Raw genomic sequence first — 67,030 nt, 5'->3', positions numbered from 1 at the left:
ATTTAAAACTTTTTGGGAAGCCTGAGTGGCTCAGTGGGTTAAGCCGCTGCCTTCAGCTCAGGTCATGATCCTAGGGTCCTGGGATGGAATCCCCCATCAGGCTCCTTGCTCAGTGGGGAGCCTGCTTCTCTCTCTGCCTCTGCCTGCCACTCTGCCTGCTTGTGTTCTCTCTCTCTCTCTCTGACAAAAAAAACAAATAGTACTTTTTTTAAAATGTTTTTAATTTTTTAAATGCTTCCTCCTGAAAAATAAATGGAAGCTCCTTATATGTTATTGTAAGGATTAACAACAGATGAAAAATATTGATGATGGGGCGCCTGGGTGGCTCAGTGGGTTAAAGCCTCTGCCTTCGGCTCAAGTCAGGATCCTGGGATCAAGCCCCACATCGGGGCTCTCTGCTCAGCAGGGAGTCTGCTTCCCTCCCCACCCCCCAAAGCCTGCCTCTCTGCCTACTTGTAATCTCTATCAAATAAACAAATAAAATCTTAAAAAAAAAAATAAACTGATGGTTTGTGAACTTATCTTATGTATTATACTCGGATAAAAAGTGTCCACAAAGAATGTGTCAAGTACTTGGGTTAGTGCAGTGCCAGTGAGCGCTGGGTGGGCGTGTCCTCTGGCAACTGTCCAGCCGGACTGTGAGCCCTCAAGGACCCAGACTGGACCTCCCGTCTCTGTCTCCCCAGGACCCAGCACAGTGCCTGGCAAGCACAGTAACAGCAGCAACAATCAATAATTAGAACAAGTAATAGCAAAATAACACTGGTTGGGCTTCCACCATGTGCCAGGAACTGTTGTAAACTTCCAGTGCTGTCCCTACATCAGCCCACTTCATACGCTCTGTAAACCATGAGGTAGGTACTATCATAATCCCCATTTTACAGACGAGGAACAGAGGGCCCCAGAGAGACACGACAAAGTGACTTTTCTGAGGCTCTCCTTAGGATTAGTTCATGAGCTTGGGTTGGGGCTAATGCTGACCTGTCTTGTGGGGGTGAGGATGAGGTTGATGTAGATGATGTCATCCCAGACCCCTGACCCTGCAAGAGATGCCTCCCTTGGGACACCTGGCTCATTCAGTCAGTGAAGCATCTGCTTTCAGCTCAGGTCATGATCTCAGCATCTTGAGATCAAGCCCCGCATCGGGCCCCCTGCTCAGCGGGAAGCCTGCTTCTCCCTCTCCCTCTGCTGCTCCCCCCTGTTTGTGCTCTCTCTCCCTCTCTCTGACAAATAAATATTTTTTATAAAGAGAGAAAAAGAGAGCTGTCTCCCTAGAAGTTAGTCCCTGAGAACAGTCCCAGTGGAGATAGTTTTCTTTATCCAGAAATCAAGAACACAAGACCCCAGGTCCAGTGGTGGAGACCCAAGGCAGACAGAAGCCATGACCTCCTCCCAGCATCCTGTGCTTAACAGTAGAACTTGCTGACCAGCAAGACCCTGAAAGTTGCCCCAGAGAAGCTCCCCCGGACCACCAGGTAGAGTAGGGGGCCGGCTGAGTGACCCTGCAGAAGCCGGCATTAAGAATTGGGTAAGCGCTTCAGGGGAAAAGGTAGAGCCTGTAATCAGACCTACGGACATGGGGCAACCCAGGGGGAACTGAAGCTGTTCCTACCTACAGGAAAGAGTTCAGTCCTGGGTATGTGTCCCAATTAGCGCCACCAACCCTGTGCCCAAGGCCGAGGAAATGAGGACAGGGTTAGAGCGGGTGTAGAAACCCTGCCCCCACCCCGAGGACACAGGGTTAGAGCGGGTGTAGAAACCCTGCCCCCACCCCGAGGACACAGGGTTAGAGCGGGTGTAGAAACCCTGCCTCCACCCCGAGGACACAGGGTTAGAGCGGGTGTAGAAACCCTGCCCCCAACCCGAGGACACAAGGTTAGAGCTGGTGTAGAAACCCCTGCCCCCACCCGGGAAAGGGCAGATCCAGGCTGAGCCACCCCTTTGCAAGCAGAGGTCTGCGGAACCCAGCCGTCGGTGAGACAGGCCAGAAGGCTCTTCCCCTGGGCCTGGGGCAAGGGGGCAGCCTGGCTTACCCGGCCATCTGCACCTCTGGTCGTGACTCAGAGGCCTATGGGAGGCAGCACAGGGCCCAACCCCCGGTACAGCAGGACACGCCCCTCCCAGGGGAAGTGCAGACCCAAGGGAGCGGGCAGGAAGGTTGGGAGGGGACAGCTGGGCCCAGCCGAGTCCTGAGCGTCGGCACCAGCAGACAACAAGTGTGCAAAGGGGATCAGTGGCAGGCCCGGCCCAGGAGCCGTGGGGCAACACGGTGCTTCAGAGCTTGACTGGCCAGAAACAAAGGCCCCGGTTCAGCCCACAGAGCACCGCCCTGCTGTGGCACACAGACCTAGCTGAGGGAGGGAACCCAACCACGTCCTGTAAATGACATCCACCCCCCGTATCGGGCACAGGGGCAATGGTGACGGCCCATCATTCTTGGAAAACTCCTCATTGATGTCACAGTACTCTGAGCACAGGGATTCCCAGACCACCCTCTGAGAAGAAACCTGCCCAGGGCCTAAAGGCAGAGCAGACTGACCCAGAGAGATTTTTGCATCAGATTCCTGGATGCCCAGGGAGAGAAAAATAAACAGTAAGATGGCCAGGGGCAGGTCCCTGCTGGGAGGGGTCAGAGACCATAGGAGGACTTGGTGAGTCATAATAGCCCCGAGTGGAATAATGCCCACATCAGCCTTTATTAGTAAAACCCAGACCCAACCCTTCTCTCCTCCGGGAAGACTTCCCTGATTGACAGTAGCCTAGGTTCCACTCATGTCTCTTCACAATACAGGCTGGCATGTTGCCCTTTGCCCTAGTCCCTGTCCCTGACTCAGCACGTTCAAAACCCACCTCACAATCTCCGACGCCACCCAGCCCATGCCAATTACCCACATCCTCCTCCGGTCCTGCCTGGCACCTTCGCAGGCCCACGCCACTCCTCCTTTGCACCCATCCTACCCTGATTCCTTGGGTCTCCTCCAGAGCAAGGAGACCCTCCCAGAGGGTCTTTGTACAGTGTGCCTTTACCCTCCTGACTCTTGTCCCATTCTGTATCAGAGGTCAGAACAGTACAGGTGAGGCCTGTCAGACAGCTGGTTCCCCAAGAGAAGAGTCCCCCCCGACTCAGACTGGAGCTCTGGAGGCCGGGGGCTGTGTCTCCCCACTCAGGCAGGAGCTGGAGGCGATGACCCCCAAGGGAGCAGCTGATCTCTCTGGACCCACAGCAGATACCCAGAACTATGACCAAGGAATTCCCAGCATGTTTGTGGGATGGCTTTATTCTCTTCCCTCACAGCTGTGCATTGCACACACGTGTGCACAGGGGAGTGCCCGTTCTGGCACATGCCAACAAGTGGGGCAAAGCTCTGCAGTGGCTCTGGCTCCAACTCCTGGGCAGCACCTGCGGGCTGGGCGGGCGGGCGCATCTCTATCAGTGCAGGCTAGGCAGATGGGTGCGTCTCTACCTAGTGCGTCTCTATATAGTGCAGACTGGGCTGGCACGTCTCTATCTAGTGCCGTCTGGGCTGGTGCCTCTCTATCTAGTGCAGGCTGGGCAGGTCCAAGCATCTCTATCTAGTGCAGGCTGTGCTGGGCGCAGTAGCAGGCGCACAGCCGCCGGTGGTACAGTAGGTGGTAGTCCGTCAGCAGCCGGCCCAGGACGAACAGGAACTCCTCGAAGCTGATCTGCTTGTCCTTGTTCTTGTCTGCAGCCCGGAACAACTCCGAGAGGTAGTAGGGCTCCTTCCGGCCCTGCGGAGGGGCACGGAGGTCAATGCCTGCCTGGCACTGCCCCCCACCCGCCCCACAGCCATTGGCCGTGCCTCCACCGCCCTGCAGGGCCCAGCGTCCCCACACCCCACCCCACCCCACCCCACTCAGGCGGAGGCCAGGAAAGCATGTGGGGCAGCATCAGACTCCAAGGAGAAGAGGGGACAGGGGCCTCTGCAGGCTCCACGCAGGGCTGTGTGGGCGGACCGTGGAGCCTGGGGACCACTGGCCCGCTGCTTGGCCATTGCTGCGCTGTGCTGAGTGGCCTCGGGCCTCCTGATGCCCTGGACCACCATTGGTGGCTGCTTAAGCCTGTCTTCCCAGCTCCCCTGGAGCTGTCCAGCAGCGATAGCCTGGCCCAGCGGCTTCAGGATGGAAGGCAGTGCCCCCTCCTGCACGCAGGGAGCTCCCCAGGGCACGGCCCACCTGCCCCTCATGTCTGGCATCTCCAGGACTATTGCAGGGAAACCAAGGAGGGGGATCAGATGTCTGCACACTGTGGCATCTGCCCAGGAACTGTTTATGACACTGAGCCTGCGTCGCCTGCGGAAAGTGCTGCATGAGGCAAAGAATAAGTCCTGGGCCCTGGGGCTGGCCAGCACGTCCCAGAGCGGGCAGGCCGGAGGGCTGAGGGTCCGGAATGCTAGAGGGGAGGAGCAAAAGCACTTGGGATGGAAGGGACAGCTGGAAGGAAAGCGGGGTTCAGCAGGCAGCCCAGGGAGGAGAAAGAGCCCCAGGCAGGGCCTCAGAGCTGGTTCCGGTAGGATTTGGCCGGTGGGTGTGGGGACCCAGAGTGGAGTCCTCTGGAAGCCTCTGGGGAAGGGAGTTGTTGCTGGGGGGGCCTGGAGGGGGGCCCTATCCCCGTGGGCAGGTATGCATGTCTACCCCCCCCACCACCACCACCACCCACCACCATCTAACTCACCTAATCTTATCTCCCCTACTAAACTGGTTGAACTGAGCCCCTGGGGCTTCCTGCATGGGCGGGCTCTCCCTGGCTCTCCCTCAGCTCAGCACCCCCACCACCTCAGGCCCAGGCTGCTATCTGTCTGCCCCGTGCCCTGTGCTTCTGTCTGTCCCTGAGGGCCCTGTTCCCTGGGCAGGGCTGTGAGCTCCAGGTGAGATGGTCTGGCTGTCCTTGCCCAGCCCCACGGTATCACGGTATAGGTAGATGGCTCTGGAAAGAAAGTTTCCCTAATCCCCTCTGTGACACTCCAATAAACCCAGGGCAAGACCCTCCTCTGATGTTTCCCAGAGGTAGGTAAGGGAACACGCTAAGGAGGCAGTGCTCCTTCTGGAAGGTGGTGGCCTCCAGTCAGGCCCCAGACCTGACGTCCTCTAGAGATGATGGTCCAGAGACCTCTGAGGTATGACACCGAGGGCAGAGGGCAGCAAACCAGACATTCCTGCCAGCCTTGCAGCCTCCCAGGCGCCTGATAATACAGGGCCTGATCGGGGAGATGTGCAGCCTGACAAGGTTTCCGAGCTCCTGGGCTGATCCGGGAGCCTCTGCTGGCCCTTCGGACAGCAGCTAGAAGGAAACACTACCTTTCCTCCCCTACCTGGCTTCTGCCCAAACTGTCCTCACCCAGGCACGGTGATGGGGAGGTTTGTACTAGTCGCAGGAGAGGGGGCCTGGGGCTAACTAAAAGGGCAGGTTTGGGGCAGGATCGCTGACCGAATGGGGCGGAGGCCAGATGGCACACTTCGGACCTATTCTCTCCGGAAACTGGATGAGCAGAGGGATAAGCAGCTTGGAGTCGGGACTAAGTCTCACGGCGCCTGGGCTACACGGGGCCGGCAGGGAGTCTCAGCAGAGGGAGGAGGAGAAATAAAGCTGGGCCACATCCACCTCCCTCTGCCAGGGACCCTGCCCTCCCAACTCCCTCACCGCTCCTCCCCTGAGGAGGAATTCTCCTGGGAGACAGCTCCCCATACCTCTCCCCTCACCACTGCTTCCAGCCTCACCACCCACCCTACACTTCATGCCCACCTGACCCCAGACCCCACCCACCAGGCTCTCCATGAAGTGGGGTACATTGTCCATAAGCAGAGCCTTCAGCTCCTCCAAGGACAGGGTCTCCACATCCCCCTCCCGGGCGGCGTACTGATGGTAGCAGGCGATGATCTGGAAGAGGGATCCCTCCATGGGCGTGTGCATCCCGGCGGCTGGGCCCTGGCGGGGACAGGAGGCGGCTCTGGAGGAGAGATGTATCCCTGGAGCCCTGGGGACAGAGGTGGAGCTGGGGGAGGGCAGCACCTCGGCCAGGCCAGCCCAGGGAAGATGGGTGCTCCCTCTCGCTCGGCCCGCCTTCCCGCACCGTGCCCCAGGTGCCCTCCCTGCACTCCCTCCGCCCCCCTGCAAACCCTGCAAGCAAGCAGGACAGGGCCCTGCCCCTCCCCCGAGACCGCGGGCCGCACTCTCGGCCCCTAGACCCTCCTCTCCACGTAACGGTCACCATTAATCAAGGAGAATGCGGACTCCGTGGTGCAAGACACAAATGGAGTCCCCCACAGTGACCTCAGGAGGTGTGACCCACCCGGAGCCAGATGCAAACCCGCTGGAGGACCACAATGACCCTACTGGGACACCCATGCCGGGCACGCGTTCCCCGAACAGGCCGGCCGCCCACCCCTGCTTCCTGGGACCGGCCCCCACCTCCCGCGCTCTCCGAAGTGCTGACCTGGGCTGAGGGGGCAGGGCTGCTCCGAATCCAGGGCCGCCGGCGGTGGTCCCAGCGGAGCCGCGGCGGCAAGCGCGGGCCCAGCCGGCAGGTGCTACCTCCCGCCCCTCCCGGGCGCTTCTAACTGCGGCCGCCCGCGGCCCGACCCCTCCGGTCCTCCGGCAGCTCCCCCGCCCGACCGCATGCCGGAGGGGACGTCACACGACCCTGCTCCCTGCGGGGAACGCGACCCGCTCCGGGGACGCGCCTTCCCTCCGACCCGACCCGAAGCGGCTCCGCCCCGCGGCGCGTCTCGCTGGCCACGCCCACCTCCCAGCGGGTGCCCCCGGGGCCGGGGCGGGACCCACGCGGCGGGCCTCCCGCGCCCGCCCTCAGCGGCCGCGCCCGGAGCCCCGCAGTGCGCGGGGGCCTCGTCCGGGGCCGGGGGGACGGCGTGGGGCCAGCTCGCGCGCTGAGCGTCCGGAGCGGACGGCGTCGCCCACGGCACGATGCCCCGCGAGCGCCCCCAGCCCGGAGGCGGGCCCGGGGCGCCCGGGAAGGAGCCGCTCCAGCCCGGAGAGGAGCCGACGAAGATCTCCTCGGGGAGACGCGTCTGCGCGGGACTCGACGGAAGGGCGCCCGGCAGGGGGAGGCGCGGCGGAGGCCGCAGACCTGTGGGGGCCGCGCATCACCCCTGCACGGCCGGAAGCTCGGACGGGGTGTGCCGCGGCGGCGGCGGGAGGCGGGGGAGAAAGGGCGGGACCGGCCTCGCGGCGGGAAAACCGCCGCCCGCGGGGCGGAAGTGACCCTCCCGCCGGGCGCCCCGCTGCCGGGCGTCTCCCGGAAGGGGGCGCCAGAGGGCAGGGGACGGCGCGCGGGCGGCCCGAGGGAGGAGGTCGGCGGGAGCGACTTGGTCCTCCAGCCCGCAGGGGGCGCCCTCCTCCGCCCGACGCCGCGACTGCGCCGGCCGCGCGCGTCTCCGCTCCCAGAGTGGAGCCTCGTTCGCAAAACGGGAAGCGCCTGGGCAGGGCTGGGCTGCAGCCCCGGAGTCCACGTGTTTACCGGGCGGAGGGTCAGAGGGGACAAGCGGGCGGCAGAGAGCGGGGGACCAGGCTCTCGGCTGAGCGGGGAGCCCGAGGCGGGGCCGCAGCCCGAGGCGGGGCCGGAGCCCGAGGCGGGGCTCGATCCAGGACCCCGGCGTCGTGACCTGAGCCGAAGGCAGAGGCTTCGCCACCCAGGCGCCCCAGTCACAGATATTTCATCGAACACCTTCAATGTAGCCGTAACTGTCCTGGGGATTTATCCCAAGAAAGCAATTAAACAGGCATTAAAAAGCAATACGGGCGCCTGGGGGGCTCAGCTGGTTGCACCACCGCCTCCGGCTCAGGGCGGGATCCCGGAGTCCCGCAGTCGACTCCCGCTTCGGGCTCCCAGTTGTGCGGGGAGTTTGCTTCTCCCTCGGACCTTCTCCCCTCTCATCTCGCTCTCGCTCTCTCAAATAAATAAATGAAATCTTTAAAAAAAAAAAAAATACGTAGTAAAATGTTCACCACTGCATTTTTTTGTTAGCCAAGAAACAAAAACAAAAACCTTGAAACCACCTAAGTAACAGATTCGGCATCCCAAGACCTCCTCGGACCATCACGGGGTAGTGATCTGGCTGTCACTCAAGGAACTCCATGTCTAACCCATAGGTTGTTTGGAGGAGGAGGTCGTACTGCTCCCCGCTTCACCCTGACGTTTCCTCAACCAGGACAAAAAGAGACCCTACACCACCCCAATGCACAGTGATGACCTCCTTCCTCAACTCTGCTATAACCACCCTTTTCACCTAATGCTAGACTGTGGGCGTCTTCCCACCCACCTAATCAAGCTTGGCCTGATTTCTAAGGAATGCCAAGTGATTACTTGTTTGGATGTATCAAAATACGTTTAATTAATCCATTATCCGTAGACATTTAAATTAGTTTAAATTTATACATTTCAACCAACTCTTCCTTAATATTGCTATTTCTTAAGAATTTTGCCATGTGTGTTAGGTGCTGGAGAGAAGGAGGTAGAAATGGACTTACATCCCCTTCCCCAGCCAGAGCTGCCCCTGGTGTGCCCTGAACCCCAACCCCAGACCAGAGCCACCACCCACCTCCCAAATGCAAGCCCCTGAATGCCCAGCTCCATAGCTGCCCCACACAGAGGTGCCCCTGCTGTCTACTACTGCCATATGCAGACCCATGAGAGACCCTCTTAACCATGACCTCCTTCTGTGGGGGGAAAGAACAGGCATACCCCGGCAAATTTCCCCACCCTAATATAAAAGTCAATAGGTGCCTTTACATATACATTGACCTGTATATGTCCATATATTTACCTTTACCTGTGAGACATGCTTTCCTGTGCTTGCACATTGCTGTTTAGTGAGTTTTCATTTCAATTTGAAGAACGATCTTGAGCATTTCTTGTAAGACTAGTGATGAGCTCCCTGTTTTGTCTAGAAAGCAAGAGAGGAAAAACCAGGACCTGTGGCTTCATGGGTGAGTGCTACCAAACATTGAAAGAAGAATGAATGCCATTGCTTCTTAAACTCTTCCAAAAAAACAGAAGGAACACTTCCAAACTCATTTAATGAGGCCAAATCACCAGATACCAAAACTAGGCACAGACACTACAAAGAGGGCAGCTGGATGGCTCAGTTGGTTAAGCTACTGCCTTCAGCTCAGGTCATGATCCTGGAGTCCAATCAAGTCCTGCATCAGGCTCCCTGCTCCATGGGGAGTCTGCTTCTCCCTCTGACCTCCCTTCTCATGCTTTCTCTCTCACTCTCTCTCTCTCTCTCTCTTTCTCTCTCTCTCTCAAATAAGTAGATAAAATCTTTAAAAAAAAAAAAAAAAGACACTACAAAGAACTACAAGCCAACATCCTTGATGAACATACATCCAAAAATTCTTAATAAAATCCTAGCAAAATGAACTCAGCAGCACATTAAAAGGATAATGCTCCATGACTAAGTGGGGTTTATCCCAGCAATTCAAGGATAGTTCAGCATTCAGCATATGTAAAGTGAAGTTATAGCATGTCAACATAATGAAAAATAATACATAATTATCTGAGTAGATGCAGAAAAGGCAGTTGACAAAGTTTAACACCCTTTCACAATTAAAACTCAACAAAATAGGTACAGAAGGATCTTAACACCACATATGAAAAACTTACAGGTAACTTCATAACCAATGGTGGAAACAAACTAAACGTGTCCTTCCAGGATCTAGAACAAGACAAAGACGTCTACTCTTGCCACCTCTTTTTTTTTTTTTTTAAGATTTTATTTATTTGACAGAGATCACAAGTAGGCAGAGAGGCAGGCAGAGAGAGGAAGGGAAACAGGCTCCTTGCTGAGTGGAGAGCCTGACGTGGGGCTTGATCCCAGAACCCTGGATCGACCCTGGGATCATGACCTGAGCCGAAGGCAGCAGCTTTAACCCACTGAGCCACCCAGGCACCCCTTGCCACCTCTTTTAAACATGATACTGAAAGTCCTGGTACAGAAATTAGACAAGAAAAAGAAATAAAGGCATCCATATAGAAGAAGAAATAAAATTATCTCTATTTGCAGATGACATGATCATACATAGAAAACTCTAAAAACTAAACAATAATGAACCTGTTATAAATAATAAACAAATTCAATAAAGTTGTGGGATACAAAGTAAACATACAAAATCAATGTATTTTACACAAACAACAAACTATCCAAAAAAGAAAAAATTTTAAAAAGCAATCTCATTGAGACGCCTGGGTAGCTCAGTCGGTTAAGCCGCTGCCTTCTGCTCAGGTGATGAGGGATCAAGTCCCGCATAGGGCTACATGCTCAGCAGGGAGCCTGCTTCTCTCTCTGCCTCTGCCTGCCTCTCTGCCTGCTTGTGTGCACTCTCTCTCTGGCAAACAAATAAAAAATCTTTAAAAAAAAAAAAGAAAGAAAGAAAGAAAAGCAATCTCATTCACAATAACAAGAAAAAGAACAAAATGCATAGGAAATAACTTACTCAAAATGTTGAAAGAACTTCACATGAAAATACTGATGAAGAGAATTTAAAAAGACGTAGACAAATAGGAAAATATCCTATGTCCATAGATTGGAAGAATTAATATTGTTAAACTGTCCATACTGCCCAGAGTTATCTACAGATTTAATGCAATCCTTATCAAAATCCCAATGGCATTTCTTATGGAAATAGAAAACAATCCTAAAATTCAAATGGACCCACAAAAGACTCAGAATAACCAAAGCAATTGTGGGCAAAAAGAACAACGTTAGGGGTATCAGACTTGCTGATTTCACAATTCATCACAAAACTACGATAAACAACAGTATGGTATTGGCATAAAAACAAATGAAAACCAATTGAACAGACTAGAGAACCCAGAAATAAGTCAACACGTAGGTCATGATCTTTGACAAGAATGCTGAAATGAGGGGCACCTGGATGGCTCAGTGGGTTAAAGCCTCTGCTTTCGGCTCAGGTCATGATCCCAGGGTCCTGGGATCGAGCCCAGAGTCGGGCTCTCTGCTCAGCAGGGAGCCTGCCTCTCTGCCTACTTGTGATCTCTGTCTGTCAAATAAATAATCAACAAAATCTTTAAAAAAAAAAAAAAAAAGAATGCTGAAATGAGGAAAAGGTAGTCTCCTCAGTAAAAATGGTGTTGGGAAAACTGGATGCAGAAGATTGCGGAAGAACGAAGTTGGACCCTGATCTCACATCGTACACAAAAATCAATTCAAGGGGCGCCTGGGTGGCTCAGTGGGTTAAAGCCTCTGCCTTCAGCTCAGGTCATGGTCTCAGGGTCCTGGGATCGAGCCCCACATCAGGCTCTCTGCTCAGCAGGGAGCCTGCTTCCTCCTCTCTCTCTGCCTGCCTCTCTGTCTACTTGTGATCTCTGTCTGTCAAATAAATAAATAAAATCTTTAAAAAAAAAAAAAAAACAACTCAAAATGGAGTAAAGACTTGAATATAAGACCTGAAACCATAAAATTACTAGGGAAGAACATAGGAAAGAGCTTCTTGACATTGGTCTGGGCAATAATTTTTTGGATGTGGAGACCAAAATCACAGCCAACAAAAGCAAAAATAGACAAATGGGATTACATTAAATTAGAAGCTCTGCACAGCAAAGGAAACAACAGAGTGAAAAGGCAACCAACAGAATGGGAGGAAAAATTTACAACTATATATTTGATATCCAAAATATGTAAGGAAAAAAATATGTAAGGAAGCCATACAACTCAATAACAAAGCAAAGTTTTTTTCTTTTTATAATCCAACATTGGTGGGAATGTAAATTGGTAAAATATTATGGAAAATAGTATGGAGGTTCCTCAGAAAATTTAAAATAGAACCACCTGATGATCCCGCAATCCCACTTCTGGACATACGCCCAAAAGAAATGAAATCAGGATCTCAAAGAAATAATCACTCCTATGTTCATTTCAACATTATTTAATAATAGCCAAGGTAATGGAAACAACCTAAATGTCCATTAAAGTATGAACAGAGAAAGAAAATATGGCATGTATATTCAATGGAATGTCATTAGCCAAAAAGAAGGAAATTCTGCCATTTTCAGCATGGGTGAACCTGAAGGACATTGTGCAAAGTGAAATAAGGCAGACACAGAAAGAGAGATACTGCCTGATCTCACTGTACGGGGAATCTAAAGAAGTTGAACTCACAGAAATCATAGATAAGTGGTTACCAGGGGCTGGTGGGAGGGGAAATGGGGAAATGTTGGTCAAGGGATACAGAGTTTCAGTTGTGCAAAATGAATAAATTCTGAAGATGTTATGTGAAACCAAGTGACCATAATTAATATTTTATTGTATACTTGAAATTTGCTAAAGGTGGACGCCTGGGTGGCTCAGTTGGTTAAGCAGCTGCCTTCGGCTCAGGTCATGATCCCAGCATCCTGGGATCGAGTCCCACATCGGGCTCCTTGCTCGGCGGGGAGCCTGCTTCTCCCTCTGCCTCTGCCTGCCTCTCTGTCTGCCTGTGCTCGCTCTCTCTCCCTCTCTCTCTGACAAATAAATAAATAAAATCTTAAAAAAAAAAAAAAAGAAATTTGCTAAAGGAGTAGATCATAAGTGTTCCCACCACATTCAAAATGTAATTATATAAGGTGACTAATATGTTAATTAGCTTAATTGTGGTCATTATTTTGCAATGTATTATGTATATCAAATCATCAAATTGTGCACCTTAAATATATACAGTTATTAACTGTCAAATATTTCTCAACTTAAAAGAAGAACAACACCCTATCTTCTAGAAGATTATAGTCTGGGGAAGCAGATACCTAGACAAAGTGCTTAGAAAAGAACCACAGGCTCAGTGCCAAACAGACATCCCCACAGCCACCAAGACACAGTCCTAGCCTTCGCCGCCATCCACTTGTGAAGACCAGTCCTGAAAGCGACACCTTGCAGCACCCACAAGCCACTACAGCAAAGGACTCGCTCTCTAGTTAGAGAACAACTCACTCAGAATTGGCCCTGAGACCCAAGACCTCAAGAGACTATTAGGCTGGGGTAGGGGGTAGATTTCGAACAATTATTTTTTTTAAAGATTTTGTTTATTTTATTTATTTGTCAGAGAGAGAGAGAATGAGAGCGAGCACAGGCAGACAGAGTGGCAGACAGGGTCAGAGGGAGAAGCAGGCTCCCTGCCGAGCAAGGAGCCCGATGTGGGACTCGATCCCAGGACGCTGGGATCATGACCTGATCCGAAGGCAGCTGCTTAACCAACTGAGCCACCCAGGCGTCCCGAACAATTATTTTAAAAAGTAAAGTAATATGGCCACTTTGACACAAAGATAATAAATCAGGTTGTGATGGTTAAATATTGAGGCTCCACTTGGGATTTTTGCCGGTTCTCATCAGTGTTTATCTACTTTCTATTTTATGGACCCGTTTTCTCTTTACAATTGGAACCAACTGGTATCGTAGTCAGTGGCCTCACTGGGATCTGGAACCACCAGTGACGGTCTGTGCTCGAGAGGCGTTACTAGATGCTTTAGAACACTTGGGGGAATGTTTGACGTGAAAGGGAGAGAGTGACGTTATTGCATTTTCTGAGTAACTTAATTTTTTTTGCTGTGTGGAAAATTAGAAGAATTTTGGGTTATGGAGAGTGCCTGGCTGTTTCTGTAGGAACTGAGGAGATTCCTAAATATATAGGAATAACTGCACGAGCACCTCCTCTGTGTGGAGCACAGACCTCACACCCACCCGGTGATCTTGCCTGTGTAAGGGTCGCTGGACAAAGAACGAGTGAACAACATAAGGAACCTTCTCCAGGCAACAGAGCTAATAACTCTGCAGAGGCACAATTAATACCTAGACAGTCTGACTCCACGGCTCCTGTTTCTCTTCTCCTTTTTCAACAGCTTTATTGAGATATGATATCATTGACATGTATTTAAGGTGTACAACTTGAAGGTTTGAGACATGTGTACATCGTGAAATTATTACCACAGCTGAGCCAACTAACACACCCATCACTTCACATCATTACCATTGCATGTGCGTTTATGTGGAAGATTTAGGCTTCATCATTTGAGCAGATGACAGGTGTGCAATACAGTTTGTTAACTATCATTGCCATGCCCGGCATCAACCATGTCACCTTGCCTCTGAGTAACAGGATCCAGCTGGGGGAGGAGTCCTGCTGTTTTGGAAAATTGCTGCTACCAGGGCACACTCAGGAGGAAGCTACCCCATAAGGATAAGTTCAGGAGAAAGAAGGAACACAGCCCAAAAAATGTCAATGAAGATCAGAGAGAGAGGGAGGGAGGAGGGGAGGGTATGTCTGCGAGGGAAGCAGAGGCCAGACCAAGAAAGACTTTGCAAATTTGGAGTTTACTCTACATGGGATGGGAAGCCAATAAAAGATATACCATGTTCATGGACCAGAAGACTGCTATTGTGAAGCTGTCATCTCTTCCAAAAGTCACCCATAGTTTCAGTACAATCCCTATCCAAATCCTAGTGGGGACTTTTGTCGAAATTGACAAGCTAATTCTAAAAAGTGTACGGAATTCAAAAGGCTAAGAAGAGCATAGACGATTATGAAGAGGAGTCGGAGGAGCCACAGGAGTAGATTAACCTAATGGGTTTATGACAACGGGTACCACAGGGGCTGAGGGGAGGCCACAGAGACAAGAGCCGCACAGCCCAGAGCCAGAACCTGCCGATCATCACGCAGCTTGGCACCCCACTGTCCACTAAACCAGGTGCTCAAATCTCTGATCTGCAGTGGATGGTCCAAGTTCTGGTCAGAACAGAACCAGAATCCTGGGAGCCCTCACCCCACCCCTACCGCCACTCGGGCTGATTGCAAGTGTACAGTGGCGTCCAAGGCTCCACAAAGAACAGGACATAATGTCAGGGACCTGTTCTGCCCAGAACACCACACGAAAACGAACACGTCCCTGGACTGAAGTGACTGGCTTTAACAGAAAGCCAACAGGCAGCGGCACCCTCCTCTCAGTCCGATCCCTGGATACAAAGTTTCAGGATGCAAGAGAGAGAAAAGAATGGTTGGCTGGAGAACAGTGGCAGCAGCTGACATCTGACATCTGGACTCTCAGCAGATGAGCTGAAAGCAAAGGGGCTTTGGCACAGGGTGTTACTATCAGCCTGAGCAAAAGCACTTGAAGGACAGGACAGGCGGCCTTCGGTTTGGGGACTTAAATCAAAACACAGAATAAAAAGGCAACCTATGGAGTGGGAGAAGATATTTGGAAATGACACATCTGATAAAGGGTTAATATCCAAATATATAAAGAACTTACACAACTCAACACTCAAAAAACAAATAATCTGGGCGCCTGGGGGCCTCAGTGGGTTAAGCCACTGCCTTCAGCTCAGGTCATGATCTCAGGGTCTTGGGATCGAGTCCCACATCGGGATCTCTGCTCAGCAGGGGGCCTGCTTCCCTTCCTCTCTATCTGCCTGCTTCTCTGCCTACTTGTGATCTCTGTCAAATAAATAAATAATATCTTTTTAAAAAATAATCCAATTGAAAAATAGGCAGAAGAAATAAACAGCCATTTCTCTAATGAAGACCTCCAGATGGCCAACAGACACATGAAAACATGCTCAGCATCACTCAGCATCAGGGAAATGCAAAGCAGAACTACAATGGTTCCCCTCACACCCGTCAGAATGGCTAAAACCAAAAACACAAAAAACAACAAGTGTTGGCGAGGACGAGGACGTGGAGAGAAAGGAACCCTCGTGTGCTATTGGTGGGGAGGCAAACTGGTGCGATCACTGTGGAAAACAGCATGGAGGTTCCTCAAAAAGTTAAAAATAGAGCTACCCTATGACCTAATAATCACAGTACTGGGTATTTACCCAAAGTACATGAAGACACTAAATGAAAGGGATCCATGCACCCCAAGGTTCACAGCAATGTTATTTACAATAGCAAAATTGTGGAAGCAGGGGCGCCTGGGTGGCTCAGGGGGTTAAGCCGCTGCCTTCGGCTCAGGTCATGATCTCAGGGTCCTGGGATCGAGTCCCACATCGGGCTCTCTGCTCAGCGGGGAGCCTGCTTCCTCCTCTCTCTCTGCCTGCCTCTCTGCCTGCTTGTGATCTCTCTCTGTCAAATAAATAAATAAAATCTTTTAAAAAAAATTATGGAAGCAGCCCAAGTACCCATCCGCTGAAGAACAGATAAAGAAGGTGTGGTGTGCATACACACAGCAGTATTACTCAGCTGCACGAGAAATGAAAGCCATTTTCAATGACAGGGACGGAGCTAGAGAGTATGATGCCAAATGAAATAGTCAGAGAAAGACAAATACCATATGATTTCACTCATATGTAGAATATAAGAAACCAAACAAATGGGCAAGGTGGGGGAAGACGGGGTGGTAAACCAAGAAACAGACTCTTAACCACAGAGAACACAGTGATGGTTGCCAGAGGCAGGGGAGATGGGGGAAACCGGAGAACGGAGCTGAGGGGAGCACCGGCGACTGTGGAAGTGCTGAGTCAGCATATTGCACACCTAACTGTAACACTGTATGTTAATGATACTGGAATTTAAACTCCATTAAATTAAAATTTTAAAAAACAGAATAAAGAAAACACACCCAAAAACTGAACCACCCGTCTTTACTCCACCCATGCCGCACCGCCCCATCCACCAGTGAATGGTTCAGAGGTCTGTGTTCCTTGTAGCTGGGAGGTGACAGAAAATAGATCATCGGTTTCTGCTCCCAGACTTGGCACAAGCTCCTAAAACCCTCATAATTTCCCAGGTGATGAGAGCACTAGGAACATCTTTTGTTCTAATATTTAGTCTTTGACCCAGTCCCTACACAATGCTCTCGAAACCCTTGTAATTTACTGGGTGACAGGAGTGAATTTTGTTCTAAGTCGTATCTGGGTGGGCCGGGCTGGTCACCAGTTAAGACCAAGCCCCAGTTAGAAGCTCGAAACTCCCTCTCCATCCCCATCCTCCAGACAGGAGCTGGAAATGGAGTTAATGATCCATCCAGACTATGTGACAAAGCCTCCACAGAATCCAAAAAATTTGGTGTGCAGAAGCTTCCAGTCAGTGGACAGTCAGAGGTCCTGGGAGAGGGACGTGCCCAGATCGCGCATGGGAATTCCACGCCCCTTCTGACATACTTCACCCTACACATCTTTTCCGTCCAGATAGTCGTCTGTGTCTTTATCATTTCCTTTAAGAAAGGGCAAATGTAAGTGTTTCCCTGAGTTTTGTGAGCTGCTCTAGCAAATTCATCAAATCCAAAGGTATAGGAGTTCAGGGGAAACTCTGCTTTGTGGCCAAGTCTTGTGAGTAACCCAGGGGCCTCCTGCTTGTGATTGGCATCCGGAGGGCGGTGGGGGTGGTCTGGTGGGACTGAACCTTTAACCTGTGGGATCTGGTTTTGTCTCCTGGTTGGCGGTGTCAGAATAGAGTTAAGTTGTAACACACCCGGCTGGTGTCACAGAGAATTGCTTGGTGTGGGGTAAAACCCCCCACACGTGGTGACTAGAAGCGTCAGAAGTTGAGTGTTCTGTGTGAGCGTGATAGTCACGAGAGAGTAAGGAAGGTGAGCAGGAAAGGAACCCACAGTGGGGAAGAAATGGGGTTTCCGACTCAAGAGGGAAGATTGTGGATTTTAGCTCCCCTGAGCAGGAACGCCAGGAAAACCAAAAACTCTCTATAGTTTTACAGGTGTGTTTCACTTGGTATTATGATTTCTACTGTGTTACTTCTACTCTTGGTACATGAAGAGAAGCTACCAGAAGCAGCAGTTGAACCCAAAGAGGTAAGCCTAAAGGGGAAAATTGGGGGGCGCCTGGGTGGCTTAGTTAGTTAAATGTCTGCCTTCAGCTCAGGTCATGATCTCCAGGTCCTGGGATGGAGCCTCATGTTGGGCTCCCTGCTCAGCGGGTAGCATGCGTCTCCTTCTGCCTCTGCCCCTCCCCCTGCTCCTGCTCCCTCTGTCTCTGTCTCTGTCTCTCTCAAATGAATAAATTTTAAAAAATTTTTTAAGTAAAAATAAGGGGCACCTGGGTGGCTCAGTGGGTTAAGGCCTCTGCCTTTGGCTCAGGTCATGATCTCAGGGTCCTGGGATCGAGCCCCTTATTGGGCTCTCTGCTCGGTAGGGAGCCTGCTTCCCCTCTCTATCTCAGCCTGCTTCTCTGCCTACTTCTGATCTATGTCTGTCAAATAAATAAATAAAATTTTTTAAAAAAGTAAAGATAAGGGACGCCTGGGTGGCTCAGTTGGTTAAGCAGCTGCCTTCGGCTCAGGTCATGATCCCAGCGTCCTGGGATCGAGTCCCACATCGGGCTCCTTGCTCGGCAGGGAGCCTGCTTCTCCCTCTGCCTCTGCCTGCCATTCTGTCTGCCTGTGCTCGCTCTCTCCCCCTCTCTCTCTCTGATAAATAAATAAAATCTTAAAAAAAAAAAAAAGTAAAGATAAAATTAAACAAAGGGGAAAATTTTTGTTGCAGCAGAAGAAACACTCTAAGCCAACATCCTTTCCCTGACCCCTGGCCCACAAACCACCGTGGATTACTGACTAGTCATGATTGTCAACGTTTCTACACTCCTTCCGTTTTACAGAGCGTACACTTCACCTCATTTAACTCTCATAAGACCAGGGAAAGAAGAGCTAATGTCCCTATTTTATATAAGGTAACAGGGCACGAGGGGCAGGTGATGTGAGCGTATTGTAATGACCTACGAACCCCTTTATCTGTGGCTTTGCCTTCCCTAGTTGTAGTTCCGCGGTCAACCGTAGTCACAGAACGCTGATTACAGGATGTTATCATAATTGCTCTCTCTGTTATTCTTGCTAGTGTCTTAGTAGTTTCCAAATCCATATAAATTAGTGCCTAGTTTATAAAGTAAGCTTGACCATAGGCGGCACGGAGGGAACTCCAGAGGGTGTCACCGTGTGTGTGTGGCTTCAGGCACCCGCCACGAATAAGCCGGGTTACTTCGTCCTAAGGAAATGTCACTGCCGTGCTCACCGGCCCTGTGGCGGGTGCAGTCTCAGGCCTGCGGGCCGCGGGGGAGGTGCGAGGGCTCAGCGGCCTGACCGTGTCAGGGAGCCGGGGTCCTCAAGCGGACGGCGTCAGGGGGCCTCCCACGCCCGCCTCACTGCCGCCCGTTAGACTCCTCTTCACACAGGTCATGGGGGGGGGGTGAAATCCCCCTCCAAGCCGGATTTGTCCCTGACGTCCGGATCTCAGTGGTTTGTGAAGTGGGCTGAATGGTCCGCCGCAGGTTCTCACTTCAGGTTTTCCTCCTTTGCTGGCCGGTAGGCCTGCGGAAGGGAGACGATGACCCAGCTTTGCCTTCCCGGGTGTGCGACTGGGGAACGGCCCCGGCTGGGGTGGGCAGAGGGCAGAGCCACACGCAGGGGCGGTGGGCATGGCTGAATGTCCCTGAGGGGACTGGGTATCCCCTGGGTCCAGGTGAAGTCAGGGAAGAGAATAAAGTGTTGAGGAGAGCGTCGGGAAGTTCTGGGGATTCCAAGGGCTGGGAAGGGGTGTGGGGCTGAGGTGGGTCGCCTGTGCAGGGTGGTGTGACGTCGCAGAGTTTGATGGACCCTGAGTTCAAGGTGCAGGGAAAGAGCAGTCAGACCGTGTGTCTGTCAGCACCGCGAGCAGGGCTAACACTCCCCATCGAAAACGCTGCCAAACATAAAGGCACAGAGCTCTGCGTCCCTGAGTAGGACAGAAGGAAGAGAGTAGAAGCCCCATCTGTTGGACCTGCCACAGGCCAGTGGTCACCTCCCAAGGGGAAGCCTTCACACACCATGTTCCCTGCGACCTCCCAGGTCTGGGCTCAGGGCTAGCGGGGGCTTGCAGAAAGGCACCAAAGAGCTCAGTCAGTCCTGCTGTCCCCCAGCCTCGGGACCCCCATTATTTTGGACACCTTGTGAGGCCCAGTCAGAGGAGCCCTCCAGAGCGCATTGAAGTTGAGGCTGGTTGCTGTTAAGGTCATGGTGCAAGTGAAGCCAGAGGATGACGAAGCATTTGCTCTTGGGACTTGCAGGCTGGACTGTTCTCTTCCAGACCTAGACAGGCTGAGGCCAGAGTAGAGGCGACTAGCGGTCCCAGGGCTGGGACAAGGGGAACATCACAAACATGCACAGACTGGTTGTGAGGCCCCTGGTGTCTCTCTGAGCATCTTGAAGAGACCAGAGCCCAGAAATCCAGGGGAGGCCGCAAACCATGGATTAAGTAGGATTAAGGGACTGAAGAGACAGAGAAGACTCTGGAAATCCTACACTCAGATCTGGCCACAGCTGCCTACAAAGACATTCTCCCCAGGAATTCTGTGAATCACTCTGGATGTCGCAGAGCCACCAAAAGCTGGGGCAGAAATGACATGAGAGATTATCTAGTCCAGCCCCTCAGAGGATGCCGAGGCCTGGAGGAAGAAAAGAAATGCCTCCCTCCTGACCCCTGGCCCACGGCGTTCCCCTGGGAACAGCAGAGGGCAAAACTGGGGCACCACGCCTTTAATCGGGAAGAATCAAAGAGGCCAGTGGGGAACCACAGAACCCTGAGGAAGAGGCAGGGAGGAGAGGACACAAGAGAGGGGCATATGGGGTGAAGAACAGTCCCCTTTATGGTTCTCACCTCTGGGCCTGTCCCATCAACTGCTCATGTGACCCTGCTCTGGGTGGAGACTCACACCAGGACTCTGTCCAACCCTGGCCCACTGGGAGTCCCGTGGGGTCAGACTCGGACTGGCAGATGGTGACAGAGGGAAGGAACAAGGCTGCTATGCCCCAGGAAATCGAGCGTTTGGGGACTGCAGGTGGCACCAGAGTCTCTGATTACATGTCCTCTCTCACCATTACTATTCAACACAGTACTGGAAGTCTTAGCCTCAGCAATCAACAACAAAAAGAAATAAAAGGGGTGCCCAGGTGGCTTCAATGGGTTGAGCCCCTGCCTTGGGCTCAGGTCATGATCTCGGGGTTTTGGGATCGAGCCCCACATCGGGCACTCTGCTTGGCGGGGGAGCCAGCTTACCCTGCTCTCTCTCTGCCTTCCTCTCTGCCTACTTGTGGTCTCTCACTCTCTCTGTCAAATAAATAAATAAAATCTTTAAAAAGAAATAAAAGGCATCCAAATGGACAAGGAAGAAGTCAAACTTTCACTATTTGCAGAAAAATGTTACTCTATGTAAAAAAATCCCAGAATACTAAAAAATTGCTAGAACTAATATATGAATTCATCAAAATCACAGGATATAAAATCAATGTACAGAAATCTGTTGCTTTTCTATACACCAATAATAAAGCAGCAGAAAAAGAAATCAAGGAATTGCTCCCATTTACAATTGCACCAAAAACAATAAGATACCAAGGAACAAACCTAACCAAAGAAGTAAAAGATCTAAACTCTAAAAGCCATAGAACACTTATGAAAGAAACTGAAGAGAATACAAAGAAATAGGGAAAAATTCCATGTTCGTGGAAACAAAGAACAAACAGGGTTAATATGTCTATACTGCCCAAAGCAATTGCACATTTAATGCAATCCCTATCAAAATACCACCAGCATTTTTCACAGAGCTGGAACAAACAGTCCTAAAATTTGTATGGAGCCACAAAAGACCCTGAAACAGCTGAACTAATCCTGAAAAAGAAAAGCAAATCGGGAGGCTTCATGATCCCAGACTTCAAGCTCTGTTACAAAGTTGTAGTCACGGGGACACCTGGGGGCTCAGTCAGTTAAGCATCTGCCTTCAGCTCAGGTCCTGGGATCCTGGGATCAAGCCCTGTGTTGGGCTCCCACTCAGCCAGAAGTCTGCTTCTGCCTCCCCTCCCCTCACCCCCTCCTGCTCTCTCACTCTCTCTCAAGTAAATAAATAAATTCTTTTAAAACAACAACAAAAAGCTATAGTCATCAAGGCAGTATGGTACTGGCACAAAAACACAGATCAATGGAACAGAGTAGAAAACCCAGAAATGGACCCACAACTCTATGGTCAACTAATCTTCAACAAGGCAGGAAAGAATATCCAATGGACAAAAGACCATCTTTTCAACAAGTGGTGCTGGGAAAACTAGGCAGCCACACATGAAAAATGAAACTGGACCATGTTCTTATACCATACATAAAAATAAATTCAAAATAGATGAAAGACTTAAATGTGAGACATGAAACCATCAGAATCCTAGAGGAGAACACAGGCAGCAACCTCTTTGACCTTGACTGTAGCCTTCTTACTAGATATGTTACCAGAGGCGAGGGACTCAAAAGCAAAAATGAACTATTGGGACTTCATCAAGATAAAAGCTTCTGCACAGGGAAGGAAACAATAAACAAAACTAAAAGGCAGCCAACAGAATAGGAAAAGATATTTGCAAATAACATATCTGATAAAGAGTTAGTATAAAAAACCTATAAAGAAACTTATCAAACTCAACACCCAAAAAGACCCCAAATAATCCAGTTAAGAAGTGGCCAGAAGACACGAATAGATATTTTTCCAAAGAAGACACCCAGATGGGCAGACAAGAAAAATGCTCAACATCACTTATCATCAGAGAAATACCAATCAACATCACAACGAGAAACCACCTTATACCTGTCAGAATGACTAAAATTAACAACACGGAAAACAAATGTTGGTGAGGATGCAGAGAAAGGGGAACCTTTCTTACACTGTTGGTGAGAATGCAAGCTAGTACAGCCATTATGGAAAGCAGTATGGAGGTCTTCAAAAAGTAAAATAGAATTAACACATGATGCAGAAATTGACTACTAGGTATTTACACAAAGGATACAAAAATACTGATTCAAAGGGGTGCATGCACGCCAAAGTTTATAGCAGCATTATCAATAACAGCCAAACTGTGGAAAGAGCCCTAATGTCCATTGACTGATGAATGGGTAAAGAAGATGTAGAATATATATACACAATGGAATATTACTCAGCCATCAAAGAAATGAAATCTTAACATTTGCAACAACAGGGAGTAGGAGGACCCCGGGTTCACCTCTTGTGGCATGGCTACCAAGAGAACACCCAAATCAGCATAAATAACCCAAAAAGTGACCTGAAGCCAGATGTAGACAAGAGGCTACAACGAAGTGGACCCACCCCCTCCGACATGCTCTTGGCAAGATCTCATAAAGCAATGCCACAAGCCTGGCAGTGTGGAAGCAGCCTAGACAAGGGCCAAGACCACTCCAGAGGGAGTCTTGCTCCAGGGAGAGGGGAAGATAACCACACACCAGTCTGACTGTGACTCCAGCAGTGGGCTGGGGACAGACAGCTCGTCTGACTGCAGGCCCCACCCACCAATAATTCATTTTTGGCAAACACCTGGTCTTACTCAACTCAAGCCCAAGGCAGCCCCAGACTGGCCACTAACACCACAGATACCAGACTCTGCCCACAACAGACAGAGAGCCATTGCAAGCTGGACTAAAGGCAAACACAGCTCCACCACAATAGTAGGGCACCCCTGTAGCAACACACATAGGAAACACCCCTGAAGCACCATTTTTTTAAAAAAGATTTTTATTTATTTATTTGACAGAGAGAGAGATCGCAAGTAGGCAGAGAGGCAAGCAGAGAGAGGAAGGGAAGCAGGCTCCCTGCTGAGCAAAGAGCCCAATGCAGGGCTTGATCCCAGGACCCTGAGATCATGACCTGAGGTGAAGGCAGAGGCTTTAACCCACTGAGCCACCCAGGTGCCCCCTGAATCACCATTTTTGAGTGAAAAGGAGACATTGCACTCAGGATCCCTTCTTCATAAGGCCACAACTTTCAATTGTGGGAGACATAGCTGACTTTCCTAGCACATAGAAACAGACACAATAGACAAAATGAGGAGATAGAGGAATAACGCCAAATGAAAGAGTAGAACAAAATCAGAGCAAGAAACATAATCAAAATGGAGATAAATAATGTGTCTGATAACAAATTTAAAGGAATGCTCATAAAGATACTCGCGAGATTTGAGAAAGGACTCCACAAAGAGATAGGAGAGCTAAAAAAGAACCAATTAGAGATAATGAACTCACTAAATGAAAATAAAAATAGAAGGACGCCTGGGTGGCTCAGTTGGTTAAGCCACTGCCTTCAGCTCAGCTCATGATCCCAGCGTTCTGGGATCGAGTCCCACATCGGGCTCCTTGCTCAGCAGGGAGCCTGCTTCTCTCTCTGTCTCTGCCTGCCACTCTGTCTGCATGTGCTCGTTCTCTCTGACTAATAAATAAATAAAAATCTTTAAAAAAAAATAAAAGAAAGAAAAAGAGACCACCTGGAATAAATAGCAAACAAGAGGAAGTAGAACAGATCAGCAACCTGGAGGACAGAGTAATGGAAAGTAATCAAGCTGAGCAGATAAAAGAGGGGAAAAAGTACACAAAATGAGAATAGACCACAGAACTCAACAATACTGTCAAGCATAACAGTTGCATGATAGGGATCCCAAAAGAAGAGAGATAAAAGGGGCGGAAGATTAATTTGAAGAAATAATATCTGAAAACTTCCTGAATCTGGGGAATAAAAGAGAAATCCAGATCCAAGAGGCAGAGAGCCCCCAACAAAACCAATCCAAAGAGGTCTGTACCAACATACAAAGTAAATAAGATGGCCAAAAGTAGAGATGAAGAGAGAATTTTAAAAGTCACAAGAGAAAGGAAAGCAATTGCATACAATGGAAAGACCACAAGGCTTTCAGTGGATTTTTCAGCAGAAACGTTGCAGGCCAGAAGAAAGCAGCATGATATGTTCAAAGCACTAAACGGAAAAAATATGCAGCCAAAAATACTTATCCAGCAAAGCTTTCATTCAGAATAAAAGGAGAGAGAGAGTTTCCCAGAAAAACAAAATTAAAAGGAATTCATGACCAGGAAAAATTCATGACCAGCAAAACCACCCATGTCCCCATCACACACAATGCCATCGGCCTATGGGTCCCAAATTCACAATCCTACTGCCCTCCTGCCCATGTCAGAATGCACTGCCAGCCACCTGCTCAATGCCAAGTCAACATGTCTTCACCACAGATTGACAAGGACTCAAACTGACACTCTTGCCCTCAAATTCCAACCCCTGTGCTCAAGTTTGTGCATAAAAGTGGGCATAATTATAACAGCAGAATGAAGCAACCCAAATAGTGACAGTAATTCTGTGGAATACATAGATAATGGATAAAAGGAGTGTGCTAGGCCAAGAACATCAACAAGCACATCAAAGAACAATACATACAGCATGATTATGGTTACATCCTGGTTACAGTAGAAACAAACCCAGGAAGAATAAAGCAAGACAAAAGCAGAGAGGATGACAAACCATAAGAGATTCTTAATCATAGAAAACAAACAGAGAGTTGCTGGAGGGGAGGGCGGCGAGGGGACAGGGTAGCTGGGTGATGGGCATTAAGGAGGACATGTGATATAATGAGCGCTGTCATATAAGACTGCTGACTCGTGGGGCGCCTGGGCGGCTCAGTGGGTTAAAACCTCTGCCTTCGGCCCAGGTCATGATCCCAGGGTCCTGGGATCGAGCGCCACAGCCACGTCCAGCTCTCTGCTCGGCCGGGAGCCTGCTTCCTCCTCTCTCTCTCTCTGCCTGCCTCTCTGCCTGCTCGTGATCTCTATCTGTCAAATGAATAAATAAAAAATCTAAAAAAAAAAAAAAAAACTGCTGAATCACGGAACTCTACCTCTGAAACTAATAATACACTATATGTTAATGAACTGAATTTTTTAAAAACCTCCAAAAATAATTAATTAATTAATTAAAATGGCCTCAGCTGAGGGGTGCCTGGGTGGCTCAGTCGATTAAGCATCCAACTCTTGATTTTCACACAGGTCATCATCTGAGGGTTGTGAGATCAAGCCTGGCATCAGGCCCTGCACTTGGTGTAGAGCCTGCTTAAGATTTTCTCTCTCCTGGAATGCCTGGGTGGCTCAGTCAGTTAAGCTTCTGTTTTCCGTTCAGGTCATCATCCTGGAGTCCTGGGATCAAGTCTTACATCAGGTTCCCTGCTTAGCGGGGAGTGTGCTTCTCACTCTGCCTGCTGCTTTCTCTCTCTCTCTCTCTCTGACAAATAAATAAATGAAATCTTTTTAAAAAAAATATTTCGGGGGCACCTGGGTGGCTCAGTTGGTTAGGGTTAGCTCCTTCAGCTCTGGTTATGATCCCGGAGTCCTGGGATCAAGTCCCACATCAGGCTCCCAGCTCCATGGGGAGTCTGCTTCTCCCGCTGACCTCCCCTCTCACGCTCTCTCACTCTGTCTCTTTCTCTCTGAAATAAATAAATAAGATCTTTTTTTTTTTTAATTCTCTCTCTTTCTGCCCTTCTCCCCACCCTCCACTCCCTCTCTTAAAAAAAAAAATATATATATATATATATATATATACACACACATATATATATATATATGCCTCAGCAGAGAGTACCCTAAGGCATCTGGTGGAAATGAATGCAGATTTGTCATAGAAGAACCCATCTCCAACCTAGACACTTGAAAAATAGCCACAGATAAAATTTCCAGAAACACGAGCTCACAGTCAAAAAATTACAAAATACATAAGGATATTAGGCAACATGAACAAGAGCCAGAAGAAACAGAGATGAGAATTTGCCCCAAAAGACTCCAATATTGAAACATTAGCCACAGAACATAAAATAATTATGTGTATTACATTTAACAATAAAATGAGTTGATATATTAGCAAAGGGCAAGAGACTAGAAAAACACCAAGTATATTTGAAGAAAAATAGAGAAAAGAAATGCAATAAAACATAAATTAAAATAAAGTACAATAATTAAAATTTTTAAACTTGATGAATGGATTTAACCACAAACAAGAGACAGCTGCAGAGGCAATTAGGGAACTATAGAAGAAATTACCCAGAATGTCATACAGAAGGACAGAGAGATGGAAAACATGAATGAGAGTTCAAGAGATAGGGAGGAGAGAATGAAAGCTCTAACATGCAGAGTTCCAGAAAGAAAAGAAAGGAGAGGAGAGGAAGAAGTAATAATAGAGCCAAGGAAATATTTACAGAAACAGTGGATGAGAATTTTCTAAAACTGAGGAGAAACAGCAATCCACGGCTTCGGAACAAGTGAATGAACCCCAACTAATGAATCCCAAGCAGGTTAGATAGAAACAAATCCAATCCTAGAAATATAATACTGAAACTATATAAAAACAAAGAAAAAGACAAGATCTTAAAAGTAGTAGAGCAAAAAGAGGACTAAAGGACTAAAAATTAGACAGCTGATTTTTTTCAAAAACAAAAATAAACAACAGAAGAAAGTGGATAATAATTTAAATAAGCAGGGAAAAAATTCAACCCACCCAAAATATCTCCCAAGAACAAGTGCAAAATAAGGAAAAACAGAACCTAAGAAAATTTGCTACCAAAAGATAAGAAAATGTTTAAGGATGAATTTCAAACATAAGGAAAATTGAACAGATTAGCAGTGAAGTGTGTGGCTGAATATAAACGTATTTAAGTCGTAATGCCGACTTGCGGAGCCAGAAAAAGAAAACCAATGAACCTGACAAAGACGGTGCGTAAACCAGGAAGGGGCATCATAATCGGGTATTTTAAGGTCCTGCCAAATACGTTACACTAACAAACCCAATATGCGTGTGACTGTGTCCAAGGTTAGCACTGAAGTAACAAGAGTAGACTCTGTTCCAGGCTCACGCACGAATTAGGAAAAAACTGAAATGAGTGAAAAATTACTTCAGTCAAATATGATTGAAAAAAGAAAAATAGAGAATAAGGGAAAATAGAAAGGCATAAAATAAGACGGTAAAAATAACAAATACATCAGTTATTGCAATGCATCTGAATGAGCTCAATATTCCACTTAAGACAAAAAGGTTATCTGATCAGATTTTTAAATCTCCACGTGCTGTTCACAAGAGACAAATCCAAAGCAAAGGACTCTAGTTAATAAGAGCAGAATGAAAAAAGACACAACATGCAAACATTAACCCCATAAAAACTGATCGATATAAAGTATAACATGTAAAAAGCATTATTAGAAATTTTTAAAGTCACATATTAATAAAAAATCCCCCAAAGATATAACAACTCTAAACTTGTTTGATTTAATAATGTACCCTGAAAATACATAAAGCAAATAGTAACATAGTAAGAAATGAATAAATTCACAAACTTGGAGAGATATTTCAACATACTTCTTTCAGTAATTGAGAGAACAAGCAGACAGAAAGCTCTATAAAAAAGAAAGAAACAGGGGCACGTGGGTGGCTCAGATGGTTGGGCGTCTGCCTTCAGCTCAGGTCATGATCTTCGGGTCCTGGGATCGAGCCCCGCATCATGCTTTCTGCTCATCATGGAGCCTGCTTCTCCCTCTGCCTCTGCCTCTCTCCTTGCTGTGCTCTCTCTGTCTCTCTCTCAAATGAATAAATAAAATAAAATAATAAAATACTATAACAAAAAAAGAAATGGGGGAAGAAAACTTTCCCCACTCATTGTTTGAGGCCTTTATATCCAAACCTGACAAGGATAACACAAGAAAGGAAAATCACAAACCAATCGTACTAAGAATAAAAATCTGAAATACAGTACTAGCAAACCAAATCCAACAATATATAAAAACTGACATGTCACCGGGGCACCTGGGTGGCTCCATCAGTTAATCCTCTGCCTTTGGCTCAGGTCATGATCTCAGGGTCCTAGGATCAAGGCTCTCTACTCAGTGGGGACCCTGCTTCTCCATCTCCTTCTGCCTCTCCCCCACTCATGCTCCCACTCTCTCTCTCTCAAATAAATAAATAAAATCTTTTTAAAAAAGATAATAAAGTTTTTAAAAACTGACATGTCATGATCAAGTTGGGTTTATATCAGAAATATAAGCTTGGTTTAATCATAGAAAATAAAGTTATGGGGCACCTGGGTGGCTCAGGCATTGAGCATCTGCCTTCCACTCAAGTCATGATCCCAGGGTCCTGGGATCAAGCCCTGCGTCGGGCTCCCTGTGCAGCAAGAGGCCTTCTTCTCCCTCTCCCACTCCCCCTGCTTGTGTTCCCTCTCTTGCTGGTGTCTGTCTCTGTCAAATAAATAAATAAAAACATTTTTAGGGGCCCCTGGGTGGCTCAGTGAGTTAAGGCCTCTGCCTTGGGCTCGGGTCATGATCCCAGAGTCCTGGGATCAAGCCTCTCGTCAGGCTCTCTGCTCAGCAGGGAGCCTGAGTCCTCCTCTCTCTCTCTGCCTGCCTCTCTACCTACTTGTGATCTCTCTGTCAAATAAATAAATAAAATCTTTTAAAAAAATTAAAAAAAACTTTTTAAAAAAGGAAAAGAAAGTTATATAATTCATTTCATTAACAAATAAAAGAGAAAATTCAGCAATCATCTTTTTTTGTAAGATTTTATTTATTCATTTAGAAAGAGAGAGCACATGAGCAGTGGGTGGGCCAGAGGCAAAGAGAAAATCTCAGGCAGACTCCCCAGTGAGCATGGAGCAGGACATAGGGCTGGATCCCAAGACCCTGAGATGGGGACTTGAGCCGAAGCCAAGAATTGGCTGCTTAACCAACTGAGCCACCCAGGTGTCCCACCAGCCATCATCTTAACATATGCAGAAAAAGCATTTTTAAAAATATCAATTCCTAATTTTTTTTTTTTTTTTTTAGTAGACTCCACACCCAGCATGGAGCCCAGTGTGGGGCTTGAACTCAAAACCCTGATATCAAGACCTGCACTAAGATCAAGACCTGGATGCTTAACTGACTGAGCCACCCAGGCACCCCTCAACTCATTTTTTTTTTAAGATTTTATTTATTTATTTGACAGACAGAGATCACAAGTAGGCAGAGAAGCAGGCTGAGACAGAGAGGGAAAGCAGGCTCCTTGCTGAGCAGAGAGCCCGATGTGGGCCTCAATCCCAGGACCCTGGGATCATGACCTGAGCCAAATGCACAGGCTTTAACCCACTGAGCCACCCAGGCGCCCCTCAATTCTTTTTTTTTTTAAGATTTTATTTATTTACTTGGGAGAGAGCATGCACGAGAGAGCACCAACGGAGGAGAGGCAGAAGCAGGCTCCCCACTGAGCAGCAAGCAAAGTTTCTGAATATAAAGTCAATACAAAACTCAGTAACAAAAAGGAAAGAAATTCTGTCACATGCTGTAATATGGATGAACCTTGAAGACAGGACGTTAAGTAAAATAAGCCAGTCACCAAGAAACCCAATACTGTATGGTTTCCCATGCATGAAACACCTGAAGCAGGCAAACTCACAGAAACAGAAAGTAGCTTGCTGGTTCCTGGGGACCAGGTGAGGGTACAAAATGGAGAGCTATTGTCTGAGGGATGTAGGATTACACTTCTGCAAAATGAAAGCCATCTGGAGACCCGTTGTCCAACAATGTGAACATACTTAATGTACAAACCTGTACACTTAAAATACCAAAGATAGGGCTTGTCTTGGCTCAGTCAGTTAGGCCTTCGACTCTTAGTTTCGGCTCAGGTCATGATCTTGGGTTCAGGAGATCAAGCCCAACATAGGGGTCCATGCTCCGTGGGGAGTCTGCTTGAAGACTCTCTCCCTCTGCCCCTCCCCCCCCCATTCGATCTCTCTCTCTCTCTCTCTTTCTCTCTCTCAAATAAATACATACATCTTTTTAAAAAATTGTTAAGATGAGGGGGCACCTGGGTGGCTCAGTCGGTTAAGCCTCCGATTCCTGATTACAGCTCAGGTCAGGATCTCACGGTTAGGGGATTAAGTCCAGAGTCAGCCTCCACATTGGGCATGGAGACTGCTTAAGAGTCTCTCCCTTCCTCGCCCTCTGCCCCTCCCCCCTCAAAAAATGGATAATTGGTAAATTTTGTTATGTTTTATATGAAATAGGAAATGTTTCAGTATTTTAAAACTCAATTAGGGGCGCCTGGGTGGCTCAGTGGGTTAAGCCGCTGCCTTCGGCTCAGGTCATGATCTCAGGGTCCTGGGATCGAGTCCCGCATCGGGCTCTCTGCTCAGCAGGGAGCCTGCTTCCCTCTCTCTCTCTCTGCCTGCCTCTCCATCTACTTGTGATTTCTCTCTGTCAAATAAATAAATAAAATCTTTAAAAAAAAAAACTCAATTACATTTCTATACCAATAACAGAAAAAAATATTTTTTGAACATGCCATTTGCAACAATGTCAGTAAAACTGTACAAGTCAGTGCCTATGGATGAGAACAACAGCATGCTATTCAAAGACATTAAAGATCTAAACAAACAGGGAGGTAAACCTTCTCATAATCGTGGATTGAAAAATTCAATATTCTCCACATGGTCCACAGAATCCGTGCAATGTCAAACAAAACCCCAAAATCCCAAATTCTGTGGCATTAACAAGCTCAACAAGCTCACTCTAAAGCATATATTTTAAAGTAGAGGGCAGAGAAACACCAGAGCCTGCAGCGGGTTGGAAACCAAACCTGTTATGTACCCACGTGCAAGAGAGAGGGACCCGTGGCACTACATGCTCCTGAACTCTGCCCAGTGACTTGAGCAATGTGAGGACATTTGTGTCCTATGCGAGGAAGACCATCGAGGATGACACAATTGCACCTGGGAGGTTTTTAATGGACTAGAAGATTGAGGACTGTTTCCTTTGGGAAAATAAAGACAAAGGAATACAATCCCCAAATAATAAATAAGTAAATAAAAATGGAGGGCCAAGAATAGCCAAGAAAATGACGAGCGAGGTGAAAGGTTTGCTGTACCACATATCAAGGATTATTATCAAAATATTTTTTTAATGTCTAAATGTAGGATAGTACTGGCAGAGAAGTAGATCAATCGATGGAACAGAAACAAAGAAACAAATCCATACTACATGTACTGCATACCTGGGATTACAGAGCGATGGAGAAAGGATGGAATTTTTAATTCATTTTTCTGGAACATTTACCTACGTGCAAAACAATTAGATTTGATTCCTTCATCACACCATATAAAATACATGGTATTATTCCATCTATACAAAGCTAACCATAATGCAAAAACACATATTGTTTAGAGATGAAGATATTAGTAGTAAAAACTATTGAAGAAAGAAGAAATGATGCACACAATGACGGGACAGTGGCTCCACTTGGAGGGAAGGAGGTGGGATGGGGGAGTCCATCCAGGGAGTTGAGAGGGAAAGGTAACCTTCATTTCTTAAGGTTCTTATAACACGATTCTTATATCTTAGATGTGTTCCGCAAATCCTTTAATATGACAATATGTAATCGTTATAATGTAATTAAGTAATAAGTAATTAAGACATATAGGAAAAAAAGATGAAGAAATGGCCAACTATGTCATGATCAGATGCACACTAGGACGCCTGGCGGGGTCAGTCATTAGAGCAGGCAACACTTGATCTCCGTCATCAGTTTGAGCCCCACGTGGGGTGCAGAGATTACTGACAGAAAGAAAACTTTTTAAAAAATGCACACTAGTGAACTGGCAAGGGAGGGCCCAGCTCTGACACGTGCCCAAGCAGAGGCTCTCACCTCCCCCGAACTCCGGAACTCCGCCTTTTCACTCATTAAATGGGCCTAACAATACCAGTGCAGATCTTCTGAGAGTCACAAAAGGCAATGGACTTGAAAGTGCCTTGTAAAGGGGGAGCCTGGGTGGCTCAGTGGGTTAAAGCTTCTGCCTTCAGCTACCGTAGTGATCCCAGAGTCCTGGGATGGAGTCCCATATCGGGCTCGCTGCTCAGCAGGGAGCCTGCTTCCTCCCTTCTCTCTCTGCCTGCTTGTGATCTCTGTCAAATAAGTAAATAATATCTTAAAAAGAAAAAAAAAAGTGTCTTGTAAAAATAAAAGTGCTACACAAATGTAATGTGGTGTTATTCTTTTTTTTTTTTTTAAGATTTTATTTATTTATTTGACAGAGAGAAATCACAAGTAGAGGGAGAGGCAGGCAGAGAGAGAGAGAGAGGGAAGCAGGCTCCCTGCCAAGCAGAGAGCCCTATGCGGGACTCGATCCCAGGACCCTGATATCATGACCTGAGCCGAAGGCAGCGGCTTAACCCACTGAGCCACCCAGGCGCCCCAATGTGGTGTTATTCTTAATAATTTCCAATTTGCTGGGCAGGGAATAGAGAGCTGCAGCCTGGGACTCGGTCCTACCCCTTCTGCAACCCCTCCATGGGCTCACAGAAATTGGCAGGGGCCCTGCTGCTCAGCTTCAGGCCTCAGCCCCCCCCCCCCCCCCCGCTGAAGGGTCACTGTCAGTCCGCACGGTGAGAGGGACAAGAGCCTCACCTGGGGCAATGGGGTCACATGGCCACTTCCTCTCATCCGCAGGTGCACCTCAGTGGAGAGACAGACAGCGAATGAGCCCCTGCATCTGAACCTCTCCCTCTCCTCTACGACCGACCCCTACTCCATCAGGGGAGCTCAAAGGGTTCACTTCAACTTTACATCAACTGGAGTCAAATACCCGAAAAACCAACAGCCCGTGCACCACCCCACACCACCCCCACCCCCAGATCCCATTGGAAATGCTGCCTCCTCCCACCACCACCACTTCCCCAAAAAAACCTTTAAAATCATACCCTGGGGCCACCCGGCTGGCTCAGTCAGTAGAGCCTGGACTCTTGGCCTCGGGATTGTGAGTTCAAGACCCACATTGGGTGAAGAGATTACTTAAAATAAAAATCTTAAAAAAAAAAAATCATAGTCTCAAAGCAAAGGGAAAGATTTGCTTCCTATTTGGGATTTGTTTCATTATTTTATTTTTTAAATCCATGTTCCCGTTCCCTTCCACTGCTGTGGGGAAGCAGAAGCTAAAGGACAGACGTCTTTATCCAGCAGGTGGACTGCGCACGTGTATGCGTTCACTTCAGCCTCCGCGGCTCCCCAGAACCGTGGGGCTGAGCCTGCCAGAGCTGCTCCGCCCTCGCCCTCCGGGACAGCTCCTGCTCCCCCTTGGCACCAAGGTTTTTGGGTCCCTGGAAGGGGGAAAGGGGCCCAAACCCTAATCGTCTCTGCAAACCGCCGTCCTTCCCTGGACCGGCTCGCGCAGGTGCGTCGCAGAAGAAGTCTTAACCGTAACCCTAACCTGTACCCGTACCCGTACCCTAACCCCGTAGAGACCGGTTGCCGGAACCCAGAGACCCCGCCGCTGGCGTTCCCCGGGCGGGCAAATCCCGTCTCCCGAGAGCCGGGGCTGCGGGTCGCGCCGAGACCGACCCTCCCCAGAGCTTCAGGAAAGCGGGCGCCGCCCTCCTGCCGGCGTCCGGCTCTCGGCCCCGCACGAGGGCGCCCGCTCTGCGCCCCGAAGTGCCCGCGGTGGAGGCGGCGCCGGGGCTGGGAGAGCCGGGGCTGGCACGGGGCTCTCCAGCCGGGGGCCGCAGCCCTGCGTCCCTCCCGCTCCCCCTCCGCGCCCGTCCCACTCCCCGCGGCGCAGGAGGGGCAACTGGGGGGGGGGGGGCTTCCTCGACTGTTCTCTCTTCGCAGCCCCGGGGAGAAGGAAGATTCTCTCTTCGCAGCCCCGGGGAGAAGATAGACAGTTCGGCAAACTGGGGCTCCCAGGAAGTGGGGAGGAAAGAGAGAAGGAGCCGATGGTCTCCCTCCGAGGCGCCCAGAACCTACGAAGGAGCGTGCCCAGCCCGGACGAGGCCTGGAGGGGAACAGCGACAAATGCCCCATTGCCCTTAGGTCCAGTTTATCCCCTGCCCCACACCCTGAAACCTCAAACACAAACAATGCATTCAGACGGTAATTCCATTAGTCATCCTCCCTGAGGGGCCGAGAGCCCGGCTTGGTTCCCACGGGGTGACTGGGCTGACTCAGGCCGCGGCTGCAGGGATGGGCCAGATCCGGACTGACCGGAAGGCTGAAAGGCTCGAAGCTGTGCTTAGCCCAGCCCCTAGGACCCCTCCGTGCCCCCATCGTGAGGACCCCGTGAATCTCATGCTCCTGCAGCTGCCAGCTACTCAGACCACCGCCCCCACCACAAAAGACAGAGACAGACTCTTAAAGTAGGCCCCCCACCTTCAACTGGGCCATGGGCGGCTGCTGTGGGCTCAGCCGGCCAGTGGCCTCTGTCCTGCCAGGCTTGGGGCGTGCCAGACGCGCCCCCCCACCCCCGCCCTTCAGTCAGCACACCCAGAGCACAGCAGGCCTTTGTCTTCTGGGACGCTGCTGATGAGGTGGGAGGCAAAGGCAGAAAGAAATGTAAATAAAAGTAAACGCCCTTACAGCCTGCGTCCCGACATGCTGCACCCTTTGATAAAATACTGGAGGCGGGCAGACTACAACCTTCCTCCAGGAAGCTCCCTACAGTCTTAATGTCAACGCTTTGCTAGAGGGAAAAACCTTACTCAGCTGGACAATAGCCAGGCTTCTGGAGAGTCTGCTTTAGCCTGCAGAAGTCCTTCTGGAACTTCTCTTATCTTACTTCCCCCAACCCAGAGGTGTACAATTAGTGGTTCCTCACAATCCTGGGACAGCAGCTCTTTCTGCCCACGGGTCCTGTCCCTGTGCTTTAATAAACCCCCTATTTGCACCAAAGATGTCTGGGGGGGGGGCACCAGAGTAGCTCAGAGGGCTAAGCTTCTGCCTTCTGCTCAGGTCGTGATCTCCAGGTCCTGGGTCGAGCCCCCCCACCCACCCATAGGGCTCTCTGCTCAGCGGGGAGCCTGCTTCCCCCTCTTCTCTCTGCCTACTTGTGATCTCTGTCAAATAAATAAATAAAATCTTTAAACACACACACAAACACAAATATGTCTCAGGAATTCTTTTTTGGCCGTTGGCTCCAGCCTTCGCCATCCTCAACAACATTCAAAAATTACATCACCAGGACTATCTCTGCCCCACTCTGGACCATCACAGCCTGGCTTGGGCATCATTTCCTTCCCCACCCACATTCCAGAACCCTCTTTCCTGGGAACCACGTGAGCCTTCCTTAAGAAGCCTTCGTCCAGGGCGAGACCCTTTTCTAATTTGCCTGCAGTCACCTTACAGGCTAGCAGCAGTCAGGGTGGCCCCAGGTGTGGGGCCATGAGGTGACCATGAGCAAACTCTGATGGCTGGCACAGCACCAGTAAGAGGAGGGAACAGAAATCACTAGGAAGCCAGGACACGGAGGCAGACTTGACCAAAAAATGATATTTATTGAACAGTTATCCACCACAGTATTTCAGTATTTGACTTAGGCAGGCCCGCTCGAGGGTGTCTCCACCTCCTGATATGTTTTCAGCCCTTGAGGGCGTCATTGTAGATCAAAGCCAAGGCCCCCAGAAAGGTGACATATTCCTGGAAGTTCACCACCTGGTCCTTGTTCCGGTCCAGGTCCTCCATGAGCTTTGCAATGTCAGCATCCTGCAGCTTCTAACGTGTCAGAAGGGAAATCCAGACTCAATGTGATGAGAACCTCTGATTCTCTCCCTTGCTCCCTCCAGGCAGCCCTCCCTCAGACAGGGGACCCTGCGCTCTCCTCGTCAAAGACATTGGCTTTATTGCTCCGCTAGGCTCCGCTGGGAACTGACCCGTGGTCCCAGGAAGCTGTGTGGGCTCGGGCCCCAGAATATGGGTAACTGAGCGTCAGATGCACCTGGTCCCTCCCTCTCCTCACCCTGCTTCCCGAAGGGCCGGGGAGCGGCCTTACTCACCGCGCCGATGGTGAGCTCCTTCTGGATCAGCTCCTTCAGCTCCTTCTTGCTCAGAGTGCTCTTATCGCCTTCCCTGCCCGAGTACTTATGGAAGATAGCCACGAGGAGGCCAATGGCCTGGTCCAGGGGGCACGCCATGGCTGGGCGCTGGGCTCAGAGCTGGGGGCGGAAAGGCTGGTCAGTGCCGAAGGGCCCCACCCGCCCACATTCACATTCCCTAGAGCTCTGTCCCCAGCCGCACCGCACCGGTGTCACCAGCGGGAGTCGGCTCGGGGCTTGGTGGGAGGGAGAGGCAGACCCGAAGGCCCAGAGGAGAGAGGTGGCCAAGCAGCAGCCGGACCACGGCCGAGAGCCAGCCACGGGGGCTCCAGAGGTCGGGGAGGAGGAGGGGGACCGCACACCCGGCACACACCCTCCCGCAGCCCGGGGTGCACTCGGGGGAGCCACCTGCCGCCCGGGGCCGATTCACCCCAGGGCGGGCGGGCCCTCGAGGACTCACCGCTCGGCCGGGAGAGCGTCCGCGGACCCGCAGGGCGGCGGCCAGCGCGCCTTTTAGCGGCCGCGGGGCGGAGGCCGGGCGAGTCAGAGCCCCCCCTAACCCCGCCCCGAGCACCCCCCCGCCGCCGCCGCCTCCCGGAGCCAACCCCCCCCCCACACCCCGGGCCAGCCCCACCGCGCCCTCCGCGCCGCCCTCAGGCCCGCCCGGTCCAGGCCCGCAGGGCGCCAGCCTCGGGCTGTTCCGGTTCCCGGCACGGAACGGGGATCCCAGGGGAGACCGTTGCCAGCCAGGGACACCGAGCTCCCGGCCAGCTCCCCGGCCCACGGCGGGGGCGGGGGGGCTCCCTAGAGGGTGTTTGGGGACAACCCCGGATGGAGGGGGAGCGGCCAGTGGTCTGTAACCTGGGATTCAAGGGACATCTGGAACACCCACCCCTCCGCAAAAACGAATTCCTACCGCCACCCTCACAACTCACAACCCTCCCTCCCCGGCGCAGCCCGTCCCCTCCCCCGCTCGCCCCCTCCCCCGCCCCACACCCCAGCCTGGAATTCCGCCCGCGGCCTCCTGCCCGGCGGTGTGCGCGCTGCGCCCTCCGGAGCTCCGTACGCTCCGGTGGAAACGGTTTCCAGACCCTCTCCCGAGCCGCAGAGGGGAGTGAAGACAGCCGGAAGCCCCGGACCCCACAGAGGACTGGGGTGGGGCGGGGCGGGCTAGCCCCCCTCTCCGGGGGAAGTGGGGAAAGGAGGCTGGCGAGGAGGCCTCCCGTGGCCTCAGACTGGCTTGTCCACCGCCGCCCTCGAGAGCCTCCCCCAGCGCCCGCACCTCCTCTGCCCTGTCAGAGCGCTTCCTCTTAGCTTTCTCTGCGAGGCAGGGGAAAGCCTGGCCCAACTGCCCCATTTTCCGGAAGGGCAAAACTAAGCCCAGGAAGTTCAGTGACATCCACACCGAGGAAGGGACGAAGCCCAGGACCCTAAATCCCGGAGGCCCTCAGCCCACTCGAGGAGGCGTTCTCCCGTGCCCCGCCCCCACCACCACCCCTAGGCAAGGGGGACAAGACATCCTCAAAACCAGCCAGGAATGGAAAACCTTTATTTGCCGTGCTGGAAGGGAAGGCGGAAGCAGGGTCCATCCAGAAGGGAGGCGAGGGCAAGTGGCCAGAGGGGAGCTGTGAGAGAGACTGCGGAGACCAGGGGGAGGGGCTGAGCCCTGGTCATTTCCTGTCCTCCAGGAAGAAGTCGTTGTAGGCCATGCACAGTGTGGTGAGGAACACCGAGTACTCCTTGAAGTCGATTTCCTGGTCACTGTTCTTGTCCAAGCTCTTCATCAGGTCATCAATGCTGGTCTCCTTCATCTTCTTCAAGGGAAAGGGACAGGTCAGCGACCCCAAATAGCCCTGCATCACCACCGCAGGGCGCCACCACAACCGGGGAAGACAGCCTCAGGGTGACTCTCAGCTGAGTCCCCAACACGGACGGTCTCAGCCCCCAGCGCACACCCAGCACCGGGCCCGGCGCCATGCGGTGACACACCTTGAATCCAAGCAATTGTCCCTAGGGAAGCCGGCCCAACCGCCCCTTTCCACAGCACTTCCCACCATCCAGGAAAATAGTGGTCTGGACGTTATACAGCGTCCAACAGAAATGCCTTGGAGACTGTGTGGCACTGAGCATGATCAGAGGTCTTCTGTCCCTGCAGAGGGTAGCTGAGACCTGACCCAGACAGCATGCCACGAAAGCCACGTGTCAGAGCCCAGAAGCCACCGCGGCCTTCCCTTCTGGGACAGCTTGCTGCTCAGCTGTGTGGAGATGAGGCCGGGGCTCAGCCATGTTCTGTCTGTCCCCTGCTCTCCCCTGCTCTCCCAGACCAGCTCCACAGAGAGGATGAAACATGGCCCTCAGGTGAGACAGGAAGAAAACACAGGAGAGTTCTGCCCTCCCCTCTTCACTGCCCGCAGTTCCCACTTTTCCACAGGAGACACACGTCAGGACAAATGGAGATGGAAACAGCTTCTCTGTGACATGGTCCTTGCCCCAGCATTCCCCAGGCCCTCTGTGCTCTGTAATTAACCCCTGGGGACCCGCCACCCCTCCTTTTGCCCTCGTTAACTTCAGGATGCGGAGAGCCTGGCGGGAAAGCCGGAGGGCAAGCTTCGTGAAACCCACACCTGCTCCTGTCCGCTGCCCGAGGGAGGCGCACCAGGGTTCACAATGTGACTGGAGAGGCCCCAGGACTAGATTTTCAAGAAAGAAGGAAGGACTCGACCTCTTACTAGCTAGGTGTCTTTGGACCAGTTGGATAATGTTTCTGAGCCTCTGTTTTTTCGAGCTGTAAAAACAATCTCATTTCCTCATAGGCTTTCCCCTCGGTCAGCCACCTCCCCCCTTCTCCATCTGGCGAGAAGCAGTCTGTCTCCTTCCATCCTTGTGTTCCCAAACGAGCAGGACACTTTTTGTTCCCGTGTCGGTGCCAGCTGAGAGCCCTGGCTGTACGGGACCCACAGGCAGAGGCCCGGCCCTCGAGCCTCGCACAGCTCGAGCTGGGCACCCTGGGGCCTTGTCCCCCACGATTCCTCACACAGGCTCTTCAATGGCTCCGTGCGCCCGGCCTCAACACACAAGGCTCCCCGACCTCTAGGCCTTGGCGCAGGCTGGAATTCACCCTCTGGACGCGGCCCTGCCTCCTTCCCAGGGAGACCCAACTCACCTCCCATCACGGAGGCCGTGCACCTGTTGGCCCAAGATGTCCACCTTCTTCCTTAGTCTCTGTCAGTCCCATTGGTCACCCTACTCCAGGCTGAGTACTGGGAGAGCAGAGCACTGGTGCGTGTCCCCTCTGCTGGTGCTCTACAGATGCAGAGCTGGGGCATCCTACCTCACAGAAGGGGCACCCCTACAGTGGTGTGGTGCTTCTTCTGTTCTCTTCCTCCCCCGTGGTGTGGGAGAACTCAGGCTTTGGGCTGGGGCAAGAGTCACCTACCTCTCCAAGACACAGCTCCTTCCTGATCAGCTCCTTTAGTTCCCTCCTGCTCAGGGTCAGTTTGCTGCCTTCTCTCCCCGAATATTTATGGAAAGTGGTGACCATAGTGGTCAGGGCCTTCTCAAGAGGTGTCTCCATCAGTGAGCTCTGGAGGGTGAAGGGGGAGGGAAGAACCACCATTCCCGGAAAGCCAGACCTGCTGCTTCCCCCATCGCTAGTCCAGCCCCAAGGCAAACAAGGAATAGCCAGAACCACGAGACCCTCCAGCCCCTATAGGAGCCGACACATGCCCCTGCTTAGGAGATGCTGAAAAAGGGCTCTAGGGGCAGATGACCTCCCCGCGAGATGAAATGGTGGCAGACGAAGGAGCCAAGAAAGGTCCCCTGGCCCATTGACCTCGGGCAGTCACTCCCCAGAGGCTGTCTCGCCCCAGTCACCTTCCTGTGCCCGGGCGCCTGAATCACCGGAGCGTGCGAAGTGTCCCATTACGGAGGTAGAGGACAAGGCAAAGACAGTCCAGGCTTCAGAGGGGGGCTGGAGCTGGACCTGGGAGCTAAGATCTCAGCAGGAAACAGGGCAGAGTTTGCTGGACCTGTCCCGCTGGTCTCAGTCTCTGGCCCACAGACCTGCACACAACCAGCACTAGGAGGGGAGGGCCTATCTCCAGGACTCCTCTGAGGGCAGGATCCAGAGGCTGGGTGTGAACGTGACCCTCCAGGTCCTTTAGCATGGCCACACCTACCCAAGGAAGAGGCCACTCCTATGACTTAGGAGGGGGACAACACCCAAGAAACCTGGGGGCTCCAGGTCAATCTGTGTAGAGTCCAGAGCAAGAAGGAAGAAGCAGCTGGCTTTCACCTTCGCCCAAAGCCCACCTAGTGATTCTTGAGCTGGATCTGTCATTCACCTCTCGCCACCCCAAAACCTCAGCATCATGCCCCCTCACACTCCAGAAGATTCAGCCATGAGCACAGGGGAGGGGAGGGCCTCTGGGCGTCAGGGACAGCACCCCAGCTCTTCTGAGTGCAACTGCATACCCAGAGCCCCTTCCCCAGAAACTCCGATAAGCCCTGCTCCACACTCCGCCCTCCTTCCTGAGCCCATGTCTGCCCAGCATGCCAGGCCTTCCTTGGTGGTGGTCCCCAAGGCTGTCGTGGTCTGGCCTCACCGCCCCACTTGCCCCACCGCACAGATGAGCAGGAAGGTGAGTAGGAAGGACTCACCAGGGAAGGCGCCAACAGACAACCACACAGCACAAACAAGTCTCCCTCCCACCACTCCCTGCTTTTGTTCCCTTGCTCTGGTCCCCAGGAAACCAGAGGAGGGAGAGCCAATGAGGAGAGGGACCTGAGAAGGCCCAGGTCAGAGCCTCCTGGGACAGGGCTGGGGAGAAACCCCTCTGCCAGTCTTGCCTTCCTTGTTTCCCAACAGAGCGGAAGGGGGCATGTTGAGCTCATTGAGGCACACACATCTTCAGTTCCAGAAGCTTTATTTTCCCAACCAGCACTCAATCTGATGGGACTACAGGGGTGGAGGAGAAACCAGGAGCCCTGGGAAAAGGAGGGAAACGTGGCCCAACACAGGGCACCTCCTCACAGCCTTCTCACACCCTCCTCACAGCCTCCTCACACCCTCCTCACAGCCTCCTCACAGCCTCCTCACAGCCTCCTCACACCCCCCTCACACCCTCCTCACACCCTCTCCACACTGCGCCTCCGGTCCACACGGGGAACAGAGCAAACACAACTTGAGATGGGAATCCACGAGAAAAGATGTTCCCTGCTGAGGGCGTGGAAGTCAAGGTCAAGGTCATTAGCAAGCATGGAGTCGAAGCCTAAGATGCCTCGCTCCTCTTCATGGGAAAGAGTTGTCATAGACGTGGAACAGCGGCCTGGGAATCAGCGACATGGAAGGGGTCCAGGAAGGGTAGGCCCAGATGACCTCAGGGCAGGATGGAATGGAGCAGGGGCGGGAGAGTGGCCTGAATCAGAGCAGAGACACTTCTACCACCAAACGGTTAAAGTATGAGAACGGAGCTGAGTCAGACGGCACCTGTGGCCACAGCATCCCCACCAGGCCTGGACCCTCCGCCCTGCGCCCCCTCTGCCCCGCTCCGCCCTGACCTGGGCTGGCTAGGAGAGAGAGAGAGAGAGAGGGAGGCAGCAGGGACTGGTCGCTGAGCAACGGGAGTTTCCGAGGCGCGAGTGATGCAGGAACATCCCCGGGGGAGGGCACTCCCTTAGAAGATGGGCGGCCAGGCCCTGGCAGAAGGGGAGGAGGCAGGCTTTTTCCTGGACCAAAATCCTAGCCAGGCCTCTGCAGTCACACTCGGGGGAACATCTGAGTCACCTGCCCCACTGCTCTGACACTGGAGAGAAAAACAGGCTGTAATGAGAGGAGAAAGCTTGCAAGGAAGGCCCCGCAACCCCAGGCCCGGCCTGCAGGAGAACGTCCATCACCCATCAGCCTGTAACCTGATGAGACACGACATCAGGCCTGGTGTTTTCTGGGGGAAGAAAAATCTCAGTTCCATTGATCAGATCTCGTGTCTGGAATTTCATCTCCAAAATTAGGGCCGCCTCCCACCCCCTCCCTCCCTCCGACCCCAGCTACCATCCTCGCTCTCCCTTTTGGGGTCCTTTTGTCCCTCTCTGAGGGACCACGACCCTGACTGCTAACAGCCCTCCTCCCAGCCTCGCTGGTGACATTCTCGGGCTGCTGCAATGCGGTGGTCTCCTTCCACATGGCCTCCCTGGCCTAACCACGGACAGGAGGGATTCACCCATCCCTGGGCTGGAAACTAGGGCGCTGGAAGGGGCCCACAGGGCAGGGCCCTCGTGATTCAGCTCCTTGCCCCAGGGCGCCCAAACTCCATTCCAGGCCCCAGCCAAGAGCAGATGTGACCTTCCGTCTCTCCAGAGGCTGAGGTGGGAGGGGCCAGTCTGCTGGCAAAGACCCCACAGCCGGGGCGCTCCAAGCCTTTGGGGGTTCTTTGCCCTGCCCTGGGCGCCATCAGCCAGCTCCATCATGCACACACACAGTCTTCCACTCACCCCTGCCCCCCCCCCGCTAGTCTGCTCACCACGGAACCGCTGTCCACCGCCTGTGCTGCCCACCGGGACCCGTCCCTCAGCCCTCACCACAGCCCCAGAGCCTCTCAGACCATCAACCTCAAAGCTTCTAAGACTCTTTATTGAACTTGGTCACATCGTACACACATCTGGCAGGGCCGGGGTGAGGCCCGGTGCCCTCTGCCAACAGGTAGGATACCCCCACCCCCAGAGGGGCCTTCACTTCTTCCGGGGCTGCTTATCGGGGAACCCCTCGAAGAACTCATTGCACATCATGGCAGCGCAGGACAGGAAGACGCAGTACTCCTGGAAGTCCACCTCGTTGTCCTTATTGCTGTCCAGGTTGCTCATGAGCTTCTGGAAGGCAGCCTCATCCATCTTCTTCTGCAGGGAAGAGGCAACAAGCAGAACCACACGTTCTGGCATGCAGCAAAGACTAGAGCCATTTCCCATCTCCAGACGGGAGCTCAGGAAGGCACAGCCTCGCCCTGGGGGCCCCGCTTTAGAACCCCTGCTCTCAGGGGCTAAGCGGGGTCCACAGAAGTTCACCCCAAGGGGACGTGCACGCAGCTGGAGAAGGGACCACCACGTCGCCCCCCAAGGTTGTTCCAAGAATGCAGCTAAACAGTGGTCACGAAGGTAACATGCAAACTGCACAGAGTCTGGTATAATCGGGCACTGGGAATGCTCAGGGGCGTGGACACGTGTCTCCTCAACTGTGGCTTCACACCCACAGAGACTCCAAAATTATCCGTTGCCGGACTGATGACAAACGTCCCGGTTTGTGGATCTCAGCTTTGCACTTTCATGACCTTGGAAGTTGCTTAGCCGCTCTGAATGTCTGTTCCCCTTTAGTTAAGTTGTGCAAAGCCTGTGGCGGGGTCTGGCCTGCACCCTAACCCTGTGGGTCCCAGCCCTCCTCCTGCTGGGCTCCCGGAAGTGAGTGGCGGGTGCCCACTGTGTTCCGAATCAGGCCCTCTGCTTGGACGTCCCCATCCCAGGGACAGATGCATCCCAGGGACGGTAGCTACGGCTCTGCCCACAGGCTGGTGCCCCACCAGGCCCTGCCCCTTCCCCGTGGAGAGGGGAGCACACAGGGGCGTACTCCCAGGCAGTAGCCACTCACCCCCAAGAAGCTGGGCAGCTCCTGGGTCAGCAGCTCCTTTAGCTCTGACCTGTTGAGCTTGAATTTGTCACCCTCCTTGCCCGAGTACTTGTGGAAGGTGGACACCATCACATCCAGAGCCTGCTCCAGGGGGAATGCCATGGTGGTACTCAGGATCTGAGGATGAGTCCCAGAGACAACCTTGTCTTCTCCAGCCCCACCCTCAGAATGCCCCACCCCACTCCCAGCCCTCAGGGGCCACTTGATGAGATTCTGCTCCCACCAGAGGGGGACCCAGAGAGGTGGGACGCGGCTCCTAGCGGGAAGCGTGTGCTTCAGGCCGCTGTCCGGGCTGGCCTGGCCTGGCCTGGCCCAGGCTCCGGATTGCGGGCAGCCTCACTCAGGCTGGGCCTCCCCCACTCCCCCCCCCACACCCCACCAGTACTCCCACGACCACAGCGGCCACACCCTGCCCCATTCTCCCCCTCCCGGGGCTGCTGGAGGCCTGCCCAGGGGCCCACAGCGGAAAAAACCAGAGGCCCAGCCCTGGAGTAGGGAGGGGCCGGGCAAGGGGGCAGAGGCAGGGATGCAGGGCGGGTGCGGTGTGGCCAGCTCCCTGCAGGGTGCAGAGCAGACGCCCACAGGACACAAGCAGACAAAAGGCCAGTTGACTTCAGTTTGCTTCCCACACCCGAGTGTGCACACACAGGCCCTTGCAACCCAGCAAACAGCAGCCAATGTGCAGACCCACAGGTCACACACACACCGACACACACTCCAGCAACAGCACGTGCAAAGCCCAGCATCCCAGTGCCACCAGCTAGATCGGATCCAGGCCCTGCACACATCCTGTTCTTGGGTTTTTCTCTTGCACACATAGGCAGCCAGGTGTGTGTATGCTCACGCACACACACATACACACACACACTCACTCACACACACCCCACTCCAGGGCCTCCACATCACAATCTCACACTGGACCCCGTGAGCATATCTGGCCCCCACCAGCCACTCCTCCCTCTGCCCGGAGCCTGACCCCAGCCTCACCCTGACACGCTTGTGTGCCGGTCAGGAGACCACGACCTACCAGGCCAAGAGGGAAGAAGAGATGAGGAGGCAGAGTGTGAGGGGAGAAGCGTGGGGAAAACCCAGCGGCCTGTCCTATTTATACCCTGGCCAGGCCCTGCCCATAGCAGGGGTTGGGGAAGAGTGAGAGTCCATCCTCCTGTGGGCCCCTCCGCCAGCCCGGCTGGGAACCCAGCTTCCTGCCCTGGGTAGGCACATTGCACAATGGGAGACCCACACAGCCCGGGGTCTCCATGGGGCGGGCACTGCACTGTGGGCTCAGCTCAACCTGAATTTTCAGGAGCCGGAGGAAGCCTGTGCCCTGGGTATGGGGGTGGGGGGGCAGGAGGGCCAGGACGAGGTTGTCCTGCGGCGCAACCAGAAAAGGGGAGACAAGGCAGGTGAGTGCGCGCGGCTGGCTTGGCTGGTAGAGCACCCTGCTCTTAATCTCCGGACTGTGGGTTCAAGACCCACGTTGGGCAGGGAGCCTACTTAAAAAATAGAATACTATAAAATCTTGAAAAAAAAAAATTGCTCTGTGCTGCTGCCCCTCGGAACAATTTGTTACTTAAACTGTAACCCCTGGAGGATTTTACTAGTTACCAAGCACATTTAGATACGGCCTTCAGAAACACATATACTGGCAACAGGTCTCTGGGGAGAAGGACGATGTACGACCGTGAAGCTGGGCAGCTGGGGATGCCCGGCTCGCTCAGGGCGGAAGGCCGCCTGCTTCAGGGAAGCCGAGCACCCGGGAACGCCGGGTAGGCTCAGGGCGGAACGAAAACCGCCTGCCTCCCTTTTCCGTTCTCGCTCTTTCTCTTCCCAGAAGTGCTCGTTGATAGCTGGATGAGTCCTTTGCATGTGCTTGGTTAACTCTAAGTTTGCTCCTCCTTGCTTGTCTGCAAGACGGCATTAACGTTTGACCTTCCTCAGTCCTACTGTTGGCTACTGTTTTCTATCCAATAAAAGGGAGACTGTGGAGTGGCTCAGGGCAGCCGTCCTTTTCGACTGTTGTCCCCTGCTCCCAGTCTCTTGCAGCTGACTTGTTTGTGCCTAAATTCTCTCGTCGCCGACTGGAAGCGGCGCCCTGGAAATGTGGCTGCCCAGGCACTAAGGAAGGGGCCCCAGGAAGCTCTTGCTGCCCTTCTCCCCTCCTTCAAGGGCACTCTGCCATGTTGAGTGAGGTCCAGGGCAGGAGGGGAGTCTGGAAGAGGAACAGACCAACACCCAAAGGTGATGCTAGGACCACCCCAGGCACATCAGTGGACAAAGGTCCCGGATGCAGTAGTGATGGAGTAGGGAGTAGGAGTCAAGTGTGGGGCTCAGGGATGGACAGCAGGTACCCAGAGGACAGGGGAGAGGGAGGCTATCAGGATGGGGTACCTAGAGTTGGGATAGTATTAAAATGAAGAACACAGGTTGGGGTGGAAAGTTAGAGGAGAAATGGCATGAAATGGGGAAGGGTCACCTTCTCAGAGTGGGGTATGAACTCAGCTTTACTGAGGATCAGGAGTAGGGAGCTAAGGCCCTCAGCAGGTTATAGTTTCAGGGATGGGGTCTGTCTCAAGGTGTCCCCTCCCTTGGGCACCCCTCCCTGGCCAACAGCCATACCCTAGTCAGACCTCAAACACCCCAATCCTATTAGCTCTGCTCTCTGGGCTCCCACACCCAAGCCCACAAGTCTGCCCCACCCCTGCTCCCCAACCCTCCTCCTCAGAACAGCCTTGCCGAGGCCTGAGCACCAACCCGAGGGAATCTGGGGCTGCCCTGGCGCTCTCCTTGACAGCCCAGGGGAGTTGCTGCTTCAAAGGCCTCAGAGAGAGAAAGACAGACACCCCACAGCCTCCTGGACCTTGTCCTCAGAAGGACCCCCCTCCGTGCTTCCGCTAGGCTGACTCACTCGCAGCCTCGTGCCCTACAGCTCAAAAGCCCCACAAAAGTTGGAGAGGAGTGAGGACTCTGCCCCCCACCCCCCACAAGCCCAAGAGTCCGAGAGGCAATCTGGGGACACCAGTTCTTTATTAGGCGTGAAGTGGGCCCTCCGGGGTCAGGACCTCATCCATGTGCAGCCACAGGGGGAGGCGGAGCTCTGGGGCTTTTCAGCTGGGACTCTGGGGAGGTCCCCACCCACCTCTAGCCCCCTGGGTCAGCCCGGCCTGGGCCTCGTGTCAGGCGCCTGTGGGAGCGGAGCCTACTGGGGGCAGGGGGGCTCGGGGGGACAGTCCTTGAAGTAGTCATGGCAGTAGGTGCACAGGCAGGCCAGGGCGCGCACGAACTCCCCGAAGTCCACCTCCTGGTCCTTGTTGGTGTCCAGGACGCTCATGAACTGATGGTAGTCACACTCCCGCAGCTCCATCTGCGGGGGGGGGGGGGCGGAGGGGGAGCGTCAGGCTGAGGCAGGGGTGCATGCCCAACCCACCTTCCCCTCCTGACCGGCCTCCCTGCCTCCCACGGCCCTGGGGGACAAGCCTTAGCCTCCAGCTCTGCCATCTGCCCGCGTCCGCACCCCACAACCGCCCTTCTCAGGTCCCACGGCTCGCTGCGTGCAGGGTGCTGCCCAGTGCGCCCTCGCGTCCTCCCACCGCCTGCCAGGCAGCAGGTGTGGCCATGCTCTGTCCCCTCACAGCCGGGGCCCTGGGACCCCTGCCGCATCCGCTCGCCTCCTCACAGCCTCACCCCTGCCCCACTTGCTCCGAGACGGTCCCCAGGGCTCTCTCCGCCGTCCAGGCAGTGCCTCCCACACACTGGCCCCCCCAGGAGCTCACCGGGGTCCAGGTGGGCAGCTCCTTCTGCAGCAGCTCCTTGAGCTCCCCCTGGCAGAGCCTGTGCTTGTTCCCGCCGCGCCCCGAATACTCCTGGAAGGTACACACGATGGCAGCCACCGCCTGTTCCAGAGGCCTGGCCATCCTCCCTGTCAGAGGACACGGAGGTGAGATGCAGCCGGAGGCCCAGCCATGCCTAGGACAGGGACCGCTCCCACACACCCCTGCTGCTTCCCTCCTCCGAGCAGCCCGGCCCTGACCACTCCAGCCTCTTCTAATTTCTCTCCCTATGACCCCAATGTCATTTTCCGGGACAGAAGTCTTCTTTCCCTACCATCAGGGCAAACTCCTCAGAGAGCATCCCACCCCCCCCAACTGCACCCCCACACTGGGGATCCTTGAGGACTCCCTGGCTGTCTCCTTCTCTCGGCCCTGACACCCAGGAAGGGTTCAGGCCCACGGTGCCCCACCAAGAGATAAAGCCTCCAGACCCACAGGAAATTGCCCAAGGAGATACTTGCCCCATGCCCCCCCTCCTCAGGCCCTTGGAGGAGCTGGGCTTCTCAGGGAGGGGTCCAGTCTGAGAGCAACCCCAGCACCTCACCACCACCCTCACTCATCCCTGCTTCCCTGAACTCTGCCTGGGACCCCCTGTGCATCAGGCCAGCCACACAACCTCAGATGAGCCCCTGACACTGGGGTGCTGGGGCCCTACCTGTAAACTGGGCTTCATTCCACCTCTCAGGCCTGCTCAGGGACCCAAACCGGCAGTCCACAGAGGGAGCCAGCTCAGAGGTTCGCGGGTCAGTGATTTGCCCCACCTGAAGCTGTCTCCCTGCCCCCTGGGGTCTTGAGCCAGAAGGTTTTGCACAGGAACACCCCTTTTCTCAGAAGGGCAGGCTTTCCTGGAAGTGCCCATCTCCCCCAACCCTACCACCTCTGGGAGGATGCCTCCAGCCTGGGGACCCCTGAAGCAGCTGGGAAGGCCCTGCTAATCCCTGGTGAACCTAGGGCCTTGCTCCCCCAGGGGACAGGAGTGTGCCGCAAGGAGCCCGGGCTGCGAGGGACTCTCCCAGGTGCCCCTCTGCTGGGCCATACGGAACAGAATGCCCCCGCCGGCAGAGCTGGGGCAACGCTCGGCCAACGGTCTCTGTGACAGCCCAGCGGTGGAGCTGGGAGTCTGTGCTACCCGCAGAGGAAAGGGCCACATGCACAGGGACTAGGGAACCTCATTGGTGCTCGGCGGCCCTTGGGGGCTCCTGCCGGCCTGGCTGGCACCACCCCAGGGGGCTTTTTCAGAAGTTGGGTGCCTGGAGCTTGAAGGAAACCCTCTGGTGAGACCCCCACCCCTGCCAGACCTCCACACTGCACACCCTTAACCCAAACTTCCAGACAGCCCTTCACTGTAACCGAGGACCGCTGAGCCCACCAGAGCTGACTTCCGGCGCCTGGCCAGTACCTGCAGTGCCCGACCCTCTGCCCCCAGGCCCGGCTCCCAATCCAGGGCGGAACCCAAGCAGCTGGCACTCACCACCAGTGATGGTTTCAGCTGTGGGAGGCTAGAGACAGGGCGTCCCTATTTGTAGTCCCCCAGCGAAGGAAGGGGGCAATTATGAGGGCCCAAGTAGGTCAAGCTGAGGGTGTCCCCAGGGGCTCCCCTGCCTCCTTCCCTGGTGGCCCTTATTATGGTCCCCTAGGGCCACCCACCCATGCATACATCAAAGGGCCATTTGGGGCCACAGACACAACCCCCTTATTGCCCACCCCCAGAGCTGGGAACAGGGCCCAACACACCCGCTTCCCCTTCTAGCCTCTGGAGGAGGCTTATCCATCCCATCCAGCCCCCTTCTTCACTCTAGAAGCACACAGAGCTTCGCCCCCAGAGAATCCCTGTGCCAGAGGGGATCCTGGAGAGTGTCGGCTCAGCCCCATTTGCAAGAGAGAACACGGAGGCCTGAGACAGCCTCCCTGCATGACCAGGCCAGTGGTTCTTTGTCACTTTGGGCTGTGGCCTGCTCTCTCCCCTGAGGAGACCATCTGCACGGTGTCTAGAAGGCTAAGAGGAAGGCAAGCTGCTCCCAGGGGCCCTTCCCAGTCAGGCTGACCTCTCTGCGGCCCACGGCCCACGGCCCTAAGCACTGTGAGTGGGCTCAGACCCTGCAGGCTCCCCTGTGTGTGCAGCCCCCAGGTCTGTTCCTTGAGGTCTGATGGGATGGGGCCTGGGTCTCCTCTGGCTCTCAGCCGGAGTATGTAGCCCTTTGGGGTCCCAGCATTATGGAGGCTGTCCCCCTTGTCTCCCCTCCTCAGTGAGCCCTGGGCTGCAGCTCCCATCTCCCTAACCACAGACACCCTGGCTCGGCTCAGCCAGTGCTCTCAGGATGTGAGGGGCCCTGGAGCGTGGCTCAGCTCCTGGAGTTGGTTTCACTTAGATTGTGGTCTCCTCACTCCTTACTGCCCTGTGAGCTCCTCATTGCTTTGAAACATGCTTTTCAGTTCTGTCCAGCACTTGTTGTTTTTAGTGGGAACAGGCCCTCTGTATCACTATGACTCTAGTCTGTCTCTCATGCCCCCTTCCCCATTTCAGAGCAGGAGAACCTAAGACCCAGGAGAGTGTGTGGGAAACGGATGGGGAGGTCAGTGCCCAGGCCTCAGAGGAAGCCTCTTGCTGGTGGAGGCAGCTGGAGAGCTCAGGCTGCCCTGACCCCAGCCCTTCCTCTGCACCCAGACTTTGTCCTGCATCATCTCCATGGGGACTCAGCCCCTGTGGGGGAGGGGAATGAGCAGGGGTGGGTAGGGAAGGGAGAACCATGATTAGCCCTGTTTTATAGGCAAGGTTACAAGGAGGAGGGGACAGAAGGGGCCCCAGCAGTTGCCTCCCTTCTAGGCCAAACACCTGTCCCTGTGACCACACAGTTCTGCTCCTAGCCTCCCCCCAACCCCCGGCCACAGGTCACCCCACCCTCCTGCCTTCCCTTCCCTCAAGGTCTGTGATTAGGGCTAATAATGGTGACCACTTCCGAGGACGGCTGTGGGCTTGGAGGGGTTAATACATATAAAGCTCACAGACAGATGACATCGGGCCCACAGTAAGGGCACACATGTCCGCTGAGAGGCAGGTCCCTGTCCGGGGTCGCTCAACAAACAAGTGGCCACCCGAGAGCCATTTGTCGTTCCTATCTTCATTTTTCTTTGAAGGATCTTGTGAATTTATTTGACAGAGGGAGAAAGAGGGAGCACAAGCAGGGGGAGAAGCAGGCTGGAGAGGGAGAAGCAGCGTTCCCGCTGAGCAGGGAGCCTGACGCAGGACTCAATCCCAGGATCCCAAGATCATGACCTGAGCCAAAGGCGGCCGCTGTACTGACAGAGCCCCCCAGGCACCTCACGTGTCATTTAAAGGCACCTGTCCAAGGCACTGTGGGCACAGTCATAAGTAAAACACCCCAGGCCCGGCTCTGCACAGACTGACAACCTAGTGGGGGACACAGTGGTGACGAGTGGGAGAATGCCAGGCCAGCGGCAGGCCAGCAAGAGCCATAGTGCAGGGCCAAGGGAAGGAGGCTGGTGGCCGGCGGGCGCTGCATGTGCCTGTGTGGTCTCAGAGGCCCCAGCATCCCTCCGGGGCAGGGGCAGGAGCTCGCCCAGGACAGACGGCACTTTGGGGTGGGAGGGCCCCTGTGGAAAGAGCCCTTCACCGGAGGTCCCCGCCGGCCCCACCACCCTCTTGCCACCTGACCTCGGACTTGCCCTTCGCCTGGTTTGGGCCTTCATTTCCTCGCTCCAGAGTGGGTCAGAACCCCCGTGGGAAGGGGCTCTGCGCCCCTCACTGTTCCGGCCCCCTGAGAGCCCTCGTGCAGGCCGGAAGGGCAGTAGGAGGAGGGACAAGGCCCTCCTCACCCAGTCATTTCCTGCTGACCCTGAGCCCCTCCCGCAGTGCTCCCAGAGACCACCGTCCGAGGCCCAAGGGGGGCCACCGCCTCCTTTCCCGCGCCCGCTGTCCTCCGCGTCCCTTACTTCCGTACCCGCAGGCTCTCCCCCTCGCTGCCCAGCTGCCAGCGCCACAGCCAGCCGCCGAGGTAGGCAGCCCACCTGGAAGGTGAGGGTCTCTCCCTGGCCTGTGGGTGCCAGCGTGGGAGCGGACGGATCTGCTTGGCCGGACTCCCTGCGGCACCGACTGCCCTTTGCCTCCCACCCCCACCTCCTTTCTGCCCCTCCTCTCTGCCGCCCCGTTGTCACCCCCAGGGCTTTGAAAGGCTCCTGGGAAGCTGTGTTGCCCTCTGAAGGTCAGCATGGGGCTCTGCACCTCAGGGAGAAACAAGCGTGTCCTAGAACACCGCCACATTCCTGTGCTTGCTCCGAAAGGACCTGAGCTCACGGGTCAGGGAGAGCACCCCCAATCCCACAGCCCCATGGGGCTGGCGAACTGCTGTCAGACGGACCCACCTTCTGTCTCACCATCTAAGCCCCATAAGGGGAGGTGATGAGGGGGGATTTGATTACTGGGGCTGGAGCCACGGAGGCCTTTGCTGGGAAGAGGGTCTGAACTACGCCTGTGGAGCGTAGAATACTACCTCTTTTGACAGCCAAGCCAGTTGTGCCCATTTCCCAGGTGGGATCAGTGAGTCAGTGGGGAGCACATGTGACCTGAAGACAGGAGCACAGGGGCCTCGTTCAGTCCTTCCCCTGTCTCAGAAGCCAACTTGGATGTCAGTATCTCTTTTCCTGGAGGGTTAAAAGGCTTCCAGGGGTAGACCCTGAAGAGCAAAAGCCAAGGGAACGTAGGTCCCGACCCTGACGGGAGGGGTGACTGTCCTGGTCCAGGGGTAGACCCTGAAGAGCAAAAGCCAAGGGAACGTAGGTCCCGACCCTGACGGGAGGGGTGACTGTCCTGGGCAGGGCCTCCCAGCCCCCACTCCAGGAGGACGGAGGAAGCAACCAGGCCCAGGCACCTTTGAATGGTGCCATTTTCTGGACTTTTCCACCCTCTGCCTCAGCAGAGACTTTGTGGCAGGACCATTACAACCTGCTAGGGACGTCTGGTGTCCGTCAGTCTGTCAAATGCCCAGAAGGATAAGGAATCAGCCCCATTTAGGGGCACCTGGGGGGCTCAGTCTGTTGGGCGTCTGCCTTCAGCTCAGGTCATGATCACTGGGTCCCGGGATCAAGTCCCACATCGGGCGCCCTGCTCGTCAGGGAGCTTCTCCTTCTCCCTTCACTGCTCCCCCTGCTTGTGCCCTTTCCCTGTCTCTGACAAATAAATAAACAAAATATATAAAATATTGTTTTTAAAAAGTTAGCCCCATTCAGCCCTAGCCAGCTGAGGCCAGTCTCCACCAGCCCACAGAATCCAGGAGTGGGAAACTGTGCTCCCGCAGAAGCCAGGACCCACTGCGCGCGTGCAGACTGCCATCGAATGGGCCGGGTCTCCCCTGGATTCATCTGGGCACCAAGAACATCTGACTGGGCTCCCCGGGGTCCCCTCTCCTTCCCACAGAGCTTGCGGCTTTGGAGGTGACTGAGGAAGAGGAGGAAGTCCCGGACTGTTCCTCCATATCCCACGTCTTAGATGTGAGGTGTTTCCTTACATTTCCCAACCTCTCCCAGCCCCTGCCTCCTTGTCTGTGACGTGCAGTGACCACCAGCACACCGGTCCTCAAATCGCGGGGATTCTGGGAGACTGTGCTGCCACAGGCCCAGCAGAGAGCCCCGCCAGAAGACGTCCAGGAATGGTCACACTGCTCCTCCCATTTCCTCATCTCCAGGGAGCCCAGAGGCCAAGAGACACACAGGCTCCGTGAGAGCTGCCCTGGGCACGGTAATTGCTGTGACCACTGTAAGGTTTTATAGGCGAGATAAAGACAACACCAGGCGAGGTAGGCGCAAGGCATGATTTATTAAAGGCACTCTCTGGCGAAGTTTCAGGGCTCAAGGGAAGGAGAGCCAAGAAAGTTGCGAGGTTCCTCGACTCTGGAAAGCAGAGTAGGGGGAGTCGCGCTGGGAGGGAATTGGGGGGGGTAGTCTTTGATCTGTCTCCTGCATAGGTATTGGATTACCTATGGAGACGTGACCTGGGCGTACATCCTTTTGCCTCCTGCACTCTGGGAGCCGAGTCATTCCTATTCTTCCTCTTGCACTCCCGGAGCCCACCTACGAACAACCATCACTTCCTGACCCTCTTCTCCTGGCTCTGTCCCCTCCGGGATGTTAAGGAGATGGGTTTCCCTCATTGCTGGGCCAGCCTGGTTGCCGCCCCCGCCCCAGATGCGCCATTCAGCAGAACAATGAGAACACGCATGTTGACTGGGCACCTTGGCGCTGGGGTACCATCCATCTCTGGGCAGCTCTAGTCTCTAGTTCTGAGGCACCGTGCCTGTAAGGACCTAATTAAAAACTGTCCCTGCTCCCCTTCCCCCAGGGGATTTACTTGGAGACGAGTCCGGAAACCAGCTTCAGGTAACAAAGCCCAGACACAAAGGTAGGTCAGGCCAGGTGGAGACATCCGATCAGTGGGGGGGATGCATACTGTCTCCCTGGTTCCCAAGCAGTATGGGCCCCGCCCTTTGGGAGCCTTTTGGGCACCAATCCTAACCAAGGTGTGATAGGCTAAATTAAATGTCTAAATCCAATGTCTACTAGGGTACATTGTAACTCAGTTGGTCACCTAGCATCACTGTGGAGTTTCTTCTGTGTGTTACAATCTCATCGGCCAGGCCCGACCACATGGCCTTTGCCCTTAGCCCTTAAAAGCTAATCTGTGAAACAGAGAAGGGTCGCCCTCTCTTGTAAGAGGTGTGGCCCCAAACGTTAGGTTAGATTCTCGACGCTTGGCACGAAATAAAGCTTTGCTTGACCTTCACTTTGTATCAGTCTTGCTCCTTTAATCACGGACCCATTATTGGGGCATAACAGTGCCCAAGAGTGTCTATTGCCTATCCCCTCTTTCCTTGTTACTGAAACTCATTCTTGGGATGCCAGGGTGACTCAGCAGGTTGAGGGCCCAGCTCTTGGTCTCAGCTCAGGTCCTGATTTCAGGATCCTGAGATCGAGCCCCGCCCTAGGCTCTGCTGGTCCCTCTCCCTCTGCCTCTGCTTCCCCAGCTGCTCCCACACACGCGCGTGCTCATGCCGTCTCTCTCTCTCTAAATAAATAGAATCTTTAAAAAATTTTTTTCTTTCAATGTCTCAACATACTCAGGTAAAAATCCCTGGTTGCAGGGGCGCCTGGGTGGCTCAGTGGGTTAAAGCCTCTGCCTTTGGCTCAGGTCATGATCTCAGGTCTGAGCTCTCTGCTCAGCGGGGAGCTTGCTTCCTCCCCTCTCTCTCTCTCTCTGCCTACTCTCTACCTACTTGTGATCTGTCAAATAAATAAATAAAATCTTAAAAAAAAAAAATCCCTGGTTGCAGCTTGACTAGCCATACTACATCTCTAAAACCAAAGAGATGCAAGAAATCCCTAGAGAGAGTACTTTTTAATAACATAATAATAATTATAATTGTTACAATTATTGCCATAATAAAAAGGCAAAGTCTGAGAGAAGGCTTTTTGCACCTTCCAGACTGGAACATGAACAGTGAAATCTGGAAGGTACAGCGGCCATCTTGTGATCATGAAGCAACATGCACGAGGGGAAAAGCATATACACTATAGGTTACAGAGCAAAAAAGCACAGAAAAGACACTGAGTGGTACGGCATCTCTGCGCCCCTAAACCAACGCTAAACTGCCCATCTCAGACGTCTTGTTATGTAAGACAATTAAACACCATGGAAATAACCTTACCTGCACCTCACAGCTGAATCCATGCTAGACTGGTAGAGAATTTTACATCTGAACATGGAGTCCTCAAGTAAAAGAATCTGAAACAAACAATTGGCCAGTGCAGGAGGGAAGACAGAGAGATACGTCCCAGCCAGAAAGCCAAGGACCCTTGCTATGAAATAACAAAATATTCGGTGGAACTGTCCTTTGATGTATCTTGGGATGCCGGCCAAAGCAAATCCTAAATGCTGTGATAGAGGAAGTGGTAGGAAAGGTTTAGAAAGTTAGTGCAAGCTGGTTCCTTGCAAGAGAGGGAATGCTGCTGCTACAGAAACCAGGCAGGTGCCATTGGCTTTGGGACCAGGTAATAAGTGAAAGCTAGAAGGACCTCAAAGGGGTTAGCAGTAATAATCTGGAGGGCAGTGAGGAAATTGTTACCGAAGGCTGAAGAAAAGGTGACCCCTAGGGACACCTGGAAGACTCTGTTGGTTGAGCGTCTGCTTCAGCTCAGGTCATGATCCTGGGGTCCTGGAATTGAGTCCCACATCTATTCAGCAGGGAGTCTGCTTCTCCCTCTCCCTCTGCTGCTCCCCCTGCTTGTGCTCGCTCTCTCGCTCTCTCTCTCTCTGTCAAATAAATAAATAAAATCTTTAAAAAAGAGAGAGAAGAAAGAAAGAAATAAAAGATGAGCCCTAGCATGTGTTCATGGAAAGACTGGGAGCATTTCGGTCCATGGCAATAGGAAAATAGGACTACCGAATGAACTCGTGGACCCAGCTGAGATGTTTAGACTGAACACTGAAAGTGCCTACTTCTTCTGATGACCCTGATCAAATATGAGAAGAAAAAGATAACCTGAGAAGGAACTGCTCAGGTTTTTTAGAGGAATTATAGAGGGTCCAGAAAAGTCTTTACGGCCAGCACATGGTTCTCAAAATAATAAAAGGCTTCAGGACAAATGTCAAACCCAGGGCCTTGTCAATAAAGAGGGACTCAGGATAGAAATGAAGTCAAAGGTATAGACTTGGAAAGATTTAAGGGCAAGTCTCACAGGTTTTCTCAGATAAACAACTTGGCTTCTAATAATTTTAGAATTGTGCCTCTCAGACGCCTTCAGACCTGAGGGCCTGACTCCCAGCTCCCTGATTCTCAGTCTAGGTAGGAGGGACAAATCTTAGAGAGATTTGTAAGTGTGGCATTTGTATAATTAAGTGAATTATAAGCTGATATACAGGAAGCCAACATTTTTTTTTAGATTTCTTTTTTGAAGATTTTATTTATTTATTAGAGAGAGACAGAGAGAGAGACTGAGAAAGAGAGAGAGCCCTCAATATTTTGAAAGGAATTGCATAATCTGGGGCTGAAAGGGATAGAGACAGTTCAAAGAAAAGAAGCTTTGGGTTGTCAACTTCCTTTGGGCAGGGGGCAGCTACAAACACAAACATGTCTTATGGAAAATAAAAGAGTTAAAGAGAATGAAACCAACAGCCCAGAGTCTGGACCCAAGAAGAACCACAGACCCGGAGCAGAACTGGGCCCTTGTCAGGAATCTGGCGGCATGTGTCTGACTCCGTTTCAGAGTTGCTGTGGATCAAGGACACATCTGTGACCAGGAGTGTTGGTCCCCTGTCCGTCTCACCTCCACGCACCAAATGTGGTGTTCATGGGTCTTCAGAGCAAGGGAATTGTTCTTGAGGGGCTGTAGTCACGGTCGCCCTGAAATGCCAATAGAGTATTACCCTCACCTTAAAAGACCACCAGAGACGTGAGTCAAAGCCAATCAGCAAGGGTCGTTTATTGCAGGTTCGAACCTGGACCTCTGCGCCGCTCGTTGGCTGAGAGGTCCGGAGCTGGGTCGGTGCAGGATTATTATAGACAGATACAAACAAGTTTCGGGTGGGGCTGAGCTGATTGATTGATAGTTTGAACACAATTGGGAGTCTCCTGGTGAAATGTTACATTCCTGCTATCAAGCATCCCTGTTAATGAGATTTAGGTTTAGAAGAAATTTAACTTTATTTACTTTTCCTTCTACCTCTGCCTCCTTCGGTTTTTCATGGAGGGGAGGGTGACATTAGGGCTATTGATAAGGTAACTTCTTTGTTGTAAATCTCAAGGACATTTGCAAACCAGGGGAGACTCCTACCTTGCAGGACTGTGATCTCAGCAAGTTAACTATTTATCATTTTATGGCAGTCGGGGGTGCCTGAGGAATGCTACACATATGGAGGGGAGCGGGTGAAGGGGGGGGTGCAAGGCGCCAGCTCTTGCTTTGTCCTCAGCCAGCCTCCTGCTCCTTCAGCCCAGGTTGAGGGTGGCAGACATAACAAGACAAGACCCTGGATCTCACGCTGAGGCCTTGACAGGGTGAGACATGGCGGGTCTTGGGAAGGAGGTAACTACGTTCTGCACGTGGTTGCTGGAAGTCGGACGATGGTACACAGCCTCTAAGATGGCCTCTGTCGATTTTGTGCTATTGCCCTCACGTGCAAAGTTGGAGCCTAACTCCCTTCCCCTTAAATCTGGGCCAGCCTAACGACCTGATCGATAGAATGCAGCCTAAGTGACATTCTTGGATTTCTTTTTTTTTTTTTATTCATTTATTTGACAGAGAGAGAGACCACAAGGAGGCAGAGAGGCAGGCAGAGAGAGAGAGGAGGAAGCAGGCTCCCCGCCAAGCAGAGAGCCTGATGCGGGGCTCGATCCCAGGACCCTGAGACCATGACCTGAGCTAAAGGCAGCGGTTTAACCCACTGAGCCACCCAGGCGCCCCCATTCTTGGATTTCTGAGATGAATCTTAAGATGCCCCACAGCCCCCACTGGAATACCTTGGGCTGCTCCCTTGGGGACCACTCCCTGTCAGAACCTAGCTGCCAGACTCTGAGAAGCCCAAGCGACACCGAGGGGTCGTGGAAGGCGCTCCAGACGGCTGCCGCAGAGCTCCCGGCGCCCGCTGCCGGGCCCATTGAATAAGCTGCCTTGGAAGCTGAGTGCACTTGAGCTTTCAGATGACTTCGGCTCCAACATCTGTCTGCAGCTGCTTGAAAAGTCCTAAATGAGAACCCCATTGACCGAATACCGTCTCCTTATAGGCCCTTGACAGATAATAAATCTGTTTTAATTTACCAAGTATAGGGTGATTTGTAATGCGACGATAGGTCACCAGAACAGCATCTCTAAGTCACTGAACCAAACCTCAATTGTGTATCTCACACTTCTTTTATAAGGCATTTAAATCCTAATTTATTTATGCCATTCTTAGTCGGGTTACCTGTGCCTTACAACTGAGTACGTTCCTAACTGGTAGAGAATTAGGTAACTAGAAGTGGGATCCATTAAAAAGCGAGGAAAAGAGAATCTAACATGGGTAATTAATTGAGGAGAAGAAAGACTAAAATACAAGGATCTCTCCTTTGGCGGCTGGAAAGTCAGTGACCTTGTTAGGAAGTGGCAAAGCGTTCGGTCAGGCTGTCCCCTGCTGGACCACACAGTGCAGAACAGATGGCAACCGCTACAGGTGTAGGGAAAATGGTGGAAAAAAATCAGGATGCTGACATGATCTAGCGCCTGGTAGCTTCAGCAGAGACCCACAAGAGAAGAATGAACTCAAACTGGAACCCGTCTGAAAGCAGGTATCGAAAGAAATACAACTTTGCTAAAACAGGGCCACTGCCTGTAGCCTACAACCTGATAAGAAGTCTTCAGTGAGAAGGTCTGCTGGGTTGTTTAGATGCCTTCTGCCTCTTGACCAGATCTTAGCAGCACGGATGGCTCACAGTATGGAATGGCGAGGTCCGTCCTTTGTTCTGAGCATACCCTTCCTTCTTTGTTAGCATTTTCTATTTTTATGAAATGACAGTGATGGTGGATGGTATTTGCCTTTTTTAATAACTTTATTTGGAAAAAAAATATTAGCAAACTATCTCAAATTTTTACCGGTATTTGAAATGCCAAACTCTGGGACTTGAGGTGCAGCTCTGGCCTTGCGGAGATTTCCAAAAGAGTCAGAGCCCAGAGGGGTGGGATCTAAGGATGCTCTTATTGTCCAGCAACCCAACTCAGCCAGCCAGGGGATGGGGCATCACTGAGCAATTAAAATATGATCAACAGAAACATTTTTGGGGTACAAAAGGGGTAGCTAGAGTCCTCGTGGGTCCAGGAGGGCTGTGGCCAAGCAGGAGCCCCGCTTCACAGCCGGTCTGGGGCATCCTGGAAGAACTCGTTGCACATGATAGTGACCAGGGCCAGAAAAACAGCGTATTCCTGGAAGTCCACCTGCTGGTCACTGTTCTCGTCCAGGTCGCCCATCAGCTTCTTCAGGCCCTCCTCATCCACCTTCTCCTGAAAGTGAGACAGAACGGCTCAGAGGCTGCTCATCCACCCCACACCCCTACGGGTCAGAGCCCAGCCCTCCCTTGGCACTGGGCTGTAGGTGAGCGGTAGGCAGGGCGCCCCCTGGGAGCAACAAAGAGGCCCCGTGAGAGAGGACAGGTGGGCATTCACTGGGAAGGTCTCCAGCTGTCCCTGCTGGGAGCACCCAGGTCCTCCCTAAGCCAGCAAGGTGGGCCTCACTCTCCCACTTCACTGAGGAAGAAACTAAAAATGTTTGAATTCAGAAAAGGCAAATATTTTATTTATTTATTAAAAGATTTTAATTATTTATTTGACAGAGATCACAAGTAGACAGAGAGGCAGGCAGAGAGAGAGGAGGAAGCAGGCTCCCCACTGAGCAGAGAGCCTGATGCGGGACTCGATCCCAGGACCCTGAGATCATGACCTGAGCCGAAGGCAGCGGCTTAACCCACTGAGCCACCCAGGCGCCCCAAGGCAAACATTTTAATACCAGCCAAAATGAAACCAAATTAGAAAAGCTTAACAACAACAACAAAAAAAAAGCATTAAAGAAATAAAGGGCATGCCCACAAGCTCAAAGCCTGAGACCTGACTTTTTTAATTCTTCAGGAGTCAATACAGGGCAGGGGAGGGGCAAACTGAAAACTGACAGCATTTCTCTGCCACTGCCCCAGGGCACACACGTGTCTCCCAGTGCAACTTCTTAGTTTGGCGTATAACAAGGAAAGTAAGAGCGAGCGAGCTGTGAGCTCTTGGACCAGTCACCTCCGCTCTCTGGGCTTTGGCTTGACCCAGGCAGGGTACTGGACAGATGGACAGCTGTCCATCCTCTGGAGAGCCACAGGGACAGCAGAGAGAGGACACGCCCACAGGCCTGGGCCCCAGCCACTCCCCCACCCCCGCCCATGAGGTCACGCCCTGTGTCTGCTTCACCAGGCACCCACACACACACACACACATCAGGACGCCCCAACCCAGCCAGCCCCACTCACCCCAACAAAGCTGGGCAGCTCCTTGTGCAGAAGTGCTTTCATCTCCCCCTTACTCAGCTTGAACTTGTCACCCTCTTGGCCAGAGTACTTGTGGAAAGTGGCGACCATCACAGCCAGCGCCTGCTCCAGGGGACTGGACATCTTGGATCTGGGGCCACAGGGGTGGATCTGGGTGGGAGGTGATGGGGACATTCAGCCCAGCCCACAAGACACTCTGCCCTTGTGCCCCAAAGTGCCTCTCCAAACCCCTCTCTGCCTCTCCCCTGAGACCATTCCTCCCTAAGAAGTCATCTCCCCCAGACGAGGGACCCCTAAGGCCAGAGGAAGTGTCGAAGTATGTTTCTTCCACTGGACCAAGGACCCTCAGAGGAGAGAGACGGACATTCCCACACACTGGAGACCTCTGAGCCGAGGGAGATCTCTCTATCAGACAGTGCAGAGGTGAAGGCCCCTGAGCGACCCTCCCTACCAGGAAGGATCCTATGGGGATTGGAACTAAAGGAATGACATGTCTTGGGCCCTGGGAACAGCAGGACAGAACTCAGGCCATCCTTTCCATGGCTCTGTCTCTGAGAATGCTCTGAGCAGCCCCCAGGGGGCTTAGGGGAAGTGCTGGGGTGAGGCCCCATACCGGTGTGGGCGGTAAGTAACATCCTGGGCCCACCCGGCTAGCTCTGCCTTCTCACTCGGGAAGAGAAGGGAAGGGGCAGAGTGCCGGGCACCATGCAGCTCCTCAGGGCGGGGACCCAGGCAGGCCCACACACTTGAGATCCCTGGCTCTTGTCCCTTAAGTCCTGATGGATTCCAGGACTTTGGAAAAACAACACCCAAGACTCTCGTTAAAGCATACCCTCCACACCTCCTCTTCCTGAGCCTAGGCCCCCAGAAGGGTCTCTAGCATGCGATGCCCAGACCGTGAGACCCAAGAGAAGGCCTCAGAGCAACCTGTAAACTGAGACCTCACAGAAGAGCCTCGAACAGCCCTCAGTTGGGCACATCACACAAGGTTCCCCAAAGGGAGAGACCCAGAATGAAAAAACTGCAGACAAAGACTGAGACCAGGGGCACCCCCAACCAGCCCTCGGCAAGACAGAAGCAACTCACCAGACCAGATGACAGAGAGGCTCTGGAAGGAAAGCAAAGGGCCAGGCGCCCACACTGAGGTTTATATGCCTCCCGCACAGGCCCCCAACCTGGCATCTGAAGGGAATCAAACCTGCCCTAACCTGACCAGCCAAAGCCTGGCCTCCCGCCACCCCCCCCCCTCCGCCGCTCCCTGCCGGCCCCGCCCTCCCAGAGACCTCCAACTCCACCAGCTCCACCGATAGAGAAAGGCCGAGCTGGGAGGGGGTTCGGGGGCGGGGGGCGGGGGGGGGTCCCGGTGTCACAGGGAAGGGGTGGCCTGGGCCCAGGGTGAGTCGCCCCTGTTTGTGGGCCTCAAGTCTGAGGCTGGGCCTTGCTCGTATGACACATACTTGCGAGCCACAGCTCACTTGTGAGTCAGAGGCTCCAAGCCTCCCGGGACTTCCCAGGCCTGTGTGTGTCTGTGCGTGTGTGTCTGTGTCTGTGTGTGTGTCTCTGTGTGTGCGCACACCCGCGTGCAAGCTGTCTTCGAGGACTCACTGCGGGGAGCTTCGAAGCTGGCCTTGCCGGCCGCTGTGGGTGGGAAGGCGTCGGGAAGGAGCCAGGGGAGGGGGAGAGACGGCCGCGCTGTGCTCACCGCGCAGTCGGGGTGAGCCCGTCAGGGTGCGCTGTATGGACGCCCCTGGAGGGTCCAAACGGAGACGGGAAGGCTTGGGGAGCCGGCCAGTGCGCAGCGGCTGGACAGCTCCGGGACCAGGAGGCCCGCGCCGGGCAGGCCGCAGTCTCCGCCCTCCTCACCGCACCCCTGCAGGCCCCGCCCCGCCCGCACCCGGAGAAAGGCCTGCGCTGCGGCCGGTCAGGACCCAGCCCAGGGGCGGGGTTTGACAGGATCAGATGGATGACAGGATCAGATGGATGTAAAAAGACCCGGCTTGGGGCGGCCCCCTGCCAGGCGCCCACGCCAGGCGCCCCTGACGCCGCCCTTTGTCTACCCCCACCAGTCTGGGCACCGCCCTTCCGGCCGACAGGCTCCCTGCCCCCTCCAGATGTCCAGCAGCTTCTTTCCCTTCCCCCAACGCCCCAGGGCTAGGTGACTCACCCGCCCTGTTCCAGGCCCGGATGCCCAGGCAGTGACTCAGCTGGGCTCGCCTCCTCCCGAAGGCCCCAGCCCACCCTGGGAGGGAAGGGTGCTAGCATGGAGACCCTTCCTGGGCTCCCTCTGGGAGCTTGGCATCAGACACACAGAGGACTGAGAACCGACAGGATCGGATGGATGCCAGGCTGCTCTCTCCTGGGGCCGCCTCGGGGCTCGGGCAGCCTGAACGTGCAGATGGGGTCAGCCCTTGGAGCCCCGGGGTCCCCAGCTTTCTCAGGCACACCCCCCCAACCCGCCATGCTAGTGCTCCTCCCTATCAAGCCTTATTTCCTGTAGAGCTTGAAACAAAAGTCCTTCACCGCGAGGGTAAAGCCCGGTGGGCGCCATTCGTGTCCTTTTGCTCTTCTTCCATTTCACCTCAGGACTTTGGTGAATGCCTGTGAGGCGCAGGCATCACAGTGGCCCCCATGGCTCCTCCCCAGGCCTGGAGGTGAGGTGCTTGTGATAAGGTCCCAGAACCTAAGTCAGGTTCGGTGGGGTGAGGAGGTTCGGAGCCGACGACTAAAGAAAGAATTCTTAAGACGTCGTTGGTGCAAAATGGTGGTTTATTAAAGCACGGGGACAGGACCCGTGGGCAGGAAGAGCTGCTGCTGCCCCGGGTTGTGAGGAGTGGCTGGTTATATACACAGGAGTTGGGTAGGTGAGGACAAAAGGGTGTCCAGAATGGCTATTGGGGCAAAGAATACTATCAGGATATTGAAGGCTTAGTTGCTATCAAGTAAAGACAATTGAGAGTCTCCTGGTGGAATGTTACATTCCTGCCATCAAGCATCCCTGTTAATGAGATTTAGGTTTAGAAGAAATTTAACTTTACTTACTTTTCCTTCTACCTCCGCCTCCTTCGGTTTTTATGGAGGGGAGGGTAACATTAGGCTTGAGGAACTGAGTTCTGTGTCTTTGGAAATTGGGCTATTGATAAGGTAACTTCTTGGTTGTAATCTCAAGGACATTTGCAAACCAAGGGAGACTCCTGTCTTGCAGGATTGTGATCTCAGCAAGTTAACTATTTATCATTTTATGGCAGTCGGGGTGCCTGAGGAATGCTACACATATGGAGGGGAGTGGATAAGGGGGGGGGGGTGCAAGGGGCCAGCTCTTGCTTTGTCCTCAGCCAGCCTCCTGCTCCCTCATCACTTGGACTCTGGCGCCCACCAGCTTTCCAACCCTCCACACACCCCCTAGCCTGGGTCCCTGCGCCTTGAACACACCATACCTGCAGCTGGTGCTCTGAGACCCACTGCTTGGGCTGACCCCTGCTCCCCACCTCGCTGCCTGTTGAAATCCCAGCTGTCCTTCAAAGGCCCGGTAAATGCCACCTACTGGGTGGAGACTTCCCTAGGCCCAGCCAGACCCCATCTCTATCTGCTCCATCCCAAACAAGGACTCCTTTTGTCCTTGTGCACTAGCGTGTCTGCTCTGGGCAGAATCATTCCAGTGCGAGTCTTCTCTTGCCTTCACCCTCACACGGTGAGCTCATTGGGCAGGGACTGGGTCTTACTGGTCTCTGCACGAACAAAGGTCTCCTGCATAGCCTGTGCCAACCACTGTTTATGATTACTGAGCACAGCGCAGGTGCTGGGGAAAGTATTCAAGACCCAAGGGACCTCCTCACCTCCCAAATCACAGCACAGGTTCTGTGACCAAATCATAACTTCTCCAGATCCCAGGAGTGGCCCTTAGACTCTGGGCTGAAAAACAGCTTCCGGAAGCTGCAAACCCCTGAGGAAATAGGGCTCCAGCCTGGGGCCTGGGGAGGGAGGGAGCTGAGCAAGGGCCCCAGCAGCAGGGATGGAGACGGTGGGAACTGGGAGAGAGGAAGGAGCGCCACAGAAACAGAAGGAAATGAGAGAGTGATTACCAGGGCAGCCCTTGGAGTATCACCGTGCAATGATCCAGGGCCTTCCCAGGGCCGGCCACGGGGCTGAGATTGGGGCGCACCTGCTGTGTGCTCCGTTCCTTCCCTGGAATGGAGGCCCAAATGGAGCCCATCAAGCAGCCCGATTCCTGGGATGGGTGCAAATCACATTAATCTGCCACTAACTCACAGTGTGGGTTGAGTAACGCCTTCCCAGTCTGCAGAACAGAACGGGAGGGCTGGACAGAATGACCGCAGAGTCCAATTCCGGTCCACATTCTCCAGGGAGCACAGCTGGGCCATGGGCACATCACTAGCGGTGACTCTGCCAGTGCCCAGCTTGAATAGCTGGGTCAGGGCTCCCTGTCCACGCTCCTGCCTGGGCCAGAGGCCTGCCTCATGTCCCCGCCTGGCTCCTGCCCCCTGGTGGTTGAGACCTGCAGTTGCCAGTGGATCTCACCACCCCCCCCCACCCCCTCCCCTCCTCCCTTCCACCTGGTCGGCAGCCCTCCACCCGCTCTGCCCCTGACTCAGGAAGGAAGAGGCAGTGCTGACTCACCTCCAAGGGGCCTTCCCACACCCACAGCCTCACACCTGCCTGACACGTCAGCTGTTTCCTGGACTGTCCGTGTTAAAAGCCTCAAGCACCGGGTGGGAGGAGCAAGGTGGCATAAGTGAGGGGCCAGACACTGCCAAGCTCTGCCCACACACCCCTCTCCTCTCCCCAGGGCAGCACAGCAGAAAGAGAAACAGCCCCAGTGTTGGGGCCCCAGACTGAAGCCCTGGCATTCCCTCTGGTTCACCAGGTGACCCTGGCCAGGTGCACCGCACCCCTGACCTTCCACCTTTCCACCACACGATCCCTTTTATTAGTCCTCTACCCCCCAAAAAAGTATTTTTAAATATTTTCTTTTTTTTTTTTTACGATTTTATTTATTTATTAAGAGAGAGTGAGTGAGAGTGAGAGATGCCACCTCCTGACGGTGCACAGGAGAAGAATGAGACACAAAGAGAGTGGGGGCAGGGGGCAACAGTCATTCTCCCCTGGGCTGTCAGGAGGGTTAGGGTTGTCAGGAGGTGGCAGAGAGGGACCACAACTTGGAGGGGGAGTGGGCAGAGGGAGAGGGAAAAGCAGGAAGCCTGACTTGGGGCTGGATCCCAGGACTCCAGGATCATGAGCTGAGCGGAAGGCAGACACAACCCACTAAGCCACCCAGGAGCCCCAATTTTCTCTCAACAAACTGCATTAAATAACATCCCTAAGTACCCCTGATAGCATGATCAGCACAAGGAAACTTGGTAACCCCATGCAGTGATCGAGGGTGTTCCCAGGGCCGGCCAAGGAGCTGACATTGGGGCGCACCTGCTGTGTGCTCCGTGATCTCTGTATACTATTGCATTTAATTTACACAACTATCCCAGGAAGTGGGTACGATCTCACCCACTTTACAGAAGAGGACACTGAGGCTCAGGCAAGTTTGCCCAGGTTTACACAGTTAACGAGGCATAAGGAACATAGCCTGTCACAACAGAAAGCCTCCTCTGCAAGCCCGGATCCCTGGGAAGCCCTGGGAGCTCTCACCTTCCCACTCCAACAGGGCGCACTGCCATTCTCCCCCCACAACCCACACCCGCCCCCTGGCCCCATTGCTCAACCTCCCCAAGCCCGGGGAAGCATCTTCCAGCCCCACCCCTCTCCTCTTGCCTCCGTGGAAAGCAGACGTGAGAGGGCCCTTCCTCAGGTCTTCCACCTCCCTCGGTAACCCTC

General features: G+C 53.1%; 6 protein-coding genes across 16 annotated transcripts; all 6 read right to left on the bottom strand.

Moving 5' to 3' along the window:
- Positions 1–3,260: 3,260 nt before the first annotated feature.
- Positions 3,261–7,097, bottom strand: LOC101670946 (protein S100-A15A). The gene is made up of 4 exons (XM_045086935.1): positions 6,762–7,097; positions 5,783–5,944; positions 4,195–4,323; positions 3,261–3,750 (listed from the first exon to the last, which is right to left on the bottom strand). The coding sequence occupies exons 2-4, from the start codon at positions 5,927–5,929 to the stop codon at positions 3,574–3,576; spliced, it is 453 nt and encodes a 150-aa protein (XP_044942870.1). The 5' UTR covers positions 5,930–5,944; positions 6,762–7,097; the 3' UTR covers positions 3,261–3,573.
- Positions 7,098–36,069: 28,972 nt separating this feature from the next.
- On the bottom strand, positions 36,070–38,263 carry S100A6 (S100 calcium binding protein A6). Of its 2 annotated transcripts, none has more exons than XM_013049940.2 (3): positions 38,173–38,263; positions 36,588–36,746; positions 36,070–36,306 (listed from the first exon to the last, which is right to left on the bottom strand). In XM_013049940.2, the coding sequence occupies exons 2-3, from the start codon at positions 36,723–36,725 to the stop codon at positions 36,172–36,174; spliced, it is 273 nt and encodes a 90-aa protein (XP_012905394.1). In that variant the 5' UTR covers positions 36,726–36,746; positions 38,173–38,263; the 3' UTR covers positions 36,070–36,171. The 2 variants fall into 2 exon arrangements, with proteins under 2 accessions (XP_012905394.1, XP_004780450.1); XM_004780393.3 differs by lacking the exon at positions 38,173–38,263 and adding an exon at positions 37,087–37,222.
- On the bottom strand, positions 38,252–41,345 carry S100A5 (S100 calcium binding protein A5). 4 transcript variants are annotated; one of them, XM_013049939.2, is made up of 3 exons: positions 41,286–41,345; positions 40,063–40,209; positions 38,252–38,440 (listed from the first exon to the last, which is right to left on the bottom strand). In XM_013049939.2, the coding sequence occupies exons 2-3, from the start codon at positions 40,198–40,200 to the stop codon at positions 38,297–38,299; spliced, it is 282 nt and encodes a 93-aa protein (XP_012905393.1). In that variant the 5' UTR covers positions 40,201–40,209; positions 41,286–41,345; the 3' UTR covers positions 38,252–38,296. The 4 variants fall into 4 exon arrangements, with proteins under 4 accessions (XP_012905393.1, XP_012905392.1, XP_012905391.1 ...); XM_013049938.2 differs by lacking the exon at positions 41,286–41,345 and adding an exon at positions 40,500–40,721; XM_013049937.2 differs by lacking the exon at positions 41,286–41,345 and having other exon boundaries at positions 38,252–38,437; positions 40,063–40,474.
- Positions 41,346–43,233: 1,888 nt separating this feature from the next.
- Positions 43,234–45,418, bottom strand: S100A4 (S100 calcium binding protein A4). Of its 4 annotated transcripts, none has more exons than XM_004780390.3 (3): positions 45,326–45,418; positions 44,260–44,415; positions 43,234–43,517 (listed from the first exon to the last, which is right to left on the bottom strand). In XM_004780390.3, the coding sequence occupies exons 2-3, from the start codon at positions 44,398–44,400 to the stop codon at positions 43,353–43,355; spliced, it is 306 nt and encodes a 101-aa protein (XP_004780447.1). In that variant the 5' UTR covers positions 44,401–44,415; positions 45,326–45,418; the 3' UTR covers positions 43,234–43,352. The 4 variants fall into 4 exon arrangements, with proteins under 4 accessions (XP_004780447.1, XP_004780448.1, XP_004780449.1 ...); XM_004780391.3 differs by having other exon boundaries at positions 45,286–45,392; XM_004780392.3 differs by having other exon boundaries at positions 44,260–44,379; positions 45,286–45,374.
- A 1,907-nt stretch (positions 45,419–47,325) lies between these two features.
- Positions 47,326–48,472, bottom strand: S100A3 (S100 calcium binding protein A3). Its single transcript, XM_004780389.2, has 2 exons — positions 48,072–48,472; positions 47,326–47,662 (listed from the first exon to the last, which is right to left on the bottom strand). The coding sequence occupies exons 1-2, from the start codon at positions 48,210–48,212 to the stop codon at positions 47,498–47,500; spliced, it is 306 nt and encodes a 101-aa protein (XP_004780446.1). The 5' UTR covers positions 48,213–48,472; the 3' UTR covers positions 47,326–47,497.
- Positions 48,473–59,697: 11,225 nt separating this feature from the next.
- Positions 59,698–65,574, bottom strand: S100A2 (S100 calcium binding protein A2). 4 transcript variants are annotated; one of them, XM_045086932.1, is made up of 3 exons: positions 65,453–65,574; positions 61,169–61,336; positions 59,698–60,164 (listed from the first exon to the last, which is right to left on the bottom strand). In XM_045086932.1, exons 2-3 carry the CDS (start codon positions 61,307–61,309, stop codon positions 60,012–60,014), a joined length of 294 nt encoding a protein of 97 aa, XP_044942867.1. In that variant the 5' UTR covers positions 61,310–61,336; positions 65,453–65,574; the 3' UTR covers positions 59,698–60,011. The 4 variants fall into 4 exon arrangements, with proteins under 4 accessions (XP_044942867.1, XP_004780445.1, XP_004780443.1 ...); XM_004780388.3 differs by lacking the exon at positions 65,453–65,574 and adding an exon at positions 62,889–63,059; XM_004780386.3 differs by lacking the exon at positions 65,453–65,574 and adding an exon at positions 62,273–62,429.
- Between the last annotated feature and the right edge of the window lie 1,456 nt (positions 65,575–67,030).

Source organism: Mustela putorius, unplaced genomic scaffold (genome assembly GCF_011764305.1).
Source record: "Mustela putorius furo isolate JIRA1106 unplaced genomic scaffold, ASM1176430v1.1 tig00000997_pilon_pilon_pilon, whole genome shotgun sequence".
Taxonomy (NCBI): domain Eukaryota; kingdom Metazoa; phylum Chordata; class Mammalia; order Carnivora; family Mustelidae; genus Mustela; species Mustela putorius.
The sequence above is the reverse complement of the archived record's forward strand: the minus strand, read 5'-3'. Positions and strand labels throughout refer to the sequence as shown.

Excerpts from the sequence above, each read along its gene's own strand:
- LOC101670946 (XM_045086935.1), bottom strand. The coding sequence starts at position 5,929 with ATGCACACGCCCATGGAGGGATCCCTCTTCCAGATCATCGCCTGCTAC. Across the intron at positions 4,324-5,782 it reads CCCACTTCATGGAGAGCCTG|CACTTTCCGCAGGCGACGCA; the intron begins GTGGGTGGGGTC and ends TGCCTCATGCAG. Across the intron at positions 3,751-4,194 it reads ATGCCAGACATGAGGGGCAG|GGCCGGAAGGAGCCCTACTA; the intron begins GTGGGCCGTGCC and ends GCCCCTCCGCAG.
- S100A6 (XM_013049940.2), bottom strand. The coding sequence starts at position 36,725 with ATGGCGTGCCCCCTGGACCAGGCCATTGGCCTCCTCGTGGCTATCTTC. Across the intron at positions 36,307-36,587 it reads AGGAGCTCACCATCGGCGCG|AAGCTGCAGGATGCTGACAT; the intron begins GTGAGTAAGGCC and ends CTGACACGTTAG.
- S100A5 (XM_004780394.3), bottom strand. The coding sequence starts at position 40,242 with ATGGTGGTTCTTCCCTCCCCCTTCACCCTCCAGAGCTCACTGATGGAG. Across the intron at positions 38,441-40,062 it reads AGGAGCTGTGTCTTGGAGAG|AAGATGAAGGAGACCAGCAT; the intron begins GTAGGTGACTCT and ends TTTCCCTTGAAG.
- S100A4 (XM_004780390.3), bottom strand. The coding sequence starts at position 44,400 with ATGGCATTCCCCCTGGAGCAGGCTCTGGATGTGATGGTGTCCACCTTC. Across the intron at positions 43,518-44,259 it reads AGCTGCCCAGCTTCTTGGGG|AAGAAGATGGATGAGGCTGC; the intron begins GTGAGTGGCTAC and ends TCTTCCCTGCAG.
- S100A3 (XM_004780389.2), bottom strand. The coding sequence starts at position 48,212 with ATGGCCAGGCCTCTGGAACAGGCGGTGGCTGCCATCGTGTGTACCTTC. Across the intron at positions 47,663-48,071 it reads AGCTGCCCACCTGGACCCCG|ATGGAGCTGCGGGAGTGTGA; the intron begins GTGAGCTCCTGG and ends CCCCCCCCGCAG.
- S100A2 (XM_004780386.3), bottom strand. The coding sequence starts at position 62,368 with ATGCCAGGTTGGGGGCCTGTGCGGGAGGCATATAAACCTCAGTGTGGG. Across the intron at positions 61,337-62,272 it reads CCTCTCTGTCATCTGGTCTG|ATCCACCCCTGTGGCCCCAG; the intron begins GTGAGTTGCTTC and ends CCTCCCACCCAG. Across the intron at positions 60,165-61,168 it reads AGCTGCCCAGCTTTGTTGGG|GAGAAGGTGGATGAGGAGGG; the intron begins GTGAGTGGGGCT and ends TCTCACTTTCAG.